This window comes from Coptis chinensis, chromosome 5 (genome assembly GCF_015680905.1).
Source record: "Coptis chinensis isolate HL-2020 chromosome 5, ASM1568090v1, whole genome shotgun sequence".
NCBI lineage: Eukaryota > Viridiplantae > Streptophyta > Magnoliopsida > Ranunculales > Ranunculaceae > Coptis > Coptis chinensis.
In genome coordinates, this window is record NC_141460.1 from 43206153 (window position 1) to 43278241 (window position 72089).

A 72089-nucleotide genomic window follows, 5' to 3' on the forward strand; every position below is an offset into this window, starting at 1 on the left:
AGTTGATCACGATGCTCCAGGGACAGACAGACAAAAATGTCTCACGCCCGACGACTCTCGGTGTCGATGACTCTCCAATTCGTCCGGTGATGTAAAATCGAGCCAGGAGCGGAAATAATATACCAGAGATGCGGTATTATTAAAACTCCTTATGCTAGTGAAATGCGGCCTAGAGATGTGGGCATGCACTAGGGATCAATACTCAACGTCGTCTCCGGAACGAGACGAATTAGAGATGTAGTGATTTGATAATAAAAACTGTTAAGAAATGATTCTTGCATGAGCATGATTAACTCTCTCCCTGTTTCTCTACATTTTGTTTACCTACATATAATCGCCGTAGTAATTTATTTTATTTGCATTACCGTTATTTTAATTAAAAACCAACTAAAAGGAAACCTAAAAATCCTTCTCACTTAAAGTTGTAACTCCAGTTGTGAACCTATCCGAGCCCTAAGGTTTGGACGATCCCTTACTCGACCTATCCTACCAATCCCACGTAAGTAAGGTAACTTGACTAAAACGCATTTACTATACGGACGTTGGACTTTGGACTTTGGACTTGGACTGTGGACCTCGGACTTTGGACTGTGGACCTCGGACTTAAGAAAATAAGTAACTGAAAGCCAATAAACGTGTGTAAAGAGCGTTCTATCAAATGGCGCCGCTGCCGGGGAAGGACTCTGGACTTAACGTAATAACTGGAATACATCCATAAAAACTCCCCCCTACCTCCTCATCTTTTTAATTTCCATTTCTGTTACAATACTAACTCTTTACCGTAATTTTTTCTACTAACAAATATCTGTGAGCCAAGTTGTTTATTTTCATTAGCATAGTCTAAGTACTACGTAGGAATTTGAAGTACTGAACAGACAAAAGAGTCTCGGACGAGACTGAATTAGTAGCACGCGAGACTAACCTGGAGTATCAACACTCCGGTTTTCAGGTACAAACCACTTTCATTTTTAGTACTCTTTTGGGCTCTTTGGTCCTGTTTTGCTAGTAAGCATAAGCTCGGGAGTAGTCTATCGCTATACGAGGAATCGCGGGATGCCAGGTTTCAAACTCTTAAACTCCTCAAACTTTGTCGAGAATATTATTTGCTATAACCTGTTTTACCTCGTATATTTGTATGTTGGCATGAGAACTCTGTGCATGTAAAGGTGGTTCGTCATCACATATTCACGTAACACAATTAATATGATTTGAATATATTTTGATATATGCGTAGCGCCAAACCACCTACTTAGAATATTTTTGTATGTGTATGTTACATCAATTCACGTACGCAGTATTCAATTGCATGAGTTCATTCTCGACATTCCCCTAGCTCACGTATAACTTACACATAGTTGCACGTATAGGTAATATAGATTTGCATGGGTAGACTTTCTGCGTAAACTAGTATATGCTAGTTAGTTTCTAATTTGGCATCTATCGTTTTTAATTAAATATTTCGTAATCACGTTTCCATAATACACTAATTACGTAAATTAAAATAAAAAAAAATTAAAAAAAAAAAAAAAATAAAAAAAAAATTAAAAATTAAAAAAAAAATCATAGTAATTAAAAATTTCATCGAAATCATCTTAATAACACCTCGCATAATACACCATCATAAATCATCATCCTATTCCATCAGTACCTAGGAAACTTGGAAAAAAATTGAGGTTGCCTAATTAAGGAACGTGCTAGCACGAACAACCTCCCTCAATTCTCTCGGTGACCTCTTTGGAAATATTCACATCGCTATCCTAGCTTCCCTCGCCGAAGTTAGCAACATTTCGGAAGGCGTGCTTCAACTCCCTCCTTCCTAACTTCTAAAACCTCCGGTCATTATTATTCGTTCCTTATGAGCACTAAATTAAAATTCATAATTGTATGAGACTACGGTCTAGTAAACATAAGGAATTAGAACTTACATATCATCGTCGAAAATACAAGAAACAACTGTTTATGTTATCTCCTAGGCATAGTTCCTCCTTCAGAAAATCAACCTCGTCAAACATCTCCGTTTCCATTATCTCCTTTAATTATGGTGAAGAAAATCTCACGGTCGAGAAACCCCTTTTCGGTTCTATCTTGCCTTTACGGAAGGACACGCTTCTGCATTAAACTTCGATCGCGATTGTAGGTGATTTTCAGTATTCCGCCAAATATTTTTCGGTTTGTTACCTTTTACCATGGTTTAGACCATGAAAAACCGTACAATTATCTTCGCCGGATGCAACAAGTAGTCACCACTTTTAAGCCATCCGACCGTTACTAACAAACAAGTCTTGCTTAGGTTGTTTCCTTCACCTTAGGCGATAAAGCTTCAGTTTGGCTCGCCGGACAAAGCCGCAAATCCATTGACACATGGGCCAAACTTGTTAAAGCATTCATGATAAAGTTCTATACTCGAAAGAAAACTACAGAAATGCTTCAAAAGATTCAATTCTTTTCGCCAAAGACACCCCGTGAATCCTTTTCGGGCGTGGAGCAGATTCTTGATCTACTTCTCGAATGTCCCCATTATCAACTCGACACCGCCAGTATTAGTCCGTTCATTCCTTAATGGTCTCTCGACCATCAAAAGGAAACATTAGATATCATGAACGGCGGTTGTTTCATGGACAAAAGCGCCATGAAGCATACACTTTTCTTGAGAAACAGGCCTCACGAAGCACCCATTGGGGAAACACTGATTCTTCTAGATCTTCTAACAACACTCCTACCAAAGTTACGTCTATGTTCGAGGTCAAACCCGATCCGGAATTAAAAACTCTATTCGAGTCCCTAAACAAAAAGGTTGATGCTCTTTCGGTACAAGTAAATGAACAAAAACCCAAACAGGTCATGGCTGCCAACACTTCCCCATGGCCTCTTTGTTTAAGTCCTGAGCACGCCGATTCTTATTGTCCTTTGGTATACGAGTGTCCTCCCCAACCTTCTGAAGAGGCTTGTGCTTTCAACATCCCTAATGCACCTTGGCGACAACATCCGAATTTAGCTTGGGCACCCCCTGTCCAACAACAAGCTCCTTCAGGTGGCAACAACGTTCCTGTACGACCACCCGCGAACTACAATTCCTATCGTCAAGGAAATCCTCCAAAATTTCAGCAAGGGCAAAGTAATTTTCCTAATAACGCAAATATGGGATACCAAAACAACCGCAACCTTGTTCCCGCTAACCAAGGATATGGCTACCAAAATCAACCCGTGAATAATAACCGTGAACTAGTTCCTACTGCTCCTCCTTGGTACAATCCACAGGTAGATAAAATGGTGGAAACTTTCCTGACATACATGAATCAACAGGAATCAAATCCTAGCTTCTATCCAACATCTCTTCAGCTGTTAGCTCAGGATAAAAGTCAAAAGGGCATGTTCCCTGGCCAAGCAGTTCCAAACCCTAAGCCTACAAACACTGCCTTTGAACTCAACAATGCACGAGGACCTAGTAATCCAAGCCAGGGTGAGGTAAATGCCATTACCACTCTTCATTCGGCGAACCATCGACAATAATATCGATATGCGGACGAGGAATCGACGGAAGCCACGACTAACGTCCTTCCAACTCCTACCTCGCAACCTATAACGGACGAAGTTGTACCATCAAAATCTACACCTACGTCCCTAGGAAAAGATACCATTGATCCTTGTATGCGATTCCGTCCAAAAGCTCCGTTCCCTACCCGTTTGGTAAAGAACAAACATGACGACCATTTTGATGAGATCCGTGAAACCTTCAAAAATTTGACCATAAACTTACCTTTCCTAGATGCGCTAAAGCATTTGCCCAAGCATGCCAAGTTTTTGAAGGACATGTGCACCACCAAACGACGTACGAATGTACCTCAACAAGCATTCCTCATCGAAAGCGGTTTCCTTGATTACCACTACCAATGGTGTGGTAAAAAGTACAAGGACCCGTGTCGACCAAACTATACCATGCACGCGTTGGGCGACAAGTATACCGCCATCGCGGCTTTTAGACCTAGGTGCCGGTGTTAACCTACTTCCCTACTACTTATTTAAGCGGTTAGGTCTTCATGAATTGAAACCTACCAATATGACTCTGCAACTCGCGGATCGCTCCATTAAGTACCCAAAAGGCATAGTAGAGAACGTTATAGTAAAGGTCCAAGATTTTTACTATCCGGTTGATTTTGTCATTCTAGATACTGGAAGTAGCCTCGTGACTCCATCCCTATCATCTTGGGGCCCTTTCCTTTTGCAACTGCCAACACTCTCATAAAATTGTCGGACGGTTCAATGGCATTGTCTTTTCGGAACCTTTCAACTCAATGTGTTCAAATTAATGAAACAGTTTCCGATCCTATAATGGAGGGCGAGATTATCTTGGTTGATAGTCTGGAACATGATTATTTCACAAACTCTTTTCCCCCAGACGAGATACACCAATTTCTTTCTTTTGATAATCCGGAGTTTGACGATGACTCATACATAAGGGATGTCCATGAATTATTAGAGTCAGTACCACTATTTGACCCTAATGCTTCGGTACAAACTAATTCAGAAGAACCGGATTCGCTCTTTTCCATTGAAGAGATGATCCCTCACGAATCCTTGATCCCCAATCCTCCAACTCCGGATTTAAAACCTCTACCCCCTGATTTGAAGTACGTACATCTCGATTCCGATGGTAGTCACCCTATAATAATTTCTGCTCACTTGACTACAGACGAAGAGGCACGTTTGATTCATGTCATTCGTGAACACCGCTCCGCTATCGGATGGTCTTTAGATGATATCAAGGGAATAGACCCTAGCATATGCACGCATCGTATACATCTTAATGACGGCACAAAGACATCACGAGAACCACAACGCCGCCTTAATCCCGCCATGAAGGAACTAGTGAGAGAGGAAGTTCTACGTTTACTTGATGCGGGTATCATATACCCTATCTCAGATAGTGACTGGGTTAGTCCTGTCCACGTTGTTCCCAAAAAGTCCGGCATTCAAGTTGTGTAAAATGAAAATGGTGAGTGCATCTCCACTCGCATTCCTTTAAAATGGAGAATTTGCATTGACTATCGCAAACTTAATGCTAGAACCCATAAAGATCACTTCCCTCTCCCATTCATTAACCAGATGCTAGAACGTTTAGCCGGTCATGCTTACTACTGTTTTCTTGATGGCTATTCCAGATACTTCCAAATTGTCATCGATCCCGCCGATCAAGAAAAGACAACTTTCACATGTCCCTTTGGAACCTTTGCATACAGACGAATGCCTTTTGGTCTTTGTAATTCTCCAGGCACTTTCCAACGTTGCATGCTTCACATTTTTAGTGATATGGTGGAACGTTATATGGAAGTCTCCATGGAAGACTTTTCCATTTACGGAAATTCCTTTGAAGACTGTTTATCCAACCTTTCTAAAGTATTAACGCGTTGCGAAGAGAAAAATCTGGTACTCAATTGGGAGAAGTGTCATTTCATGGTTACCAAAGGAGTTGTTCTAGGTTATATTGTTTCAAAAGACGGGATAGAGGTTGATAAAGCTAAAATTGTTAAAATTTCTTCGCTACCCTTCCCACGTACAGTTCGGGATATCTGTGCCTTTTTAGGCCATGCTGGGTTTTACAGGAGATTCATTCAGGATTTTTCTAAAGTTACTCGACCCTTAACCAATCTCCCCGCTTAAGGATGCGATGATTCGACTTCAATTTCAATTGCAAACAAGCTTTTGATACTCTAAAACTGCTCGACTACGCTCCTATTATTCAACCCCCTCGATTGGTCTCAACCATTCGAACCGATGTGTGGCGCTAGCGACTTTGCTATTGGTGCCGCTTTGTGCTAGGCCAGCGACATGACGACAAACCCGTTGTAATTTACTACGCTAGTAAAACTCTTAACGACGCTCAACGTAATTATACCACAACCGAAAAGAGTTCCTAGCTGTTGTCTATGCTTTGGATAAGTTTAAGCCCCTACCTAGTTGGAACATAGACCATCGTATATACCGACCATGCCGCATTCGGTACTTACTCGCGAAAAGGACGCCTTAAAATAACGATTGTTCCATTTGGATCCTTCTCTTACAAGAATTCACCCGGAAATCAAAGACAAGAAAGGAACCGAAAATGTCGTAGCCGACCATTTATCAAGGCTGGTTGGTGACATCGATAGTGATTCCGGGCTATCGGTGATTCCTTCCCGCATCGAATACTTGTACTCTATTTTCTCATCTCCATGGTACGCGGATATCGTTAACTACCTAGTTACTGAGGAAGTCCCCTCCTTTTGGTCACGTCCTGATCATAAAAAGTTCTTATCCACTGTAAAATATTATTTCTGGGATGAACCCTACCTCTTTAAGTATTGTTCCGACCAACTCATTCGTCGCTGCATTCCCGACTGGGAACACACCGACGTATTATCCTTTTGCCATGAACAATCTTGCGGAGGTCATTTCAGTGGAAAGGAAACTACGGCCAAGGTGTTACAATGTGGTTTTTGCTGGCCTACCCTTTTTCGCAATGCACACGAACATTGCGTAGCTTGCATTCGTTGTCAACACCTAGGTCGAATTACCAAACGAAATATGATGCCCCTAAATCCTATCTTGATTGTGGAAATTTTTGATGTTTGGGGCATTGATTTTATGGGACCCTTCCCTATTTCTCAAGGTTTTCTATACATTTTAGTCACTGTAGACTATGTGTCCAAATGGATTGAGGCACTCGCATGTCGCTCAAATGACCATAAGACTGTCGTGAGATTTGTAAAAGAAAACATTTTCTCTCGTTTTGGTGTTCCCAAAGCTATCATCAGTGATGGGGGTACACATTTTTGTAACAAAATTTTTGGGTTTTTAATGAAGAAATATGGAGTTACTCACAAGGTTGCTACTCCATACCACCCACAAATGAGTGGCCAAGTGGAAGTCTCCAACATAGAGATAAAGTCTATTATGGATAAAACTGTCAACCCATCAAGAAAGGACTGGTCTCTCCGCTTATCGGATGCCTTGTGGGCATACCGAACAACATTTAAGACACCTATAGGGATGTCTCCTTACCGCATTGTTTTTGGAAAACCTTGTCATCTGCCAAATTGAACTTGAGCACCGTGCCTTTTGGGCCATCAAAAGCCTCAATTACAATATCATCGAGGCAGGCGAGAAGCGAAAACTGCAATTAAATGAGCTGGAGGAGACTCGGAGTGATGCTTATGATCTCTCGAAATCCTACAAAGCTAATATGAAAAGAGTGCACGACAAGCACATTTTGCGTAAAGATTTCAAAATTGGCCAAAAGTTTTTCTTGTCTAACTCCAGTTACACATATTTCCCGGTAAATTGAAAACACGATGGTCCGGTCCTTTCATTGTGTCACCTGTGAAACATTATGGGGCAATCTCTTTGCTTAATCCAAAAGATAACAGCGCATTTCAAGTCAATGGACAACGCCTAAAACATTACCACGAATTACGCTCACCAGATGTTGAACAGACTCTTCTTCAGAATCCAGTTTACACTGAGTAGATGTTTCATTTGGCGTACTCAATCTTGTTTCTATAGAGGGTACGCCATTTTGGTAGCCGGGCCATCTTCTATCTTATGATCTCCAAAGTTCTTTGAAGTGTGTGGTTGCAAGCGCCGGAACCTTAGTCCACGAAAACTCTTTTACAGAACTGAGTATAAATGTCTTCTATAACACGAGCAAATGTGCTTTTCGGTAAACGATGGGTACCTAAAATTTCACCTCCTTCCTTCTCTTCCCTTTTCTACTCTCTACCTCGCGAACTCCAGCTAATCATTTGGTGTAAGTCTCACTCATCACGAATAGGAAATGGTCGTAGTTCTTTTGCTCATAAACGACGTGCGCGAAGGATGGGCTGGTGTATGCATTGCCAAACACCCTTCTGTCTAGGCCCGGACTTCCTATCCGATACTAGCCGGTTTAAGGTATACTTTTGTCTAACACCAACTCACGGGGATAATCTTCGCCGCCCGCCGTTTCTCCCACCGGGTTGGGATTAGCCTTGAGGATCGGCGTTAAAAGACTCACCTTGTAAATATGTTTATTTTGTTACCTTTTCCCTTTGCATTAAGTTTTGCACAAGGGATTAAATTAATCAAACCTCAGATGTTGCATACTTGGAACACAAACGGGCAATGGATTCCACCGGACCAACCCTAGAATTGGTTACTTTGAGTCCCTTTGGGGCGGTTTGAGGATAGTCGGTATGTAAAAAGGCAATTTTATTAGACCGTAAGCTCCGCGGTCCGGGATGGTACCGTCTGCCCCTAACCCCATAATACATAGAGGTGAAGCCACAGTCTGGCTGGATTGGGTTCGCTCCAGAGCCGACATGACAATTGTCTATGATTTAAGATGGTGACTCCCCTGGACATCCAGTGTTTTTCACGTACATCTCCCTTGTATGTAAATAAAACCTTTACACTTTCCTTATCTTAAAAAAATAAAATAAAATAAAAAAATAAAAAAAATAAAAAAATTGTGACTTTCAAGAATGACTCATACAATTGGATATAATTTTTCGTGCCGATCGTTTCGATATCTCATTCATCCAATTCGAGTCCAAACGAGTCGTAGATAGTGCGGTACGATTTAGATTTTTAGGTTTAAATCGGGCTTTAGGCTTGATTTGGGCTTCGAAATTTTTGGCCCAACCCAAATATCGATTTCTCATTCCATTTAAACCCAAAATACCCGATCACCGCAGCGTCACAAATCCACGATTCGTCTTCCTAAAACCGGATCTTGCCCCTCTCGAATCGAGTCTCGCCGCGAGGACAGGCCACACTAAAACCGGGTCTCGCGAGACCCGCATCTCGATCAAGATTTCCTTCCGTCAGATCATCCCGATTCTCCCCCTCATCAATAATCAATAGCCATCCTCCCTCTTAGATCAGCAATGGCTGGAAACAGACGGATTTGTGTGGAATAAAATTTTGGAAATTTGTTTGAAAACGGGATGTTTGCTCCATTCTTTGATCACGAAATTCACTCTAGAGGATGGGAGAGTTTGTTATATGCCAATGGAGGGCTTTATTCTAAGGATTTGGTGATGAAATTCTACGACAATGGAAGCTTTAATGGCGACCATTTTTGGGTCACCGTCGAGGGTGTGCGCCACGAAGTCACACCGGTGTTGCTCTCCGGGATCACGGGCATTCCACTGGTCGACCACGTACTGACTCAGCAGCAGTCCGTGTACCCACGGACTTACGACCTAATGCTCAACACGCTTATCGAGGGAGAGTACAACATCGATGGGAAATGCGCGTATCAGCGCTCGGTGCGACGGAACCAGCTAGCAGTGACTCAATGGCTGGGACTGAACGTCATTGGCACCTCGAAGCCTTCCGACATCAACAAGACCTTCCTCCACCTTCTTTGGATCCTCCAGGAGCGAAAGGGTAACTTCTGCATCGTTACCTTTGTTTTTGATATTATCACACATGCCACTCTTAGGTCAGCCCCCCTTGCCGTTCTAGTAACGCAAGTCATGATTAATCTGGACTTTTTGTCTGCCACCCCTCTACTCCCTATACCACAATATGAGAATATGCTGGTGTTTAAGAAATGCATACAAGACCCTTGGGAACCCACAGCACCTAGGGCTGCCGAGCACGCTAGCGTAGGATCCTCTCACCCACCATACTTTGATGAGACTGCCATGAGTAAGATCACCCAACCCATAGAGGCCCTACGTGCAGTGAACAGTGGTCTAAGAGACATGTACACTCTCCAGGTATCGATGAGACGTACCTTGGGCGAGTTAAGGACAGATATGACCACTTTCGCCACGTCGATGACGAATGAAAGCATGGGTGAATTCCAAAGCAGGAAATGAGAGCCTCCATGATCGCATTTCAGGACAAGATATGCTTACTTCGCGGAAACCGGTTTGATGAATGTTCATGGCGAGCCAGCATCAGTTTCAGGCTCAGGTGATGGATACTCTTGGTGATATCCAGGAGCAGTTAGCCTCCACGGGAGCTCGTACTGCACGACGTCGCAGGACTCCTGGTTCTTCTTCGCGCCCAGAGGATTACGCTCTGACACGGAGGATCATCAGTAGCTAGATTTATTTTTTCCGGTCTTGTATAATATTATATCAGACATTTTATTTACGTGTTTTCACTTTCTAGCTTAATAGTAGATGGTTCCTAAATAGTTTTATATTAGCTATATCTAATATTATAGTATATAGGTAGGAACATATATTGCTAATAATAAATTATATACATATATATATAAATATATTTCATATGTCATACTTAAACAACAAATTTTAACGTAACTAACACGTTCGAAAACCGATAATGAAAAAAAAAAAAAAAAAAAAAAAAACGGTCATGAACCACATCTAAAAAAACGGTCATGAACCACAACTAAAAAAACGGTCGAAAAAAGCGGTCATGACCACATCTAGAAAAACGGTCGAAAATCAATTTTTCTTTCTATAAATAAGTTCAACTCTTCCTCCATATTCACTCATTTCTTATTCTTCCCTCTACACTTCTTATTCTAAAAAACGCTTTTAGATCACTCCAAGTTCAAGATTCATGGATGCACTAGAAAAGTTTGAGCAGCTGCAGCAGCTTTGAATATGCTACTCAAGTTTTCATGCTTTCGGTTGTTTTATTATAGTCATGTTGTTAATGTGGCATATAATTCTATATAATATTTAAGTTTGTAGTTAAGTCATCATTATCATTATGTTGTGTTTCCATACCATTGTACGTTCTTACATCCTATTGTGATAGTATATCTACATTTTCCTTGTCCTTCTACTTACGTTAAAAAAAAAAAAAAAAAAACAAACAAAAAACAAACAAAGGGGCACTCCTTGTCACATGCCCCATTCTTCTCATCCACACTTCATCCACTTTTGCGCATATCTTAGAAGATACACGTGGTCTAACTACCCTGTGACACCTCGAAACGTATCTTTTACATTTTTGGATGGGTGGCTATTTATACCAAGGATAGACACCTCAAAAAAATTTAACTTCCCTTTTTCCAAAATAATTTTTCACCTCTCCATCTTTAATGGCCCTCACTTTCGAAGTTTAGTTCGAGCAAAATTTTATGGAAAATTTTCAAAATGGTCTTTTTTTCATCCTTTTTTGACACTTAAATATTACGTTGAGGATGGTACCCTCTTTTACACCATAAGCAAACATTTTATTCCGGAGAATTGGTCTTGTTATTTTATAAAAGCGGTTATTTCCAAAAACGGACAATTCTTTGTCCGTGCTAACGGATGGGAGCATGAATTGACTATGGAAATCATCTCTGAGGTACTTCAAATTCCTATTACAAACCAAGGAGTACACCTTTCAGGATTCACCTTTCGATAATATCCGACATCGATGTTTGCAACTATCCTTCACGGCGAATACAACCGGAAAAACCGTATTGTTTATCAGCGATCTTTACAAAAGAACCAATTATCTGTGATCCAATGGGTAGCTCATAATGTCCTAGGCACATCCAAGACTTCTGAAATAACCAAACCACTCCTCCATTTACTCTGGGTGTTGCAGACTAACTGCAATGATTTTTGAATTATAAAATTTCTGCGGAATGCGATCGCGACGCGTGCGGAAAAAGGCAGCCCCTTTACCAACCATTGTGACACTTATCATGATACATTGGGGTTTTCTAGTACTTCTCCTCATACACCTCTTGAACGGCTAACATTCTTACCATTCACTTTCGGTATGTAGGAACGGATTCTCGGAACCCGGCGTTGCAAAAGAACCATGTCGGTGTAGAAACCAACGAAGATTGTTCCACCGACAACATCTTTACTGAAAATGCCTTATGCAACGTATTTAATCCCATGGAAGGGCTTCGCAATTCAACAAGGACTGATGACATTATTCAAACGTCAGAACATTATTATCACCAGCCTTCTTGAATTTCAGGACCTGCGGACAATAAACGAAGAAGAACAAGCACAATTCTTGCACAGCCACAACCAATTCTTGGCAAATCACACTCTCATAATGGAGAACCACCAGCGAGATTTACCGGAATGAGAAAGCAAAATTTTGCAACACGCTGTTGCACGGATTGACGGCATAGAGAATCTTATAAACGGATTCCTCCCACATAAGGATCCTCACCGTTACTTGGGCAAATAAAACCATTTAAATATTGCAATTTTATATTATCATTTTCTTTTTAGTTTTTAATTTTCGTATGGTAATTTGTTTTTACTTAATTATTCTCATCATGCTCTAATATTTGTTTATCCTTGTCTAAACAGGTCACATTTTTTTCACAATGGAAGCTCCAAAGATGATTCCAGAACAATCTTTCCATTCCTTGCTAAATTCTCCGGCATATGGACATCTTTTCAGAGACTACATCACTCAAGTTGGATGGAACTCTCTCATTCTACACCCGAAGCAGACATACTCCCTAGGTTTGGCAACTTATTTTTATAATAATATGGAAGATCTACCAGCTGTCCAGGGTTTCCCTTTGAATGGGTTTACACTACGTATTGGTAACACCCGACACGCCTTTTATGAGCCAACAGTGGCTATGGCTCTAGACCTTCCTCCTCTTCAGCCAGATCTCCCCATCCAATACATGATAGAGAATGACCTTAATGACTACTTTAGGGAAGATTTTGCTGCCCGCTATGGCGATGGCCTTGCCCACGTCAAAGAACGGGCCGAAGCTGGCCGATGGCTAGAATTCACTATTCCATTAGCCAGTATGACCATGAATGTTGGAACTGCCATGTTATTTATTCTTCTGAACATCATGGGAGATTGGCATTTTTCCACAGCATCAAAGGCAGCGTGTAAGACATTCCATGCATTGGCCTAGCAACGTACCACCTTCGACATTACAGAACTAGTAATTGAGAATCTTAAGAAGGCTCGGTCTTTTCGGCAAGACTATATCACCCCCCCGATTCTGAAGATGCGGGATAGTGAGGGCGTACTTCCACGAGTTTGCAACCACCTTTCAAGGCTGGGTAAAGGTCGACTCTATGTGTCCAACAAACAAGATAATTAGTTCCTTGCGATTTGGGACATGGACCGCCCGCAAGGTATCTTAAGAAAGTTCGTTCTTTCCCTAATGATGATAAAATGATAGCTCATCTAGACAATGCAAAGAAAAGGAAGTGGAGTGAAGTCTGGAAAGCTATGATAGATTGGCGGGATCTTGAAGGAATGGCATTTCTACGAGGGCCGAGGCAAGGAAGGACTATCCCCCAGGTTCAAGGTGGGGGCAATGTGAGTTGATGCATGTACATATTTGTTTTATGTTTTGATGTGAAATAAATAAATGACCTAACAGTGTGCTTCTACTTTTATGATGTATAATATATAGTGTGTTACAATAAATTTCTGTGGAAGATGTCAGCTTTATTTTTGCTCAAAGCCTCTCAGGTATACTCTTTCTTTCTCTTAACACTTTGAGGACACAGTGTCCGACTGTTTGGGGGTGGTGAGAACCTTTTGCAAAAATTAGGCATGCATAGTTGTATATAGTTTACTTAATGTCTAAATAAACGTATTTAGTGACAAATTCTCGTTTCCCTTTCTATGATGAAAAATATTTAGAAATCTCCCCGTAGCATCAGAATCAGGACTTGTCCTTAGAAACTTAATTTAATACGTATGTAATAGTTTTTACATCTTTTCATGAGCATTCATGCACTGACTATCATTAAATGTACACAGCAGTAAGTTTCTGGGACCCACGGTTAGACAACTTAGTTTCCATATCCTGTAAGAATCTAACCAAAAGCCTCAAATGTATGATATATGAGTAATGACACAGAGGAGTAGTTCTTCCGAATAGAGAAGTTCACACGTCTACTTACTTGATCACTACCCAAATCCTAGGCGAAAATTTAGGCCTTATTTGGATCGATATAGCCAAAAATTCGCACCTGTAAAATTTTTTTACCGCTAGTCGCCCCACTGAACCTTTCACTAATCCTTTCTACTTCACCAAAAAATCATTACCCATCTAGTAACCACAAATAAATAAGCCTACCTAGATGATGAGTATGAGAAATAGGATGAAGTCTTGAGAAAAATGAAGAGAAAAACCTTGTCACAAATCAAAATCAGTTACCTGTTTCAGAAGAAAAGAAAAAGAAAATAGAAATATGTTTCCAAAAATCAAAAGAAATATCAAGGTTAGAATCCCCCCCAAAGATCAAAATCAAAAGGGAATACAAAAATCCAAGTATGGAAACCATGTTAGAAGCATAAAAGAAAAAAGGATTTCTCTAGTATAAATATCTCGAAGACCTTATTCTCTCATACTTATCATTTTTTGAACTTTCCATTCCATTTTCTTCTACACTACCACCTAAGCCCCATAACACCTAATAAAGACCTCTAGCTCAATTAGGAATAGGATAGTGTGATAATAAGTAGTAGTTGTGACTTCTCGACCTCGGCTCCTCTGACTGTCATTGAGTATGTGAGGAAACGCGTGTGCCCATTGCACAATTGGAGATAGCAAAGCTTGAGTGGAAAAATAAGAGAGAAATTGTGTTTTCACATACCGTGAGAACCTACTTAAGGGCGCTATCCAAAGGATCCGAAACAGCCCACCTTTCATTACATTTCATTATTAGATCACCGCATGCATGCTCATACGTAGATGTTTCAATTATTGTATGTATATTAACTTGAATTTTGAAAGAATAAAATCCTTGTTTCCCCCTGCTGGTGAGATGTCTAGATACCTGAGATTAATTAAGGAAACAAGCCTTTGTTATTCTTGAGTCGTTGTAGTATAAATGAAGTTTGTGAGTATCTTCTCCTCGAAAACTCTCACAAGGTTATAACTTCGTCCACTAGGGAATTCCTAGTGGTTCAAGGCCTGTTGCATCACGGTCAATGCAACCGCGACTCTGCTGAAATGAGATTTAGTTTAGGACAACACATTTTTGATCACTTATCGTTTTAATGTCTCTTCTTTGCTTGAGGACAAGCAAAGTGCTGTTTGGGGGGGTGGTGTGATAAGCACCCAAAACTGTAATATTAAACCCCAGAGACATAGCATTTTGGTCGATTATGTGTTTAATAATCATGTAATAATTATATTTTCGTACTTTTGCGGGTTTCCGCAATTAAAATGAATATAGTGATAAAACATGCATCGAAGTCACGGAATCACGGGAATATTTGGAGTTTCCCACTTGACCCCGCGGAAGTTTCCAAGTTTCCAAAAGAACGAGAACCGGTCGCGGAACGGGCCCACATATGAAGAAGCGACAAGTTTCGAAGCTCAAATCGGATAAATCTAGATGCGGGGCGTTGGCTAGTGAAGCTGCCAAGTATGCGGAATATGGGAATATTTGGAATTCCCAATCCCCTCCCGTGAAGCCCAACAAAGCCCGACTAGAGCGAAGTTCCCAAAAGAAACGAACCCGATCTGAGCGGGCCCACATATAAAGAAAGAAACAGAAACTTTCGAAGCTCAAATCAGATAAATCTAGGTGCCGACATTGGCTAGTGAAGCTGCCAAGTAAAAGAATCCGGGAATATTTGGAATTCCCACTCAATCCCCGTGAAGCCCAACAAAGCCTGACTTGAGCCGAAGTTTCCAAAAGAACGAACCCGGTCGCGAGGGCCCCCACATATAAAGAGGTAGGAAACTTCTGAAGCTCAAATCGGATAAATCTAGGTGCCGACGTTGGCTAGTGAAGCTGCCATAGCGACCCGGGCGACGAACTCTGCGCAAGGACAAAAAGTCGTAAAAACGCCAAAATCAGCGCCGCCACTGGACACACTAGGTTGACACACTCTGCGGGCCCAGAAGGCATTATGAGTCAGCATAGGCAGGTGGCAAAGGATGGTTTAAATTTGATACCACCTAGCAAGAGAGAAGACACGTACCAATTCAAACCAGGTGGTTTGAATTGAAATGAGCTAACAAACAAAACATAAAATCAGCTAAAGGACAAAAATTTAATACATGTGAAACAAAATTTTGATTCTCAAAGTTTTGAATGTTTCAAATAGGTAACAAACAAACCTGATTTAATTGTTAGGAATTCACGTGAAGGGACATCCGCCTATATATATGAGGGGTTCGCCTTCATTATAAGGTCTTCAGCATATTAATGCTTTAGCTACACTTAGTTTTTTCTTCTTCTTGACTTACATTCCGCCATTTTTTTTTCATTATAATACGATAAAAGTTATTTTACCCTTAATAACAGTCATTTCTTTTCTAGTTTAATTTACGTCTGCATTTATTTACTTAATGTATACAACAAGTTTTATTATTCCTTCTATGATGATGAGCTAATCCCCCCTGGGGAGGGTTATCTTTGCTTCGTGTAAAATCGGATTGACTTCGTTAATATTCTAGAATCACTACTTAGGAATTAGGCATAGAATTAACATCCGGTCCCAAAATGACCGAGGCTACAAAGTTGGATTTCAGCGATGCTCCAGACGGTCTGTAGCGACTCTGTAAAGTCGAACTGACTCTCCAATTCGTCCAAATTGATGTGAAATCGAGCGGGAGCGAAAATAATATACCGAGATCGCGGTATTATTAAAACTCCTTATGCTAGTGAAATCGACCTAGAGATGTGGGCATGCACTAGGGATCAATACTCAACGTCGTCTCCGAAACGAGACGAATTAGAGATGTAGTGATTTGGTAATAAAAACTGTTAAGAAATGATTCTTGCATGAGCATGATTAACTCTCTCCCTGTTTCTCTACATTTTGTTTACCTACATATAATCGCCGTAGTAATTTATTTTATTTGCATTACCGTTATTTTAATTAAAAACCAACTAAAAGGAAACCTAAAAATCCTTCTCACTTAAAGTTGTAACTCCAGTTGTGAACCTATCCGAGCCCTAAGGTTTGGACGATCCCTTACTCGACCTATCCTACCAATCCCACGTAAGTAAGGTAACTTGACTAAAACGTACGACTATCACGGACGTTGGACTTTGGACTTTGGACTTGGACAGTGGACCTCAGACTTTGGACTGTGGACCTCGGACTTAAGAAAATAAGTAACTGAAAGCCAATAAACGTGTGTAAAGAGCATTTTATCAGTGTGTCTTTGGTGCTTTCCTTTTAGAAGTGTGGAGACATGGTTAAGCAGTGTTTCCACAATGTCCATTGTTTATACTCTTTTGCTCAGCAGTTTTGATGCATGGTTAGCTTCAATTTATGCTATGCATACAATCTATTTGGTTTTCCTTTTGATGCATTCATGTTAGATCCATTTTTTCTGGCCATGCTATGTCTTAGCATTAAAGCCTTATTTCAAAGGTTACCACTTGTAAAAATAAGATAATGTCAATTTGGTTGGAGGAACAACACCTTGATCATGGAGGTGAGCTTGTTTGTTTAACTCATGTGGTTTATAGAAGACTAATGTATGTTACATTATTGATTTTCAGTAGTATCTAGGCATGTGAATAAGATGTTTTTTTTCATGAACATGATAATTTAGAAACTAGCTTTAGTTGTCTACATGTATACTGACCATGTGTATAGTTTAGATATTAGGAGAAGGAAAAGGAAAAGGAAAAGAGCTACACCATTACATTGATTGACTGATGGTTTGATTTTCCTTTATGTGTCGTGGGAAATTGTTAGGAATCATCAATAGACTTTGAACGAAGCAGGTTAATGTGCTTCTAAAAGAAAGTGCAGGAAGTTCACTTTGTTTTGGTTTTGTTTAATGTGTTGCTGCACCTATTGTGAAAAATGTAGTTTTAATTTTAGTTTTATGCCTATTGTTGTGGTGGAGGTGGTGGGGTTCATGGGTCGAAGTTGTATTGGAATATGTAAGGGAGTGGTTGTACGTTATCACAAGGAGATCATAATGAGGGCTGTTGTGGTTTTTGCACTGTGGAGCTCTTATGAAAGACCCTACAGAGACCACCTTTTGCTCCTGAACAAAGTGCAAGAAGACATTTTGTTAACACTCAAGATATAATCAGTCATTGTACTGCATAAGCATTGCTAGGTCTTTTATCTATTAACATTGGTTGGCTTGTAAGTTGTAAGAATGCTAATTTTTTTAATTATACTTGTGCTCTGTAAACAAATTGGTTCTTTTTTGTTTTCCTTCATCTTATTTAATTGTTTCATGAGTTAAGTGTGATAGCTTGCAAGTTCTCACAACTTTGTTTTCCTTTGGTCGACTAGAGTCTAATTTTCTCATGGGATACAAAATCACAGGATAGGGATATCAAGAAACACAACAAGGATTGTGGTTTCTTGGGCTTGTGTCACGAGGAAGTGTCTTAAACAGTTTGCTAGCTCCAAAAGTAGGTACTTCGACTAAGGTATGTTGTCACGTATCACATTGCTGACATAAATTTTTTTTGTAGTTTAATGTGGTTTTTGTTTATATAATTGACTATATATATATATATATATATATATATATATATATATATATATATATATATATATATATATCACTTGATATATATTTAGAAGAGCCTAATGTGTATGTATCTTTGATGTATAGTAGTTGATATATTCAAAGTGGTTGACATTATTTTTTTCTCAACTTAAGATACTTTTTTCTCCATAATATCATATATTTTAGAGATTTTTTCTTAGCTCTTGATTGATCATTGATCGTGCAGATAACAAAATTAACACTCAAAGATAGCAGCACACAAGATAAATTTGATTTTGTTCGACTTGAAATTTTGAATTTCATCCAGCATAATTCGATCGAGGCGACTGTGGTGTACGTCTTAGCCAGGTTTGGACCTCTTCAAGGTTTGGGGATCGATCTCACCATTTGTATATTGGCACTGTCAAACTTTTTGATGTATAGATGGAACAAGTCAATTACTCTTTAGATATTTTGGAAAGAACCAATAGATTTGGATGGTTATTTCTCTATTGAATAAAAAAAGTTATCAAATTATTTTAGCAATTCATTGTCGTGTTGGATGCCTAAATTTGGTTATTTTGTTTGTTGCACTATGTATTGTTTATATTGGGTAATGTGTTTTTTTAATTTAGTGTGGACATGGTTAAAATGGGCAGGTGCGGGTTATCCATAATTTTACAGGTTGAAAATGATGAAAATCAAATATTCAGGGTTTTTATTTATTTTTTAAAAAATATATATATTCATATAAACCATAGTTTTCACTAAACCGTGGTAATTGTTCAATATTTCCCACGGTCCATAACAATTATTGTAAATCGTTCGGACTATTTACCACAGTTTTGGATACCATAATACCACTGTTTTGTCCAAAACCGTGGTTAATAAGATATACTTAATACCACAGTTTTATTAAAAGTATTTGTCACAGTGGCTATTACCACGGTTTTGGAACAGTGGTTAAAGAGCTTTTACCACTGTATATAACAGTGGTTAATGAGCTTTTATGTAGTAGTGACACCATGAGTTTTATTTTCATTTTTTCTTTGTAATTTTGTTTTTTTCAAAAATCAAACATATAAAAATTAAAAAATTAAAACATAAACATGTATTAGTAAGTCTAGGGAATCTGACTTTAAAATACCCAAGTTTTTGTAACATACCACCTTAATAGAGTATAGGACACAAAAATAAAATAAAATCAGCCTTCCCAATTTTTTTGAATGAGTCTAAGAAGTAGGATGAAATGGAATAAAGAAAGAGAAAGACTTGTGGAAAACCAAGAATTTGTTAGTTGCTCCAAATAAGAGAAGAAAAAAAAGTTTTCATCCAAAGAAAAAAAAAAAATATATAAATAAAATAAAAAGTTAGAACGCAAAAAATAGAATCAACTGAGTCAAAAAAAAAAAAAAAAAAAAAAAAAAATGGCTAAAGATGGAAACAAAGTGTAGAAGCAAAGTAAGAACAAGGTTTTCTCTACTTACATAATATGAAGACCCTATTTTCTCAGACTTGTCCTTTTGAATATCAATTTCCTTCCTTCTTAAACCATCACATAATCCCTGCAACACCTAATAAAGACTTCTAGCTCAATTAGGAATAGGTTGGTGTGATAGTAAGTGACAGTTGTGTTTGATCGACCTCGGTTCCCTTGTACGTCATTGAGATTGTGAGGAAAAGTGTGCCCACTACACACTAGAGTGAGCGAAACTTGAGTGGAAATATTAGAGTGTTTTTGTCTTGACATATTTGTGAGGACCAACTTAAGGACACTATTCCAAAGTTTTAGAAACGGATCTATTATTGCATTTCATAGCATAGTTCATTATATATATGTTTATCCATAGATGATTGATTATTATGCACGTATTAGCTTAGGTTTCGAATTGATTATTATTTTTTTCATTGCTTGTGAGATGTATAGATATCTGAAAATAAATAAGGAAGCATTAATTTTATTTTTAGTTGTTATAGTATAAATAAAGTTTCTGAGTATCTTCCCTATAAAACTCCCACGAGGCTATAACTCGTCCACTAAGGAAGTCCTAGTGGTTTAAGGCCTTATTACATTGGTCACTGCAATCGTACTCGGCGAAACAAGATTAGTTAGACACTACTACAGAAAAGCTCATATACCACTGTTATTTACAGTGGTAAAAAGCCTTTAGCCACTGTTTTCATACCGTGGTAACAACCACCGTGACAAATACTTCTAACAGAACCGTGGTATTAAGTATTCTCTATTTACCACGGTTTTTGGAAACACCGAGGTATTATGATATCAGAAACCGTGGTTAATAGTCTTTACGTACGCTGTGTGTGATGTCAACCGTGGGAAATAGTAATAATAATTACCACTGTTTGATTCAAACCGTGGTTTATATAATCCCTTTAAACCACTGTTCTTACACAACCGTGGTTTATACTTTTTTAAAAAAAAAATAAAAAAAATCCCCTGATTATTTAATTTCAACCAAAGATATATTTTCAACAACACTAATTTAAAAAACACATTGCTCAGACAATATATTCATCGTGCAACAAACAAAAGAAACAAATTTAGACCATACAACAGTAAATTGCTAAAAGAATTTGATAATTTTCTCGTCAATAAAAAAATAATAATGACCAACTTGTTCTTCGTTCCAAAATATCAAAGAAGTAATATATTTGTTCCACCTATATATCAAATGGGTTTTACAATGAAAAATACAAATGTTGAGATCAATCCCCAAACCTTAACTAGAAGGGGTCCAAACCTAGCTAAGACACCATGACCGGCTCGAACATTCCATTAGATGAACTTTAGAATTTCAAGTCGAACAACATCAAGTTCATCTTGTGCATAGGCATCTTTGAGTGTTAAGTGTCATCTGCACGATCAATACCATAAAATAATAACTTAATAATGAAGAATACCATAAAATAATAAAATGCTAAAGAAATATAAGCACAAGCAGACATCTTAATAATATATAATGTGTAAACTACAATTTATTAACGGCCTTAAATCAATTGTTGCCCCCCAAATGATGCTTGACATTTGTTTTCTTATTTTTTTGTTTCCACAATCTAAAGTGTAAATCTTAAGACAATGTAACATTTGAGTAAAAATACTTACATACCTGTTGCTTAATCTCATGTTATATTGATCCCTCCCGAAATATATATATATATATATATATATATATATATATATATATATATATATATATATATATATATATATAATCATTTTAGAGGCAAAAGGAAAAGGAAAAGAGTAGAGCACATGATGGAATATTAGAACCTCTAAAATGATCATTTATGTATACTACCGGGAGCTAAGCTACACCGCCATCAATTTCACTTTGTTGTTCTAGCTTCCTTAATTATCATGAGATCCATATTCTATTTTATTTTATTTTAGTAAGCATGCCCACCTGATCCTCCTTGGAATTCAAGGCATCCCTTCCTCTCCCCCTTTCCTTAGCTATAAACATCGAGTCCTTTAATACAATACCAACCTGGAGGTGGTAGTACTTAACATTTGCAACATAACATACAATAGTAGTAGGAATAATATTAGCCAAGTAATCCAACCATACAACATAACATTTGCACAATTTAATCTTTCAACTGACCTTTACTTGCTTAACATGAGGTATTGGGATAATATGCTCCCTGACATCCATATCACCAAGATAGGCATAACCCACCGGGGCCGAACAACAGTGGTCCCACCTATTAATCGAGGAAAAGTATCACAAGCTAAGAAGTATTTAAAAGCTTTCCAAGATAAACCAAATTTGGATATTTCCAACTCCTTACCTTATTACTATCATAAACATTAAGTCTTCCCACTTCACCCACTAGCGGTAACCGTTCCCTCTTTTCAACGTTCTCTTCTAACCTATGATCAACTGTCAATAGTGACACAACACCCCTTAGCATCCAAAATTATCTGGCGAGAATCCCCAACACATGCAACCGTCCGCAGTCAAACCATCAATCACAACAAGAGTAGCAGTTGTCCCGAAGTTTCTCCTGCAATCAATATATAAAAACCTTCTTAAACTAAGAAACATAGAAAGAAATGCATTGACATAAACAAGACCACGGTGAGGATACTTGCCTTTTCTGTTTGAAACTCTATACCAGTCTTTACAAAATCGACAACCAACACTTGGAATAGTTTGAATCCACTTTTCCCTACCAATCCCTTGAGGAATCGCACTCATAACGCGTGACTCAACAAATTCTCTATAGTATATATCACCACGCTGATATCCCATTCTCATCCATCAAAAATCTACAAAGAAACAAAAAAATCAACCCCTAACTCATTAAAACCACGCGTTAAAACACATTTTCCAACTCAATTAAAATATTGAAAAAACAAATATAATATAAAATTACGCGCGAAAAGAAAATGAAGACAAGGGTTCCCGAAATCCTTTGACAATCGGGTTCAATAAGAAAATAATCTTCCCCTTTCTTAACTAAACCGGTTTGTCCATACTTAATAGACGGCTTTTATTAGCTAATTCAAGGTTGTCACATGTTTCTCCATGACCTGCATATAAATTGGATAGGACACAACCTGCTAACCAACATCTTAAGTTCTTAGCTAATGACCTGAATGTTTATAACAAACTTTACTATGCATATTCCCAAGCCACCCCGTCATACCATATATCAAGGCCTGCATTGCATAGCCAATAAAATGAACTTTGGGATTAACTTATATGGGAATTGGTTTGGCCCATAGACATTGTTTCCTTGTAATGAGAAGAAAGTTGACAAGATCAACACTACTAATGTCTCTCTACCTTGACAAATTTAAAACCGGGGAGAAGATCGGGATGGAAGTAAATTTTTCTGATTCGAACAATATATATTCAAGTTTGTCGAGAAATTTATGAATTCACTGACCCTACATTCACTTAGTTCTCAAAAAGATATTATGAATTCATTGAGTTCTCAAAATTGCCTGGACATCACAAAGCAATTATTGGCAAGAACGCAACAATCGATAAACCCTAAATAAACCTTTCAACAATTAAAAATAACCCAAATTTTACACATCAATTAGGAACGCCAACAATCAATAAAAGCGATTATTATTTACACCTTTTAACAAATTCCCCAAAAAAATATACAATTAAAAAACTACAAACAAAACGGTGAAAAACAATGTCGAGAGGAAGCTTGTGAATGAATTACACTTACATACCGATTTTAATTTTTACACTAAAAATACCAAATAAATATTAAGACATTGAAAAGAAAAATTGCAAAACAAAATTATTCAAGTTCAATATTTGAAACAAAGGAGAGACTAGTCAACAAAGTTTGAAAAATCAACAACAAGAGAAGAACCTACTATACTTACAAGCAAAACAACAACCTTGCAATTGGTCGAGATTTTCTTCAACTTCGTGAACCACAGGCGAGAAATTGGGATAGAGAGAAGTGGGTTTTGCACGTCAGGGGTTTTCCCCTTTTTTTTTTTTACTTATTTTTTTTTTTTTTGAACCACCCACGGAAGTGTAATTTTCTCAAAATATAAACCGCCATTTTCGGGGAACATTGGGGTATATGAATACAAAAAAAAATTAGGTTCTATTTAATAGTACCGTGGTATATGGCATGTTATATACCACTATTTTACAAAATTAGTGGTATTTGGTTCCTCCTAAACTTGAAAAATGTTTTGTACCGAGGTAAATGACTTTAAGCCACTTTGTTATTATGGGAACGATGGTATATGCTAGATGGCCAACCGTGGCTAATGTGCCTTTTGTAGTAGTGAGAACTCTATTTTTGGTCACTTATTTTAATTTCTCATCTTTGCTTGAAGACAAACAAAATGCTATTTGGGGGGGTGGTTTGATAAGAGCCCAAAAGCTGTAGTTTGTATTAGTATTGTTTACGTGCTTTTGTGTATTTCGGTTTTGGAGTCAACTATGTGAGGAAATATGTCACTTTTGCAAGAGAAATGAGCAAAAGTTGCTTTCTAAGAAGTTTTACGGTTAACGCTCAAGTTTCAAGGAGAAAAAACTTTTTTAAAGCCTAGTCAAAGTTGGAAAGTCAAAGTCAACGCGGGCAGAAATAGAGCATAAAAGTCAACAAAACTCCCATAGGCCGTATCCTTGGACTCGGACCTTGGAATTGGACCTATTATATGTCAAAACGACGGGTTCGGAAAGAGCTTTCTATTGGTCTTAGCTATGATCCAATCAGAGGAGTAAAGGTGAATGAAAAAGCTGTTACAATAATTTCTAGCAGAGAAACCTTTTTTGGACTTAAGTAATTATGTTTTGGGCTTGATTTAGTGGCCCAAAACATAGCTCCAAAGCCCATGCACGAAATTGTAAAATTAGTGCTCTCCTATATAAAGAATACTAAGGCAAAACTCTAATGATCTATCTACCATTAATTAGAATAATTTAGATCTCTTACCTCTTCTCTTTAGTTTAACCAAGTTTATGTTTTATTAGCCTAGCCACCATTAATACAATATAAGTTCTTTTTAATCAAGTAGTACTTTAATTATGTCTTCTTCTTCTTATTATTTTTTTTTTCCATGATAGTCTAATGAACCATAGCTAAACTTCCATTAGAGGGGTTTTATTGAAGTTTTGATGAAGACTTGATGTGTTAGTATAGAATAGTTGTATTAAAGAGCTTCAAATCTAGGGTTTTCTATTTAGCAATAAGTTAAATAAACCTAGACTAGAGGTAGTTCATTCACCATGAGAATGGGTTTCAACTTCCTCTCATGCCAATTATTAGTTGGTTAGAGATGTCATGAATAATTAGGAATAAAAAGACCTAATATTTATGTTGAACATTGTGTGAAGACATAAAGATTAGGGTTGCAACAAACTCTATACTAGCATGTGAGGGATTAATCAACGTGGATTTCAAATCTCCCTAATTCCTTCTTCATAGTCGCGTCTTATTATTTAATTGTCATAGTTTAATTTAGAATATATTAAATCATAGTTTTGACCATATTAGTGATATTTAGGATTATTACTCTTGTATTGTTTAATTGTTAATCACGAATTGAATTATTATGTCCTAAGTAACTAGGAGTAGAATGAATTCTTACTCTAGTTTTATTGCATAATAATTGAGAGTAGAAATTTGATATAAAAGAATATATATTATAGTTTACTTCTTCCTAGCATAATTACTGTAAGTAGGAGTAAAAGCGTAATTTATAGTTTATCACTACTCCCCAATTAGTTTAGTTGTAATTATGGTTCTCTCTCTCTCCTTTCTTTAGTTTAGTTTAGGTTAAGTCGTTTAGTTTGTAGTCTCCGTTAAATCCTTCAATAAAAGCTTTAGTATAATATTCAATTCTCTCTTTACATTATGACTTTAGTTTATTGTTTAGTTAGTTTAAATCCAATAACATAATATTAAAACCTCTATTAGAGGGGGTTAATGAAGCCACGTGAGGATGATTAATTAGTAGTTTAGTTATTGTTTTGCAATAGAGTTTCAAGTTTGATTTTTATGATTGTTTAGAGATAAAAATCATAAGAGTTGAACTAGAGTTTAGAGCCACCATCAAAGAGATTTGAGGTGGAGCTAAACTTTCATGCAAGTGAATCCATGATCAGAGGTAACTTGGTCTTCACTAGGGATCAACAAGCAATTCGATAAGCAACTTAATGGTCGATCGAATTGCGAAGTGGATTAACCATCTCTATATCTTTTTCTCATCCTTCAATCTACTATTTTTGCATATTAAATTTACTATTTTTATCATATTATATTACTACTCTCATTAGTTAATAGTTAGTTTAGTCTAAATTTGTGTCAAGTACATGCAAGCAAGAGTGGAAAACATGATTACTCCCTTTATTCTATGATATTTACAGTATTATTATATTATTAATATGCATGATTTAGTACTGTTTAAACTATTGTTTTTACACTATTAAAACTTAATAATCAAATGGCGCCACTGTCGGGTTCGATATAACTTAAACAAGTTTTCCCATCCCTAATATACTGTTTTTTAGTTATCAAAAAGTAACTTATAAAATGGCGCCATTGCCGGGTTCAATCTAACTTAAACAAACTAAAACAAGTTTTCCCATCTCTAATCTACTGTTTTTTAGTTATCAAAAATTAACTTATAAAATGGCGCCACTGCCGGGTTCAATCTAACTTAAACTAACTAAAACAAGTTTTTCCATCTCTAAACTACTATTTTTTAGTTATCAAAAATAAACTTATAAAATGGGGCCGCTTGCCATCTTTCTTTCTTACGTATAGCGTGTTTAGAATAAGCAAAATTGTTTTCGCTATTTACATACTAAAACATTGTTTTCACTGTTCACATTTTTCGGAAATTTTTTTGCTCTTGCATGAGTGCATATGAGTTGTGATTCCAACTCCTCGCACTCCGTGACCTTATCCCCGAAAAGTTCAACTGTTCTATTTTTTTACTTTAGAAGCCAGCAGCTCTCATTTTGCCCTTACATAAACCCTCGTTGCATTACACCCTTGGCGACCAGCACCCAATTTGACCTATTTTAAAAGCGTGCCCGCACTCCTTTAAAATTTAAGAAAAATAAAAAATAAAAGTACTAAAAGTGTGACCCGCCCAATTTAGTTTATTTTTAAGAGCACGATCCTAGTTTAATTAAATTAATTTTTTTTATATTAACTGCAATATTACATCATGAGTACGATCTAATACTTCATTATGCCCAACCACTCCAGTAATTGCATAAAAAAAATATCATACTTTATGGTGTCTAGAAAACTCAAAGAATTAGGGTTATCTAATTATGGAACGTGCATGCACGGACAACCTTTCTCAGTTTTTATGTGGCCTGGCCATTAGTTTGAAAAGTTTTTAGTAGACGTGCTTCAAGGCTGTTGAAGGCGCAATTTATACGTGTAGCAAGGACGCTCCTGGTAACACTTCTTTACATCCTCGAATCTACTATAAGAGGATTCGATTTCTAGTAATAATTAGGCTATTTTTGCATACTCATTAGGAATTTTTATTAGACTTAAAACTTGCATGAGATTAAGATCTAGTATGCAAAAACCTTCCTTATTAGTTTATCATTGACGCAAAAATAATTGCCTACCTAGAAATTCACACATCACCACACACATACTACCTACACCTACCCCAACTACATTTGTAGCAATGGGTGAAGAAATAGCAGAGAGACCCCTCTTTGATTTTTATAAGGCTTTAAATGATGGACCTGAGTCCTGCACAATTCTTGTAGATATTATGGGAGATTTTAGAATCCCCCCATTAATCTACTACCTATTTTCCACGGGTTAGACCATGAGAAGCATTATCAACACTTACGAAGGATACAACAAGTTGTTACTACATTCCATCATCCAAATGTAAGACCTTAACAAATAAAGCTAAAGGTGTTTCCTTTCACGCTAGCTGACAAAGCGGCGGCTAGCTTAAAAAAGCCAAAAGCCGAACTCATTCGACACATGGGAAGAACTAGTTGAATTATTTATGTAACAATTTTACCCACCACCACAGGGCGGTGATGAGATGCTACAAAATATTCACTTCTTTTCGCCAAAAGCCTCAAGAATCCTTTTCTCGAGGCTTGGAATTGTTTCAATGATCTTCTAGTAGAATGTCCCCATCATAATCTTCATAAAGACACACTAGTTAGTGCCTTCTTCAAAGGCCTATCCTACCACCATAAGGATATTTTAGATATCATGAACGGAGATAATTTCTTAAGTAAAGGAGCCACAGATGCATATAACTTCTTAGATAATCAATCCAAGAAAAGTAACAACTAGGGAGATAACGATTACTCCCACTCCACCCTTTCTTCGTCTACAGTGAAGGCATCCAGTATGTTTGAGGTAAAACAAGATCCTGAGCTTAGAACTTTAATTGAATCCCTTACTTGTAAGGTACATGCCCTCTTTGTATTTAAACAAGAAGCAAAACCCACTCTAATCATGAATATAAACTCTCCTTGTTGTAATTTATATTTTAGTCCTGAGCATTCTGACTTCTATAGTCATCTTTTCTGTGAACATCCACCACCACAGCCAGACAATGTCTGCACTTTTAATAACAACCCTAACACACAATGGAGGCAAAACACTATTTATAATCAACTACAACAAGCTACACCTCCAGGTTTTAATAATCAAAATGTTAGGCCCACTACGAACTTCAACCAATTTAACCAACATTTATGACAAGGAGATTTAGGTCACCAACACCAAAGTTTAGTGCCTGTGACCAAGAACTATCAATATCCTGACATTAATGCTCAACAAGCCTTAGTTCCAGTAACCCCTCCTACTACCGCACAACTTGCTAACCCATCAAAAGATGACATATTATTAGCACTGATACAAAACCAACAACAACAAAAGAATATGATACAGGCATTGTGCCAAAAGGTACTTGAGCTGTCTCCTAACCAAAATAATAACCAACAAGACGTGTTTCCAGGTCAAGCTATGTCTAATCCTAAGTCAAGAAACAATGCATTTGAAGTAAACAATATTTAGTGTAATGGTAATATAAACCAAGGGAAACTATAGGCAGTCACTACCCTTCGTTCGGGTAAGGTAGTTGATAGCCAAGTGACTTTGCCTAAAGATTGACCACAAACTAAGAATGAAACCATACCAAATATAGTCATAGAAACTAAAGACCCTACAACCTGTAGAAGTTCCAGTCTAACCCCAACCAAAAGGGAAAACCTTCTAAGAACCAATAATAGAAATTGCTGATCCTACACATATAAAGGTTTCAATATGGAAACCTAGTTTTAAAGCGGCAAAAGATAAAAACAAGGTTAATAATATTGTTGACCCTTATAATAAGTATAGAGAAAAACCACCGTTTCCCTAGAGACTAGTTATGTCTAAAAAGGACAATGCAAATGATGCAATATTTGTGCCAAAAGGTTATTGACATGTCTCCCAACCAAAATAATAACCAAACAGGTGTGTTTCCAGGTTAAGCTGTGCCTCATCATAAGTCAACAAACACTGCCTTCGAAGTCAATAGTATTCAGTGTAATGGTAATATAAACCAAGGGGACCTACATGTAGTCACTACCCTTCGTTCATGTAGAATAATTGATAAAAAAAAATGATGATGCTTAAGGATAGCCGACAAACGGAAGCTGAGAACAAAACCATACCAAATACTGCCATAGAAACTGAAGACCCTACAACTGTAGACATTCCAGTCCAACCACAACCAAAAGAGACAACCTTACAAAACCCCATAATAGAAATTGATGATCCTACACTTGTAGAGGTTCAAATATGGAAAGCAGCAAAAGATAAAGACAAGGTTAATACTACTGTTGACACTTAGCTAAATATAGAGATTAACCATCGTATCCCCAGAGACTAGTTGTGTCTAAAAATGATGATAATTTTGATGAGATTAGGGAAGTGTTTAAAAATCTGACTATAAACCTACCTTTTCTAGATGCTATAAAAAGTTTACCTAGACACGCTAAGTTTCTAAAAGAGTTGTGCACCACGAAGAAGAAAACCAGCATACCCAAAGAAGCCTTTTTAAATTAACAATATCTCTCTTTATCTGAACAATATCCGGGTCGCCCCATCTTTGTCTGATGCACCTTAGGCGATAACTTCTTAACAACTATGATATTAGACCTAGGGGTGAGTGTTAACTTACTCCATTTTTATTTATATAAACAATTAGGTCTCTATCCACTTAGACCAACTAAACTGATTTTACAGTTAGCCGATCGGTCTATTAAGTATTCCAAAGGCGTAGTTGAAAACATTCTAGTTAAAGTTTAGGATTTTTATTACTCGGTTGATTTCATTATTCTTGACACAGAAGTTGCTCATGACTCTATTAACATCATCTTAGGGCGTCCTTTCTTAGCCACTGCCAATGCCAATGTCCAAATCAATTGTCGGGATAGCTCAATGACCCTTTCCTTTGGAAATCTATCTGTAGAGGTTAACATATTTAGACTTAAGTAGGGACAACTAGGTTTGCATGTAGAAGGAGAAGTAAAGTCTATTGAGTGGTTTGAATCTAACATTAGTGCGGTGATGCCTTAGTCCCCACGATAGTAGATCCCTCTTATAGAAGACAAAAGATCACAATTTTTACTCCATGAACATAACTTAATTAGAGAAAAGAATTTTCCACCCTACCTTCCTTCTGACCCTATGAGATGAAGTAAATCTCACCTTTGGAAGAGATAGATGAATTCCTCAAAGATGCAGATAAATACCACAATTATATGGTTGGCGAATAACCTAGATGAAGAATTTGACGAGTTTCTAAGAGCTTGGGAATATCCACCTTCTCAAGAACTACCTAGAGCCGCCCGACCATCGTCCCACTTGTGCTAATCTATAATAAAATCCAATCATTTACCACCACCTCGATTCCCCTCCCTCCACCTTTTCAAAGGCACCTTCAGTCTGCACTAAGCCTTCTTGTTTCTCCTATGCTTCTTGCCTTTCGAAACCCATCTAGTGAAGAAGTAATACCCAAGAACAAGCCACTTGACACTTTCTCATTTTTTCCATCCCTTCCTTCTAAAACTTATCCATATCCCAAGTACTTTTCACAACCATTCTTTTTCTCACGATCATACACTTGGCAACCCTTTCATTAGAGGAAGAAGAAGAAGTTGCATGCTCGATTAGGTTCTAAATCCATCAGTCTACACTCTCATTCTGCTAAGCTACATCATAGAAAATCTTGGTGCTGAATTTTGTTTAGGGGTGCTTTCTGTGATAATTATTTATGGAAAGACCCACAACTATTTAGGTTGTTGATATATGGTAAACTGCATGTTAATATAAATTCGATAAAGTCTCGAGTATCTGACTATAAAAGACTCATAGTATTATTCGGTGTACTCTATTCCAATATTATATTATGGGAATACACTATGAGTTTCATTTTCTTTTTTTCTTTGTAATATTGTTTTTCCAAAAATCAAACATATAAAAATTAAAAAATAAAAACATAAACATGTATTAGTAAGTCTAGGGAATCTGACATTAAAAGACCCAATTTTTGTAACATACCACCTTAATAGAGTATAGGCCACAAAATAAAAATAAAACAGCCTTCCCAATTTTTTGGAATGAGTTTGAGAAGTAGGATGAAATGGAATAAAGAAAGAGAAAGACCTGTGCAAAACCAAGAATTTATTAGTTATTTCAAATAAGAAAAGAAAATAAAGTTTTCATCCAAAGAAAAGAAAAAAATATATATAAATAAAATAACAAGTTAGAACTCCAAAAACAAAATCAAAGGAGTCAAAAGCCAAATGAAAAAAAAATGGCTAAGGATAGAAACAAAGTGTATAAGCAAAGTAAGAACATGGTTTTCTCTAGTTACATAATATGAATACCTTATTTTCTCAGATTTGTCCTTCTGAATATCCATTTCCTTCCTTCTTAAACCATCACCTAATCCCCGAAACACCTAATAAAGACATCTAGCTCAATTAGGAATAGTTTGGTGTGATAGTAAGTGGCAGATGTATTTGATCAACCTCGGCACCCTTGTACGTCACTGAGATTGTGAGGAAAAGTGTGCCCACTACACACTGGAGTGAGTGAAACTTGAGTGGAAAAATCAAAGTGTTTTGGTCTTGACATATTTGTGAGGACCTACTTAAGGAGCCTATTCCAAAGTTTCAAAAACGGATATGTTATTCCATTTCATAGCATAGTTCATTATATATATGTTTATCCGTAGATGATTGATTATTATGCAACGATTAGCTTAGGTTTCAAATTGATTATTTTTTTTTTTTTGCAAGTGAGATGTATAGATATCTGAAAAATAAATAAGGAAGCATTAATTTTATTTCTTAGTCGTTATAGTATAAATGAAGTTTATGAGTATTTTCTCTGTAAAACTCCCACGAGGCTATAACTCGTCCACTAGGAAAGTCCTAGTGGTTTAAGGCCTTATTGGATTGGTCAATGCAATCACACTCGGCAAAACGAGATTAGTTAGAACTCTATTTTTTGGTTACTTAATTTAATTTCTCATCTTTGCATGAGGACAAGCAAAATGCTATTTGGGGGTTGTTTAATAATGCCCCAAAACTGTAGTTTTAACCCCTTAATAATATTACATTTAGACCAATTATATTTATAATAAATAAGAGTTAGTATTGTTTACGTACTTTTGTCTATTTCAGGTCTTGGAGTTAACTATGTGAAGAAATATGTAACATTTGCAAGAGAAAGGGGCAAAGGTTGGTTGCTAAGAAGTTCTATATTAAAGCCCAAGTTTTAACGAAAAAAACCTTTTAAAGCCCACCAAAGCTGAAAAGTCAAAGTCAACACGGGCAGAAATAGAGTGTAAAAGTCAACAGAACTTCCATAAGCCGTATCTTTGGACTCAGACCTCGGAATTGGGCCTATTATATGTCAAAACGACCGGTTCGGAAAGAACTTTGTAATGGTATAGGATATGATCTAGTCAAAGGAGTAAAAGTGTATGAAAATTCTGTAGCATTAATTTCTAGCAGAGAAACCCTTTTTGGATTTAAGTAATTAGGTTTTGGGCTTGATTTAATGGCCCAAAACATAGCTCTAAAGCCCATACACGAAATTGTAAACTTAGCCCTCTCCTATATAAAGAAGACTAAGGCAAAACTCTAATGATCTATCTCCCATTAATTCGAATAATTTAGATCTCTTACCTCTTCACTTTAGTTTAACCTAGTTTATGTTTAATTAGCCTAGCCACCATTAATACAATTCAAGTTATTTTTAATCAAGTAGTACTTCAGTTATGTCTTCTTCTTATTATTATTTATTCTATGATAGTCTAATGAACCATAGCTAAACCTCCATTAAAGGGGTTTGATTGAAGCTTTGATGAAGACTTGATGTGGTAGTATAGAATAGTTGTATTAAAGAGCTTCAAGCCTAGGGTTTTCTATTTAGCAATAAGTAAAATAAACCTAGACTAGAGGTAGTTCATTCACCATGAGAATGGGTTTCAACTTTCTCTCATGCTAATTATTAGTTGGCTAGAGATGCCATGAATAATTAGGGATAAAAAGACGAACCTTGTGTGAAAACATAAAGATTAGGGTTACAACAAACTCTATACTAGCATGTTAGGGATTAATCAACATGGATTTCAAATCTCCCTAATTCCTTCTTCATATTCACGTCTTATTATTTAATTTTCATAGTTTAATTTAGAATATATTAAAGCATAATTTATAGTTTATCACTACTCCCCCATTAGTTTAGTTGTAATTAGGGTTCTCTCTCTCCCCCCCTTTCTTTAGTTTAGTTTAGGTTAAGTAGTTTAGTTTGTAGTCTCAGTTAATGTTACAACCTATTCACTTAAGAGGCAATTCTCTACCCTTACCCACTATTCTCTCCCTCAACTTTTTCCTCTCTCCTCTTAGGTCCCTCACACCCTTTAGGTTAATGAATCCGCCTCCTCTTTCTCTCTCACCCACTATTCCCCTTTATATCTTTCTTTCCATCCATCATGGCCCTCCACCTGTCCCTCCATCTCAAGGTCCTATTAGCTCTATGTGTAGGGTTTCCGTGCCCACCCCACCGTCACCTGATCACGGTGGATCGCGGGACCTCGAAGCTTCTGCTGCCCGCCCAACTCACTACTCCTATTCAGGTTGATACATCTGCCCACTTCTGAGATGCCCCTCTCGAGTCCAGCGATAGTATGTCGATCGGGGAGTCGAGAGCCCCTACATTAATCTTTTCCCGTAGCCTTCCATCTTCCTTTCACCGCTGGATTCACGAAGTTCCCATGTGGACTGCAGGTGGCCTTCTCGATTCTTGTGCATCTAATGTCCTTCATTGGCTAGATCCTTTTGTTGTCCCTCGATTTCAGCCCCTCAAATTACCTTTTTACCCCTCCTCTTATAAAAGCCCGCTCGATTTTCTTCTCTTACTTTGCCTTTCTCTTTGCCTTTGGTTTCTTTCAACCTCCCTTCTACCTTTCTTCTTATTTTTCAACACTTTGGTTTGCTCTTGTGGTCGTCGTTTCTCGGGTTTCCTCTGTGGGAATTCTTACCCGGCTTTGCTTTTCTCCTACCTCAGGTTGGTTTTCTCTTCTCTCTAAGCTCCCTTTACTTGCTATATTGCGCATTTCTCCTTGGTTCTTGGCGTTAAAGTCTGTTCATTTTCCCTTCCTTCTCCGCCTTGTTGTAAGCGTGTGTCTTCCCACTCCGACCCGCGATGTCGGCGGCAAGATCCGCCACCTCTTCCTCTTCCCGATCCAGTAGCCGTGCTTCCCCCCTCTCCCGACCGGACCGGGGCCGCTTCAACCTCTGGACAAGCTTTTACCCTCCGCCCGCCTCCGCCCGGCGTCCGTAGATAACCTTGAAAGCTGTTAAAGCGCTTATGGAATACCAGCGGCGTCATCCTAGAGCATGTTCTGACCTAACTCACTTCCCCACCTAGTTCCCTCTGGGCGGGGGTGCCTTGTGGCCGTAGGACAAATCGTTGCCGCTCTGCGATTGCCCCTCACCGCCTCGATGTCGAGGTGTGCAATCACTTTAACATCCCCCTTGCCAAGGCATCGGCAACCACGGAGGGTCATGTATGCGTGAACCACTACAACCGTTCGAAATACCCAAGATAATGGTTGGCGACATGACCGCTCACTTCTTCATCAAAAGAGCACCAAAGGAGGTCGATTAATGCGGCTATCACTCATACGTGTCCGTCCTGGGAAGCGTCACTTTATTCTTCCGTTATCACTTCCTCGACAAAGCTGTGGCACCACTACCCTCTTTTATATCTCGGGGCAACTTCCTCTCCGGCTGATCTTCCCTCTGGCCCAACCTTAAACACTTGGCTTTTTCTTCCTAGTGGTGAGTCTCTCTCTTTATCTTAAGCCCCTAGATGCATATCTTTTGTTTTCTCAAACTGACTTGTCGGCTCTCTTTTTTCAGGTTGGCCCGACTCAAAGTCGCGACCTTATGACAACATTTCCTCCACCACATTTCAAAAGCTCCGCCGACACAGGACTGCTTTCGGGCCGTGATACTTAAGGATTGACCACATACCGCCACCCGCTATTGGCCGATCCGAACTGCGATCCATAGGGAAATACTTTAGCCCCCTTTTCCGTCCCCTCCTCCCAAAGAAAGAAAACCACGTAACAATCCCCACCAAGGGAAAGCGCCGTGCCACGAAACCCCTCCGCCCCAAGTCTGCTCATAAGAACCGCTTCTCCGCCCGCCCCCTCTCCTTATCGATCCCTGACCACAGGAGGACCAATACTCATCCTCTCCTTCTCCTTCCACCACCTCTCAAGACTTCGGATATGGGTGCCCACAAATGCAAGCTCTTTGGCGGTGACTTCGGATGACGATGTCGTCCCATTCTGCCCCCTAGCTGCGGCTCCTCCTCTCCTTCCACCGCCTCCAAGCGTTCACGGCCCTCGGCTCCTGAAGAGTCCCCCCATTACCAATGCCCTCCGCTACCGCGCTTCCTCGGTGATACAGCGTTTGGTGAAGGGGGCAGCGGTGCCCGTTCCCCATACGCCCCCCCTTTCAAACTTCGTAACCGCCACCTAACCATCAACGACTCTGCCTTGGAAAATCCAGCGTTGGCTTCCTCCCTATTCTTTGGGTCTCATCTCCCTAAAGACATGGCATATGCTGATGGTGGCAACTTCGAGTCTCATCGGACCTCATTCTACACTGGCTGGGAGAACGTAACCCTCTCTTTTCATTCTAGTGTCTCCCTTCCCTTTCTTTGAGTATTCTAACTTCTATTCTTTTCCACATATGAGTTTGGACATCTCCTTCATGATCCAGCGGCCTATTTGGTGCCGGCGCGGATCGATGAACTGGACAAAGGTCGCCCAAGCCCGGTGGAAAAGGATAAAGTCCGCGGAAATGGACCTGCGAGGGCCGGGATGAGCTGAAAGTTGCAGAAACCGCTCCACGTTGCTTACATGGACAAAGGTTAATGACCGGCAGGTAATCAGCGAGACCCTCCAAGCGATGCATGCGCTCTCTGGATGCCCTCTCCGAAGCATCAAGAGGAGGTGTCGCTCTTTTGAATCAACATGAAGCTGATATGGACGAGCTCGGGATAGTTTTTCGGGCCAGGCGAAAGAATTAAGAAGAAGGTCAAGGAGGAATTTGACCGGCTCACCAAAGAGGGTCGTCTCCTTCCTGAAGCCCCTGCCGCGGCTCCACTACCCGAGGTCTCCGTGCCCATCCCGGACTCCCCTCCTGCCATGCAAGATGCGGCTGCGCTGGTCTCTCGAGGCGATAAATGAAGGCGGCGGATGTAATCATAGCGAGGCCGCCCGAGTCCATGGTCCGTGAAAGCACTGCGGATGAAAATTAAAGCTTGTTTTTGCCCTGGCTAGGGCTTCCCTTGACTCTATTTTGTAACACTACTTTTTCTACAATTTTTCCTGTCTTTCCACCCCCTCTTGTTGGGATGTTTATATTATGTTATGTTTGATTGTCTGGGGTGTTTCTTCTGCCACTCTTACTCATATGTGAACAATAACAAGACCCTATTAGTGTATTCGACCCCATTGGTAGGGAATGTTTGATTTGCTTGCCCCACGCCCAGACCAGGCCTCCGCCACTTTCTCTAACTCTGGGGGCTCTGCCTATGGCGTGTGGAAGCCTCTTTGCTTCCGTTCGCCTTTATCCCATATAGGTCCGGGGCAACTCCTCTCACCCCGGAACTGCGGGGAACTTCGTCTCAGCGAGGAACCTAATTGTGCCTCACTAAAGTTTGGACCTCTCATCCTTGGAGGCTCACCCCCCCCTTCCCTTCACTCGAGGGGCAAAAGAAAACTCAAGTAACAATATTTAACTCCAAAAGTGCTTTCAGTTTTTTATATATACGGATAGCTCAAACCATTCCCCGCTTTTTCCCCATTACATCTGCTTTCGTAAAATTTTTTCAGCAACCTTACATTCCACGGCCTATCCACATCTGTGCCCTCCACGGTTTGTAACTGTAAGTGCACATTCCCCACCTCGATCACCACATATGGCCGCTTCCCAGGTCGGACCCAATTTTCCTTCGGCGCTTCTTGGTGCTGGGTGTCGCTTCGCTAAGCACCTTGTCTCCCACCTGCAAATTTCCTCACTCTCAATTTCTTGTTGTATTGCCTTTTACGCAAAGCGCTGATACTCTTCAGTTTGGCCCGAGCGCGGCGTCTCTCCTCTCTTTTCCTTAGATTCATGTCTCTGGCCAGGATGCCCCGGTTTGATCCATCATTTACAGCGGCGGTCCTAGTGGTTGCTGCCACCATTTCCGTCGGTATCCGGCCTCTTCTCCATACACCATCGCCGAAGGGTCTCGCTTGGTCGAGGTCCGCCGGGGTTGTCGATCGCCCAAAGCACCGATTTAATTAAATCGGCCCCAGGCCCCTTCGCCTTCAATTTTCTCTTAAGATTGTTTGGTATGGTTTGTTAAGAGGACTCCCGCTTGCCCGTTCCCCCTCGGGGTTGTAGGGGGCCGAACCCTGTTTGATATGATATGTTTGCGGAAAATTCTTAACCCTTGATCCGTGGGAACTGGGTTCCATTATCATGATGATAGTGTAGGGCGCAATGGCATATGATGTTTCCCCACAAGGAACTTGATCCACTTGCACCTCTTTTTACCTGCGGTAACCGCTTCGATCCCTTCGTAAAATAATCCGTCGCGGCCAACAAGAATCTCCTTTTACCCAGCGAGCCACTAGGCGGCCGGTCCCACTATGTCAAGGGCCCCACATTGCGAACGGCCACGGGCTAGACCGCTGTGCAGCTGGCTCTCTTGGGGCCAATATTAGCTGAAAACCTCTGCATTTCTCCGCATTTTTTGTAGCGATTCCGCGTCTCTTTTCATGTGGGCGGCCAAGTAGCCTTGTGTTAGCAACCTGTGTACGTTTGTCACCTGCCTGCCGGGTGGCTCCCCACAGTTCCTTCGTGGAACTCACTGGGCACCTCGCCGGGCCCGCTCCATTGTCTTAACAAAGGTCCGTTGAAGTTCCTCCGATATAATTCCTCCACCCAGTGCGTATCTCGTGATGTCTGTTTCGACTTTAGTCTTTCTCTGGGGCAAATCCCTCACCCCTATCAAAAACCGTTTGATTGGCATTACCCGTCCCTTGTCACCTCCGTGGTGATCATCCTCCCAGCCTCCTCGACACTTTCGGCGCATCCAACTTCTTCGCGGAGGGTCCTTTCCTCGAATCCGGCATAGAGGCTTCATCGCGGGCGATCGGTAGTGATTCTCCCCTCGATTTAAATCGGCGGATTCTTATGAACCTCGACGCCGAACGCCAAGACTCCCAAATATCGCCATCCTGGGGCACCTCGCTATAGACCCTCCATTAAGCGGCATACTACCAAATTAAAGGTCGAGATTATACAGCGGGTTCCTTCACCCGGGCCCTCGGCCATTCTCATCGCCGTGATTAGCCTCATGCATAAAGCCGTTGTTGGATCGCAAGCCGATTTCATTTCTTGACTCGCTTTGCTTTGTTGTCGTGACCAATACTACCCGATCCATTTCCCGCATCCGTTGCGGACCCGTCGCCAAAACTTCTCCCGGGTTTCCAAAAGCACGTAACCGGCAGTGATTCGCCCACATATAAAAGAGGTAGGAAACTTCAAGCTCAAATCGATAAATCTAGGTGCCGACGTCACAGCGAAGTCGCCATAGCATAATTCGGCTTAATCTAACTCGCTAGCAAGGACAAAGTCGTAGTAAAAACGCCAAAATCAAATCGGGCCGCCATTACAATTAGGTTGACACAGTCAAGGGCCCGTAAGGCATTATGAGTAAAGATAGGCGTGGCGCAAAGGATGGTTTAAATTTGATACCACCTAGCAAAGAGAGAGAAGATGCATCAATTCAAACCCGGTGGTTTGAATTGAAATGAAAGCTAACAAACAAAACATAAAATCACCTAAAGGACAAAAAATTTAATACATGTGAAACAAAATTTTGATTCTCAAAGTTTTGAACGTTTCAAATAGGTAACAAACAAACCTCGATTTAATTGTTAGGAATTCACATTGAAGGACATCCGCTATATATATGAGGGTTCGCCTTCATTATAAGGTCTTGACATATTAATGCTTTAGCTACATTTAGTTTTTCTTCTTCAAGACTTTACATTCATTCCGCCATTTTATTTTGAGCAGCCTAATTTAGTTATTTTACCCTTTAATAATGATCATTTCTTTTCTAGTTTAATTTGGCCCTCGCATTTATTTACTTAATGTATACAACAAGTTTTATTATTCCTATGATGATGAGCTAATCCCCCTCGGGGAGGGTTTGCTTCGTCCAAAAATCCGGATTGACTCGTTAATATTCTAGAATCACTACTTAGAATTAGGCATAGAATTAACATCCGGGTCCCAAAACCGGAGATCGTATAAAGTTGGATGCTCCGATGCTCCGGTGACAAAATGTCGTACACTCTGCGGTGATAACTCTCCTCGGCCCGTCGGTGATGTGAAATCGAGGCGAGAGCGAAAAAATAATATACCAGAGATGCGGTATTATTAAAACTCCTTATGCTAGTGAAATCGACCTAGAGATGTGGGCATGCACTGGGGATCAATATTTCGGCGTCGTCTCAAACGAGGCAATTAGAGATGTAGTGATTTGGTAACAAAAACTGTTAAGAAATGATTCTTGCATGAGCATGATTAACTCTCCCCGAATTTCTCTACATTTTGTTTACCTACATATAACGCCAGTAGTAATTTATTTTATTTGCATTACCGTTATTTTAATTAAAACCAACTAAAGGAAACCTAAAAATCCTTCTCACTTAAAGTTGTAACTCCGGTTGGAACCTATCCGAGCCCCAAGGTTTGGGACGATCCCTTACTCGACCTATCCACCCAATCCCACGTAAGTAAGGTAACTTGACTAAAGCGCACGACTATACTGGACGTTGGACTTTGGACTTTGGACTTGGACTGTGGACCTCGGACTTTTGATTTGTGGACCGCCGGACTTAAGAAAATAAACCTAAAAGCCAATAAACGCGTGTGTAAAGAGCATTTTATCGCTGTGTCTTTGGTGCTTTCCTTTTAGAAGTGTGGAGACATGGTTAAGCGGTGTTTCCACAATGTCCATTGTTTATACTCTTTTTGCTCGCCAGCTTTGATGCATGGTTAGCTTCAATTTATGCTATGCATACAATCTATTTGGTTTTCCTTTTGATGCATTCATGTTAGATCCATTTTTTCTGGCCATGCTATGTCTTAGCATTAAAGCCTTATTTCAAAGGTTACCACTTGTAAAAAATAAGATAATGTCAATTTGGTTGGAGGAACAACACCTTGATCATGGAGGTGAGCTTGTTTGTTTAACTCATGTGGTTTATAGAAGACTAATGTATGTTACATTATTGATTTTCAAGAGTATCTAGGCATGTGAATAAGATGTTTTTTTCATGAACATGATAATTTAGAAACTAGCTTTAGTTGTTCACATGTATCTTGACCATGTGTATAGTTTAGATATTAGAGAGAAGGAAAAGGAAAAGGAAAAAGAGCTACACCATTACATTGATTGACGGGATGGTTTGATTTTTCCTTTATGTGTCGTGGGAAATTGTTAGGAATCATCAATAGACTTTTGAACGAAGCAAAGTTAATAATGCTTCTAAAAGAAAGAAAGGAAGTTCACTTTGTTTTGGTTTTGTTTAATGTGTTGCTGCACCTATTGTGAAAAATGTAGTTTTAATTTTAGTTTTATGCCTATTGTTGTGGTGGAGGTGGTGGGGTTCATGGGTCAAGTTGTATTGGAATATGTAAGGGAGTGGTTGTATGCGTTATCACAAGGAGATCATAATGAGGGCTGTTGTGGTTTTTGCCTTTGTGGAGCTCTTATGAAAAGACCCTACAGAGACCACCTTTTGCTCTTAACAAAGTGCAAGAAGACATTTTGTTAACACTCAAGATATAATCAGTCATCAGACCGCATAAGCATTGCTAGGTCTTTATCTATTAACATTGGTTGGCTTGTAAGTTGTAAGAATGCTAATTTTTTAATTATACTTGTGCTCTGTAAACAAATTGGTTCTTTTTTGTTTTCCTTCATCTTATTTAATTGTTTCATGAGTTAAGTGTGATAGCTTGCAAGTTCTCACAACTTTGTTTTCCTTTGGTCGACTAGAGTCTAATTTTTCTCATGGGATACAAAATCACGGGATAGGGATATCAAGAAACACAACAAGGATTGTGGTTTCTTGGGCTTGTGTCAATCCGCGAGGAAGTGTCTTAAACATGATTTGCTAGCTCCAAAAGTAGGTACTTGACTAAGGTATGTTGTCACGCATTATCACATTTTGACATAAATTTTTTTTGTAGTTTAATGTGGTTTTGTTTATATAATTGACTATATATATATATATATATATATATATATATATATATATATATATATATCACTTGATATATATTTAGAAGAGCCTAATGTGTATGTATCTTTGATGTATAGTAGTTGATATATTCAAAGTGGTTGACATTATTTTTTTCTCAACTTAAGATACTTTTTTCTCCATAATATCATATATTTTAGAGATTTTTTCTTAGCTCTTGATTGATCATTGATCGTGCAGATAACAAAATTAACACTCAGAGATAGCAGCACACAAGATAAATTTGATTTTGTTCGACTTGAAATTTTGAATTTCATCCAAAGCATAATTCGATCGAGGCGACTGTGGTGTACGTCTTAGCCAGGTTTGGACCTCTTCAAGGTTTGGGGATCGATCTCACCATTTTGTATATTGGCCTTTGTCAAACTTTTTGATGTATAGATGGAACAAGTCAATTACTCTTTAGATATTTTGGAAAGAACCAATAGATTTGGATGGTTATTTCTCTATTGAATAAAAAAAGTTATCAAATTATTTTAGCAATTCATTGTCGTGTTGGATGCCTAAATTTGGTTATTTTGTTTGTTGCACTATGTATTGTTTATATTGGGTAATGTGTTTTTTTAATTTAGTGTGGACATGGTTAAAATGGGCAGGTGCGGGTTATCCATAATTTTACAGGTTGAAAATGATGAAAATCAAATATTCAGGGTTTTTATTTATTTTTTAAAAAATATATATATTCATATAAACCATAGTTTTCACTAAACCGTGGTAATTGTTCAATATTTCCCACGGTCCATAACAATTATTGTAAATCGTTCGGACTATTTACCACAGTTTTGGATACCATAATACCACTGTTTTGTCCAAAACCGTGGTTAATAAGATATACTTAATACCACAGTTTTATTAAAAGTATTTGTCACAGTGGCTATTACCACGGTTTTGGAACAGTGGTTAAAGATTTTTACCAATCGTATATAACAAGTGGTTAATGAGCTTTATGTAGTAGTGACACCATGAGTTTTATTTTCATTTTTCTTTGTAATTTTTTTTTTTCAAAAATCAAACATATAAAAATTAAAAAAAATTAAAACATAAACATGTATTAGTAAGTCTAGGGAATCGACTTTAAAATACCCAAGTTTTTGTAACATACCACCTTAATAGAGTATAGGACACAAAAAAAATAAAAATAAAATCAGCCTTCCCATTTTTTTTGAATGAGTCTAAGAAGTAGGATGAAATGGAATAAAGAAAGAGAAAGACTTGTGGAAAACCAAGAATTTGTTAGTTGCTCCAAATAAGAGAAGAAAAAAAAGTTTTCATCCAAAGAAAAGAAAAAAAAATATATAAATAAAATAAAAAGTTAGAACGCAAAAAATAGAATCAACTGAGTCAAAAGCCAAAAAAAAAGAAAAAAAATGGCTAAAGATGGAAACAAAGTGTAGAAGCAAAGTAAGAACAAGGTTTTCTCTACTTACATAATATGAAGACCCTATTTTCTCAGACTTGTCCTTTTGAATATCAATTTCCTTCCTTCTTAAACCATCACATAATCCCTGCAACACCTAATAAAGACTTCTAGCTCAATTAGGAATAGGTTGGTGTGATAGTAAGTTACAGTTGTGTTTGATCGACCTCGGTTCCCTTGTACGTCATTGAGATTGTGAGGAAAAGTGTGCCCACTACACACTAGAGTGAGCGAAACTTGAGTGGAAATATTAGAGTGTTTTTGTCTTGACATATTTGTTAGGACCAACTTAAGGACACTATTCCAAAGTTTTAGAAACGGATCTATTATTGCATTTCATAGCATAGTTCATTATATATATGTTTATCCATAGATGATTGATTATTATGCACTTATTAGCTTAGGTTTCGAATTGATTATTATTTTTTTCATTGCTTGTGAGATGTATAGATATCTGAAAATAAATAAGGAAGCATTAATTTTATTTTTAGTTGTTATAGTATAAATAAAGTTTCTGAGTATCTTCCCTATAAAACTCCCACGAGGCTATAACTCGCCCACTAAGGAAGTCCTAGTGGTTTAAGGCCTTATTACATTGGTCAATTTTGCAATCGCATTTTCGTGAGAAACAAGATTAGTTAGACACTACTACAGAAAAGCTCATATACCACTGTTATTTACTAGTGGTAAAAAAGCCTTTAGCCATGTTTTTCATACCGTGGTAACAACCACCGTGACAAATACTTCTAACGAGAACGTGGTATTAAGTATTCTCTATTTACCACGGTTTTTGGAAACACCGAGGTATTATGATATCGAAACCGCGTGGTTAATAGTCTTTACGTGCTGCGGTGTGTGATGTCAACCGTGGGAAATAGTAATAATAATTACCTTTGTTTGATTCAAACCGTGGTTTATATAATCCCTTTAAACCATCGTTTCTTACCAAGTGGTTTATACTTTTAAAAAAAATAAAAAAATCCCCTGATTATTTAATTTCAACCAGCATATATTTTCACTGTATCCACACTAATTTAAAAAACACATTGCTCAGACAATATATTCATCGTGCAACAAACAAAAGAAACAAATTTAGACCATACAACAGTAAATTGCTAAAAGAATTTGATAATTTTCTCGTCAATAAAAAAATAATAATGACCAACTTGTTCTTCGTTCCAAAATATCAAAGAAGTAATATATTTGTTCCACCTATATATCAAATGGGTTTTACAATGAAAAATACAAATGTTGAGATCAATCCCCAAACCTTAACTAGAAGGGGTCCAAACCTAGCTAAGACACCATGACCGCTCGAACATTCCATTAGATGAACTTTAGAATTTCAAGTCGAACAACATCAAGTTCATCTTGTGCATAGGCATCTTTGAGTGTTAAGTGTCATCTGCATCGATCAATACCATAAAATAATAACTTAATAATGAAGAATACCATAAAATAATAAAATGCTAAAGAAATATAAGCACAAGGACATCTTAATAATATATAATGTGTAAACTACAATTTATTAACGACCTTTAAATCAATTGTTGCCCCCAAATGATGCTTGACATTTGTTTTCTTATTTTTTGTTTCCACAATCTAAAGTGTAAATCTTAAGACAATGTAACATTTGAGTTATATACCACGTGTAAATAAAATACTTACATACACATTTGCTTAATCTCATGTTATATTGATCCCTCGAAATATATATATATATATATATATATATATATATATATATATATATATATATATATATATATATATATAATCATTTTAGAGGCAAAAGGAAAAGGAAAAGAGTAGAGCACATGATGGAATATTAGAACCTCTAAAATGATCATTTATGTATACTACCAGGAGCTAAGCTACACCGCCATCCAATTTCACTTTGTTGTTCTAGCTTCCTTAATTATCATGAGATCCATATTCTATTTTATTTTATTTTAGTAAGCATGCCCACCTGATCCTCCTTGGAATTCAAGGCATCCCTTCCTCTCCCCCTTTCCTTAGCTATAAACATCGAGTCCTTTAATACAATACCAACCTGGAGGTGGTAGTACTTAACATTTGCAACATAACATACAATAGTAGTAGGAATAATATTAGCCAAGTAATCCAACCATACAACATAACATTTGCACAATTTAATCTTTCAACTGACCTTTACTTGCTTAACATGAGGTATTGGGATAATATGCTCCACGACATCCATATCACCAAGATAGGCATAACCCACTGAGCCCCAACATGAGTGGTCCCACCTATTAATCGCCGAGGAAAAGTAATACGCAAGCTAAGAAGTATTTAAAAAGCTTTCACAAATAAACCAAATTTGGATATTTCCAACTCCTTACCTTATTACTATCATAAACATTAAGTCTTCCCACTTCACCCACTAGCGGTAACATCGTTCCCTCTTTTTCAACGTTTCTCTTCTAACCTATGATCAACTGTCAATAGTGACACAACACCCACTTGGCATCCAAAGATACGAGAATCCCAACACATGCAACCGTCCACGGTCAAACCATCAATCACAACAAGAGTAGCAGTTGTCCCGAAGTTTCTCCTGCAATCAATATATAAAAACCTTCTTAAACTAAGAAACATAGAAAGAAATGCATTGACATAAACAAGACACGGTGAGGATACTTGCCTTTCTCTGAAACTCTATACCAGTCTTTACAAAATCGACAACCAACACTCTCGGAATAGTTTGAATCCACTTTTCCCTACCAATCCCTTGAGGAATCGCACTCATAACGTGACTCAACAAATTCTCTATAGTATATATCACCGCTGATATCCCATTCTGTCCATCAAAAATCTACAAAGAAACAAAAAAATCAACCCCTAACTCATTAAAACACGCGTTAAAACACATTTTCCAACTCAATTAAAATATTGAAAAAAACAAATATAATATAAAATTACCGCGAAAAGAGAAAATGAAGACAAGGGTTCCCTGAAATCCTTTGACAATCAGGTTCAATAAGAAAATAATCTTCCCCTTTCTTAACTAAACCAGTTTGTCCATACTTAATAGACGGCTTTTATTAGCTAATTCAAGGTTGTCACATGTTTCTCCCATGACCTGCATATAAATTGGATAGGACACAACCTGCTAACCAACATCTTAAGTTCTTAGCTAATGACACGAATGTTTATAACAAACTTTACTATGCATATTCCCAAGCCACCCCGTCATACCATATATCAAGGCCGTGATTGCATAGCCAATAAAATGAACTTTGGGATTAACTTATATGGGAATTGGTTTGGCCCATAGACATTGTTTCCTTGTAATGAGAAGAAAGTTGACAAGATCAACACTACTAATGTCTCTACCTTGACAAATTTAAAACCGGAGAAGATGGGATGGAAGTAAATTTTTCTCGATTCGAACAATATATATTCAAGTTTGTCGAGAAATTTATGAATTCACTGACCCTACATTCACTTAGTTCTCAAAAAGATATTATGAATTCATTGAGTTCTCAAAATTGCGGACATCACAAAGCAATTATTGGCAAGAACGAACAATCATAAACCTAAATAAACCTTTTCAACAATTAAAAATAACCCAAATTTTACACATCAATTAGGAACGAACAATCAATAAGCGATTATTATTTACACCTTTTAACAAATTCCCCAAAAAAAATATACAATTAAAAAACTACAAACAAAAAATTGAAAAACAATGTCTAGAGGAAGCTTGTGAATGAATTACACTTACAAATACCGATTTTAATTTTACACTAAAAATACCAAATAAATATTAAGACATTGAAAAGAAAAATTGCAAAACAAAATTATTCAAGTTCAATATTTGAAACAAAGGAGAGACTAGTCAACAAAGTTTGAAAAATCAACAACAAGAAGAACCTACTATACTTACAAGCAAAAACAACAACCTTGCAATTGGTCGAGAGATTTAAAACTTTCAACTTGAACCCCGGAAGCAGAAATTGGGATAGAGAGAAGTGGGTTTTGCACGCACAGGTTTTCCCCTTTTTTTTTTTACTTACTTTTTTTTTTCAGAACCGCCTTTATCCGCGAAGTGTAATTTTCTCCAAAATATAAACCGCCATTTTCGAGGGAACGATTGGGGTATATGAATACAAAAAAAAAAATTAGGTTCTATTTAATAGTGCAGTGGTATATGGCATGTTATATACCACTATTTTACAAAATTAGTGGTATTTGGTTCCTCCTAAACTTGAAAAATGTTTTGTACCGAGGTAAATGACTTTAAGCCACTGTTATTATGGGAACAGTGGTATATGCTAGATGGCCAACCGTGGCTAATGTGCCTTTTTGTAGTAGTGAGAACTCTATTTTTGGTCACTTATTTTAATTTCTCATCTTTGCTTGAAGACAAACAAAATGCTATTTGGGGGTGGTTTGATAAGAGCCCAAAACTGTAGTTTGTATTAGTATTGTTTACGTACTTTTGTGTATTTCAGGTTTTGGAGTCAACTATGTGAGGAAATATGTCACTTTTGCAAGAGAAATGAGCAAAAGTTGCTTTCTAAGAAGTTTTACGGTTAACGCTCAAGTTTCAAGGAGAAAAAACTTTTTTAAAGCCTAGTCAAAGTTGGAAAGTCAAAGTCAACGCGGGCAGAAATAGAGCATAAAAGTCAACAAAACTCCCATAGGCCGTATCCTTAGACTCAGACCTTGGAATTGGACCTATTATATGTCAAAACGACGGGTTCGGAAAGAGCTTTCTATTGGTCTTAGCTATGATCCAATCAGAGGAGTAAAGGTGAATGAAAAAGCTGTTACAATAATTTCTAGCAGAGAAACCTTTTTTGGACTTAAGTAATTATGTTTTGGGCTTGATTTAGTGGCCCAAAACATAGCTCCAAAGCCCATGCACGAAATTGTAAAATTAGTGCTCTCCTATATAAAGAATACTAAGGCAAAACTCTAATGATCTATCTACCATTAATTAGAATAATTTAGATCTCTTACCTCTTCTCTTTAGTTTAACCAAGTTTATGTTTTATTAGCCTAGCCACCATTAATACAATATAAGTTCTTTTTAATCAAGTAGTACTTTAATTATGTCTTCTTCTTCTTATTATTTTTTCCATGATAGTCTAATGAACCATAGCTAAACTTCCATTAGAGGGGTTTTATTGAAGTTTTGATGAAGACTTGATGTGTTAGTATAGAATAGTTGTATTAAAGAGCTTCAAATCTAGGGTTTTCTATTTAGCAATAAGTTAAATAAACCTAGACTAGAGGTAGTTCATTCACCATGAGAATGGGTTTCAACTTCCTCTCATGCCAATTATTAGTTGGTTAGAGATGTCATGAATAATTAGGAATAAAAAGACCTAATATTTATGTTGAACATTGTGTGAAGACATAAAGATTAGGGTTGCAACAAACTCTATACTAGCATGTGAGGGATTAATCAGCGTGGATTTCAAATCTCCTAATTCCTTCTTCATAGTTGCGTCTTATTATTTAATTGTCATAGTTTAATTTAGAATATATTAAATCATAGTTTTGACCATATTAGTGATATTTAGGATTATTACTCTTGTATTGTTTAATTGTTAATCATTTAATTGAATTATTATGTCCTAAGTAACTAGGAGTAGAATGAATTCTTACTCTAGTTTTATTGCATAATAATTGAGAGTAGAAATTTGATATAAAAGAATATATATTATAGTTTACTTCTTCCTAGCATAATTACTGTAAGTAGGAGTAAAAGCGTAATTTATAGTTTATCACTACTCCCCAATTAGTTTAGTTGTAATTATGGTTCTCTCTCTCTCCTTTCTTTAGTTTAGTTTAGGTTAAGTCGTTTAGTTTGTAGTCTCCGTTAAATCCTTCAATAAAAAGCTTTAGTATAATATTCAATTCTCTCTTTACATTATGACTTTAGTTTATTGTTTAGTTAGTTTAAATCCAATAACATAATATTAAAACCTCTATTAGAGGGGGTTAATGAAGCCACGTGAGGATGATTAATTAGTAGTTTAGTTATTGTTTTGCAATAGAGTTTCAAGTTTGATTTTTATGATTGTTTAGAGATAAAAATCATAAGAGTTGAACTAGAGTTTAGAGCCACCATCAAAGAGATTTGAGGTGGAGCTAAACTTTCATGCAAGTGAATCCATGATCAGAGGTAACTTGGTCTTCACTAGGGATCAACAAGCAATTCGATAAGCAACTTAATGGTCGATCGAATTGCGAAGTGGATTAACCATCTCTATATCTTTTTCTCATCCTTCAATCTACTATTTTTGCATATTAAATTTACTATTTTTATCATATTATATTACTACTCTCATTAGTTAATAGTTAGTTTAGTCTAAATTTGTGTCAAGTACATGCAAGCAAGAGTGGAAAACATGATTACTCCCTTTATTCTATGATATTTACAGATATTATTATATTATTAATATGCATGATTTAGTATCTTGTTTAAACTATTGTTTTTACACTATTAAAACTTAATAATCAAATGGCCAATCGCCGGGTTCGATATAACTTAAACAAGTTTTCCCATCCCTAATATATCTTTGTTTTTAGTTATCAAAAAGTAACTTATAAAATGAAGCCATTGCGGGTTCAATCTAACTTAAACAAACTAAAACAAGTTTTCCCATCTCTAATCTACTTGTTTTTTTAGTTATCAAAAATTAACTTATAAAATGGCCTTCAGGGTTCAATCTAACTTAAACTAACTAAAACAAGTTTTTCCATCTCTAAACTACTATTTTTTAGTTATCAAAAATAAACTTATAAAATGGGGCCGCTTGCCATCTTTCTTTCTTACGTATAGCGTGTTTAGAATAAGCAAAATTGTTTTCGCTATTTACATACTAAAACATTGTTTTCACTGTTCACATTTTTCCGAAATTTTTTTGCTACTGCATGAGTGCATATGAGTTGTGATTCCAACTCCCTGCACTCCCGTGACCTTATCCTGAAAAGTTCACTGTTCTATTTTTACTTTAGAGCGCGCCCGCGCCCTCATTTTGCCCTTACATAAACCCTCGTGCATTACACCCTTGGCGCGACCCGCACCCAATTTGACCTATTTTAAAGCGTGCCCCGCACTCCTTTAAATTTAAGAAAAAATAAAAAATAAAGTACTAAAGTGTGACCCGCGCCCAATTTAGTTTATTTTTAAGGGCGCACGCATCCTAGTTTAATTAAATTAATTTTTTTTTTATATTAACTGCAATATTACATCATGAGTACAGTACAATACTCGTATGCCCAACCACTCCAGTAATTGCATAAAAAAAATATCATACTTTATGGTGTCTAGAAAACTCAAAGAATTAGGGTTATCTAATTATGGAACGTGCATGCACGGACAACCTTTCTCAGTTTTTATGTGGCCTGGCCATTAGTTTGAAACGTTTTTAGTAGATGTGCTTCAAGGCTGTTGAAGGCGCAATTTATACGTGTAGCAAGGACGCTCCTGGTAACACTTCTTTACATCCTCGAATCTACTATAAGAGGATTCGATTTCTAGTAATAATTATGCTATTTTTGCATACTCATTAGGAATTTTTATTAGACTTAAAACTTGCATGAGATTAAGATCTAGTATGCAAAAACCTTCCTTATTAGTTTATCATTGACGCAAAAATAATTGCCTACCTAGAAATTCACACATCACCACACACATACTACCTACACCTACCCCAACTACATTTGTAGCAATGGGTGAAGAAATAGCAGAGAGACCCCTCTTTGATTTTTATAAGGCTTTAAATGATGGACCTGAGTCCTGCACAATTCTTGTAGATATTATGGGAGATTTTAGAATCCCCATTAATCTACTACCTATTTTCCACGGGTTAGACCATGAGAAGCATTATCAACACTTACGAAGGATACAACAAGTTGTTACTACATTCCATCATCCAAATGTAAGACCTTAACAAATAAAGCTAAAGGTGTTTCCTTTCACGCTAGCTGACAAAGCGGCAGCTTAGCGAACAGCCCAAAAGCCGAACTCTGTCGACACATGGGAAGAACTAGTTGAATTATTTATGTAACAATTTTACCCACCACAGACGACTGATGAGATGCTACAAAATATTCACTTCTTTCGCCAAAAGCCTCAAGAATCCTTTTCTGAGGCTTGGAATTGTTTCAATGATCTTCTAGTAGAATGTCCCCATCATAATCTTCATAAAGACACACTAGTTCGTGCCTTCTTCAAAGGCCTATCCTACCACCATAAGGATATTTTAGATATCATGAACGGAGATAATTTCTTAAGTAAAGGAGCCACAGATGCATATAACTTCTTAGATAATCAATCCAAGAAAAGTAACAACTAGGGAGATAACGATTACTCCCACTCCACCCTTTCTTCGTCTACAGTGAAGGCATCCAGTATGTTTGAGGTAAAACAAGATCCTGAGCTTAGAACTTTAATTGAATCCCTTACTTGTAAGGTACATGCCCTCTTTGTATTTAAACAAGAAGCAAAACCCACTCTAATCATGAATATAAACTCTCCTTGTTGTAATTTATATTTTAGTCCTGAGCATTCTGACTTCTATAGTCATCTTTTCTGTGAACATCCACCACCACAGCCAGACAATGTCTGCACTTTTAATAACAACCCTAACACACAATGGAGGCAAAACACTATTTATAATCAACTACAAACAAGCTACACCTCCGGGTTTTAATAATCAAAATGTTAGGCCCACTACTTAACTTCAACCAATTTAACCAACATTTATGACAAAGGAGATTTAGGTCACCAACACCAAAGTTTAGTGCCCGTGACCAAGAACTATCAATATCGACATTAATGCTCAACAAGCCTTAGTTCGGTAACCCCTCCTACTACCGACAACTTGCTAACCCATCAAAAGATGACATATTATTTAGCGATACAAAACCAACAACAACAAAAAGAATATGATACGGGCATTGTGCCAAAAGGTACTTGAGCTGTCTCCTAACCAAAATAATAACCAACAAGACGTGTTTCCAGGTCAGGCTATGTCTAATCCTAAGTCAAGAAACAATGCATTTGAAGTAAACAATATTTAGTGTAATGGTAATATAAACCAAGGGAAACTATAGGCAGTCACTACCCTTCGTTCGGGTAAGGTAGTTGATAGCCAAGTGACTTTGCCTAAAGATTGACCACAAACTAAGAATGAAACCATACCAAATATAGTCATAGAAACTAAAGACCCTACAACTGTAGAAGTTCCAGTCTAACCCCAACCAAAAGGGAAAACCTTCTAAGAACCAATAATAGAAATTGCTGATCCTACACATATAAAGGTTTCAATATGGAAACCTAGTTTTAAAGCGGCAAAAGATAAAAACAAGGTTAATAATATTGTTGACCCTTATAATAAGTATAGAGAAAAACCACCGTTTCCCTAGAGACTAGTTATGTCTAAAAAGGACAATGCAAATGATGCAATATTTGTGCCAAAAGGTTATTGACATGTCTCCCAACCAAAATAATAACCAAACAGGTGTGTTTCCAGGTTAAGCTGTGCCTAATCATAAGTCAACAAACACTGCCTTCGAAGTCAATAGTATTCAGTGTAATGGTAATATAAACCAAGGGGACCTACATGTAGTCACTACCCGCCCGTTCATGTAGAATAATTGATAAAAAAAATGATGATGCTTAAGGATAGCCGACAAACGGAAGCCGAGAACAAAACCATACCAAATACTGCCATAGAAACTGAAGACCTACAACTGTAGACATTCGGTCCAACCACAACCAAAAAGAGACAACCTTACAAAACCCCATAATAGAAATTGATGATCCTACACTTGTAGAGGTTCAAATATGGAAAGCAGCAAAAGATAAAGACAAGGTTAATACTACTGTTGACACTTAGCTAAATATAGAGATTAACCATCGTATCCCCAGAGACTAGTTGTGTCTAAAAATGATGATAATTTTGATGAGATTAGGGAAGTGTTTAAAAATCTGACTATAAACCTACCTTTTCTATACCTTTTCTAGATGCTATAAAAAGTTTACCTAGACACGCTAAGTTTCTAAAAGAGTTGTGCACCACGAAGAAGAAAACCAGCATACCCAAAGAAGCCTTTTTAAATTAACAATATCTCTCTTTATCTGAACAATATCCCTTGTCGTCCTACTGTACAATGCACCTTAGGCGATAACTTCTTAACAACTATGATATTAGACCTAGGGGTGAGTGTTAACTTACTCCATTTTTATTTATATAAACAATTAGGTCTCTATCCACTTAGACCAACTAAACTGATTTTACAGTTAGCCGATCGGTCTATTAAGTATTCCAAAGGCGTAGTTGAAAACATTCTAGTTAAAGTTTAGGATTTTTATTACTCGGTTGATTTCATTATTCTTGACACAGAAGTTGCTCATGACTCTATTAACATCATCTTAGGGCGTCCTTTCTTTAGCCTTTGCCAATGCCAATGTCCAAATCAATTGTCGGGATAGCTCAATGACCCTTTCCTTTGGAAATCTATCTGTAGAGGTTAACATATTTAGACTTAAGTAGGGACAACTAGGTTTGCATGTAGAAGGAGAAGTAAAGTCTATTGAGTGGTTTGAATCTAACATTAGTACGGCTGATGCCTTAGTCCCCACAGTAGTAGATCCCCTCTTATAGAAGAAGACAAAGATCACAATTTTTACTCCATGAACATAACTTAATTAGAGAAAGAATTTTCCACCCTACCTTCTGACCCTATGAGAGATGAAGTAAATCTCACACTGGAAGAGATAGATGAATTCCTCAAAGATGCAGATAAATACCACAATTATATGGTTGCGAATAACCTAGATGAAGAATTTGACGAGTTTCTAAGAGCTTGGGAATATCCACCTTCTCAAGAACTACCTAGAGCACGACCCGACCATCGTCCACTTGTGCTAATCTATAATAAAATCCAATCATTTACCACCACCTCGATTCCCCTCCCTCCACCTTTTCAAAGGCACCTTCAGTCTGCACTAAGCCTTCTTGTTTCTCCTATGCTTCTTGCCTTTCGAAACCCATCTAGTGAAGAAGTAATACCCAAGAACAAGCCACTTGACACTTTCTCATTTTTTCCATCCCTTCCTTCTAAAACTTATCCATATCCCAAGTACTTTTCACAACCATTCTTTTTCTCACGATCATACACTTGGCAACCCTTTCATTAGAGGAAGAAGAAGAAGTTGCATGCTCGATTAGGTTCTAAATCCATCAGTCTACACTCTCATTCTGCTAAGCTACATCATAGAAAATCTTGGTGCTGAATTTTGTTTAGGGGTGCTTTCTGTGATAATTATTTATGGAAAGACCCACAACTATTTAGGTTGTTGATATATGGTAAACTGCATGTTAATATAAATTCGATAAAGTCTCGAGTATCTGACTATAAAAGACTCATAGTATTATTCGGTGTACTCTATTCCAATATTATATTATGGGAATACACTATGAGTTTCATTTTCTTTTTTTCTTTGTAATATTGTTTTTCCAAAAATCAAACATATAAAAATTAAAAAATAAAAACATAAACATGTATTAGTAAGTCTAGGGAATCTGACATTAAAAGACCCAATTTTTGTAACATACCACCTTAATAGAGTATAGGCCACAAAATAAAAATAAAACAGCCTTCCCAATTTTTTGGAATGAGTTTGAGAAGTAGGATGAAATGGAATAAAGAAAGAGAAAGACCTGTGCAAAACCAAGAATTTATTAGTTATTTCAAATAAGAAAAGAAAATAAAGTTTTCATCCAAAGAAAAGAAAAAAAAATATATAAATAAAATAACAAGTTAGAACTCCAAAAACAAAATCAAAGGAGTCAAAAGCCAAATGAAAAAAAAAATGGCTAAGGATAGAAACAAAGTGTATAAGCAAAGTAAGAACATGGTTTTCTCTAGTTACATAATATGAATACCTTATTTTCTCAGATTTGTCCTTCTGAATATCCATTTCCTTCCTTCTTAAACCATCACCTAATCCCCGAAACACCTAATAAAGACATCTAGCTCAATTAGGAATAGTTTGGTGTGATAGTAAGTGGCAGATGTATTTGATCGACCTCGGCACCCTTGTACGTCACTGAGATTGTGAGGAAAAGTGTGCCCACTACACACTGGAGTGAGTGAAACTTGAGTGGAAAAATCAAAGTGTTTTGGTCTTGACATATTTGTGAGGACCTACTTAAGGAGCCTATTCCAAAGTTTCAAAAACGGATATGTTATTCCATTTCATAGCATAGTTCATTATATATATGTTTATCCGTAGATGATTGATTATTATGCACGTATTAGCTTAGGTTTCAAATTGATTATTTTTTTTCTTTGCAAGTGAGATGTATAGATATCTGAAAATAAATAAGGAAGCATTAATTTTATTTCTTAGTCGTTATAGTATAAATGAAGTTTATGAGTATTTTCTCTGTAAAACTCCCACGAGGCTATAACTCGTCCACTAGGAAAGTCCTAGTGGTTTAAGGCCTTATTGGATTGGTCAATGCAATCACACTCGGCAAAACGAGATTAGTTAGAACTCTATTTTTGGTTACTTAATTTAATTTCTCATCTTTGCATGAGGACAAGCAAAATGCTATTTGGGGGTTGTTTAATAATGCCCCAAAACTGTAGTTTTAACCCCTTAATAATATTACATTTAGACCAATTATATTTATAATAAATAAGAGTTAGTATTGTTTACGTACTTTTGTCTATTTCAGGTCTTGGAGTTAACTATGTGAAGAAATATGTAACATTTGCAAGAGAAAGGGGCAAAGGTTGGTTGCTAAGAAGTTCTATATTAAAGCCCAAGTTTTAACGAGAAAAAACCTTTTTAAAGCCCAGTCAAAGCTGAAAAGTCAAAGTCAACACGGGCAGAAATAGAGTGTAAAAGTCAACAGAACTTCCATAAGCCGTATCTTTGGACTCAGACCTCGGAATTGGGCCTATTATATGTCAAAACGACCGGTTCGGAAAGAACTTTGTAATGGTATAGGATATGATCTAGTCAAAGGAGTAAAAGTGTATGAAAATGCTGTAGCATTAATTTCTAGCAGAGAAACCCTTTTTGGATTTAAGTAATTAGGTTTTGGGCTTGATTTAATGGCCCAAAACATAGCTCTAAAGCCCATACACGAAATTGTAAACTTAGCCCTCTCCTATATAAAGAAGACTAAGGCAAAACTCTAATGATCTATCTCCCATTAATTGAATAATTTAGATCTCTTACCTCTTCACTTTAGTTTAACCTAGTTTATGTTTAATTAGCCTAGCCACCATTAATACAATTCAAGTTATTTTTAATCAAGTAGTACTTCAGTTATGTCTTCTTCTTATTATTATTTATTCTATGATAGTCTAATGAACCATAGCTAAACCTCCATTAAAGGGGTTTGATTGAAGCTTTGATGAAGACTTGATGTGGTAGTATAGAATAGTTGTATTAAAGAGCTTCAAGCCTAGGGTTTTCTATTTAGCAATAAGTAAAATAAACCTAGACTAGAGGTAGTTCATTCACCATGAGAATGGGTTTCAACTTTCTCTCATGCTAATTATTAGTTGGCTAGAGATGCCATGAATAATTAGGGATAAAAAGACGAACCTTGTGTGAAAACATAAAGATTAGGGTTACAACAAACTCTATACTAGCATGTTAGGGATTAATCAACATGGATTTCAAATCTCCCTAATTCCTTCTTCATATTCACGTCTTATTATTTAATTTTCATAGTTTAATTTAGAATATATTAAAGCATAATTTATAGTTTATCACTACTCCCCCATTAGTTTAGTTGTAATTAGGGTTCTCTCTCTCCCCCCCTTTCTTTAGTTTAGTTTAGGTTAAGTAGTTTAGTTTGTAGTCTCCGTTAATGTTACAACCTATTCACTTAAGAGGCAATTCTCTACCCCTTACCCACTATTCTCTCCCTCAACTTTTTTCCTCTCTCCTCTTAGGTCCCTCACACCCTTTAGGTTAATGAATCCGCCTCCTCTTTCTCTCTCACCCACTATTCCCCTTTATATCTTTCTTTCCATCCATCATGGCCCTCCACCTGTCCCTCCATCTCGCGGTCCTATTAGCTCTATGTGTAGGGTTTCCGTACCGCGACCCCACGCTGTCAGCCTGATCTGGTGGATCGCGGACCTCGAAGCTACGCTGCTTCGGCCCAACTCACTACTCCTATTCAGTTGATACATACTGCCACTACAGATGCCCCCTCTCGAGTCCGCGATAGTATGTCGATCGGGGAGTCGAGAGCCCCCTACATTAATCTTTTCCCCGTAGCCTTCCATCTTCCTTTCACCGCTGGATTCACGAGTTCCCATGTGACTGCAGCTGACGCCCCCTCGATTCTTGTGCATCTACGCGTCCTTCATTGGCTAGATCCTTTTGTTGTCCCCTCGATTTCAGCTCCCCTCAAATTACCTTTTTACCCCCTCCTCTTATAAAAAGCCCGCTCGATTTTTCTTCTCTCACTTTGCCTTTCTCTTGCCTTTCAGTTTCTTTCAACCTCCCCTTCTACCTTTCTTCTTATTTTTCAACACTGGTTGCTCTTGTGGTCGTCGTTTCTCCGGTTTCCTCTGTGGGAATTCTTACTTCGGCTGCTTTTCTCCTACCTCAGGTTGGTTTTCTCTTCTCTCTAGCTCCCTTTACTTGCTATATTGCGCATTTCTCCTTGGTTCTTGGCGTTAGAGTCTGTTCATTTTCCCTTCCTTCTCCGCCTTGTTGTAACTGTGTGTCTTCCACTCCGACCACGATGTCGACAGCAAGATCCGCCACCTCTTCCTCTTCCCAGTCCCGTAGCCGTGCTTCCCCCCCTCTCCCCGACCACACCGAGGCCCCTTCAACCTCTGGACAAGCTTTTACCCTCCCGCCGCCTCCGCCGCGCGGCCGTAGACCTAACCTTGAAGCTGTTAAAGCGGCTTATGGAATACCCACTGACGTCATCCTAGAGCATGTTCCTGACCTAACTCACTTCCCCCACCTAGTTCCCTACAGGCCGGGGTGCCTTGTGGCCACGGTAGGACAAATCGTTGCCGCCCTGCGATTGCCCCTCACTCGCCTCGATGTCGAGGTGTGCAATCACTTTAACATCCCCCCTTGCCAAGGCATCGGCAACTTCTGGAGGGTCATGTATGCCGTGAACCACTACAACCGTTCCGAAGTACCCAAGATAATGGTTCGCGACATGACCGCTCACTTCTTCATCAAAAAGAGCACCAAGGAGGTCGATTGTCGGCTATCACTCATACGTGTCCGCCCTAGGGAAGCGTCACTTTATTCTTCGTATCACTTCCTCTGACAAACTGTGGCACCACTACCCTCTTTATATCTCAGGCAACTTCCTCTCCGCTGATCTTCCCTCTGAACTGAACCTTAAACACTTGGCTTTTCTTCCTAGTGGTGAGTCTCTCTCTTTATCTTCGCCCCCTAGATGCATATCTTTTGTTTTCTCAACTGACTTGTCGGCTCTCTTTTTCAGGTTGGCGCCCCGACTCAAAGTCGCGACCTTATGACAACATTTCCTCCACCACATTTCAAAAGCTCGCGACTGGGACTGCTTTCGGGCGTGATACCAGGATTGACCGCCGCCACCGCCACCCCGCTATTGGCCGATCGAACTGCGATCCATAGGGAAATACTGCGCCCCCTTTTTCCGTCCCCCTCCTCCCAAAGAAAGAAAACCACGTAACAATCCCCCCACCAAGGGAAAACGCCGTGCCACGAAACCCCCACTCCGCCCCAAGTCTGCTCATAAGAACCCTTCTCCCGCCGCCGCCCCTACTCCTTATCGATCCCTGACCACCTGGGAGGACCAATACTCATCCTCTCCTTCTCCTTCCACCACCTCTCAAGACTCGGATATGGGTGCCCACAAATGCAAGCTCTTTTGGCTGACTTCGGATGACGATGTCGCCCCCATTATCTTGCCCCCTAGCTGCGGCTCCCTCCTCTCCTTCTTCCGCCTCCAAACGTTCCGGCCCCCCCGGCTCTGAAGAGGTCCCCCGCTACCAATGCCCCTCCGCCTACCGCAGACTTCTCTCGGTGATGCAGCCGGATCGGGAAGGGGGCGCGGTGCCGTTCCCCATACGCCCCACTTTCAAACCAGAACCGCCACCTAACCATCAACGACTCGCTTTGGAAAATCCAGCGTTGGCTTCCTCCCCTATTCTTTGGGTCTCATCTCCCTAAAGACATGGCATATGCTGATGGTGGCAACTTCGAGTCTCATCGGACCTCATTCTACACTGGCTGGGAGAACGTAACCCTCTCTTTTCATTCTAGTGTCTCCCTTCCCTTTCTTTGAGTATTCTAACTTCTATTCTTTTCCACATATGAGTTTGGACATCTCCTTCATGATCCGCGGCCTATTTGGTGCCCGGGCGCGGATCGATGAACTGGACAAGGAGGTCGCCCAGCTGGAAAAGGATAAGTCCGCCGCGGAAATGGACACACTGAGGGCCCAGGATGAGCTGAAAGTTGCGTAAAACGCTCCGCGTTTACATGGACAAGGTTAATGACCGCTTGAGTAATCAGCGCGAGACCCTCCAAGCGATGCATGCCGCTGCTCTGGATGCCCTCTCCCAGAAGCATCAAGAGGAGGTGTCGGCTCTTTTGAATCAACATGAAGCTGATATGGACGAGCTCCGGGATAGTTTTCGGGCCCAGGCCGAAAAGAGGGTGGCCAAGAAGGTCAAGGAGGAATTTGACCGGCTCACCAAAGAGGTCGTCTCCTTCACGAAGCCCCTGCCGGCGGCTCCACTACCCGAGGTCTCCGTGCCCATCCCGGACTCCCCTCCTGCCATGCAAGATGCCGCTGCGCTGGTCTCTGAGGCGATAAATGAGGCGGCGGATGTAATCATAGCCGAGGCCGCCGAGTCCATGGTCCGTGAAAGCACTGCAGATGAAAATTAGCTTGTTTTTTGCCCTGGCTAGGCTTCCCTTGACTCTATTTTGTAACACTACTTTTTCTACAATTTTTTCTGTCTTTCCACCCCCTCTTGTTGGGATGTTTATATTATGTTATGTTTGATTGTCTGGGGTGTTTCTTCTGCCACTCTTACTCATATGTGAACAATAACAAGACCCTATTAGTGTATTCGACCCCATTGGTAGGGAATGTTTGATTTGCTTGCCCCACGCCCAGACCAGGCCTCCGCCACTTTCTCTAACTCTGGCAGGCACTCTGCCTATGGCGTGTGGAAGCCTCTTTGCTTCCGTTCGCCTTTATCCCATATAGGTCCGGGGCAACTCCTCTCACCCCGGAACTGCGGGGAACTCATCTCCGCGAGGCACCTAATTGTGCCTCACTAAAGTTTGGACCTCTCATCCTTGGAGGGCTCACCCCCTCCCTTCCCTTCACTCTGAGGGGCAAAGAAAACTCAAGTAACAATATTTAACTCAAAAGTGCTACAGTTTTATATATGTACAGATAGCTCAAACCATTCCCCCTTTTCCCCATTACATCTACTCGTGAAATTTTTTCAGCAACCTTACATTCCACGGCCTATCCACATCTGTGCCCTCCACAGTTTGTAACCTGTAAGTGCCTGTTCCCCCCACCTCGATCACCACATATGGCCCTTCCCAGGTCGGACCCAATTTTCCTTGACCTTCTTGGTCTTGCCGGGTGTCACTTTCGCTAAGCACCTTGTCTCCCACCACAAATTTCCTCACTCTCAATTTCTTGTTGTATTGCCTTTGCAAGCGGCGCTGATACTCTTCCAGTTTGACGCGAGCAGTGTCTCTCCTCTCTTTCGCTAGATTCATGTCTCTGGCCAGGATGCCCCAGTTTGATCCATCATTTACAGCCGCGGTCCTAGTGGTTGCTGCCACCATTTCCGTCGGTATCACGGCCTCTACTCCATACACCATCGCAAAAGGGGTCTCCTTGGTCGAGGTCCGCGGGGTTGTCCGATACGCCCAAAGCACCCGATTTAATTCGTCGGCCCAGGCCCCCTTCTTGCCTTCCAATTTTCTCTTAAGATTGTTGAGTATGGTTTTGTTAGAGGACTCCGCTTGCCCGTTCCCCTCGGGGTTGTAGGGGGCCGAGAACCCCTGTTTGATATGATATGTTTGCAGAAAATTCTTAACCCTTGATCCCGTGAACTGGGTTCCATTATCCGCAATGATAGTGTAGGGCACCCCGAAACGGCATATGATGTTTTCCCACAAGAACTTGATCACTTGCACCTCTTTTACCTGCTGCAATGGCACCGCTTCGATCCACTTCGTAAAATAATCCGTCGCGGCCAACAAGAATCTCCTTTTACCACGAGCCATGGGCAGCGGTCCCACTATGTCAAGGGCCCACATTGCGAACGGCCACGGGCTAGACATTATTTGTCGCGGTGGCTCTCTCGGGGCCAATATTAACCGAGAAAACCTCGGCATTTCTCACATTTTTTTGGCGAATTCCGGCGGCGTCTCTTTTCATGTGAGGCCGAAGTAGCCTTGTGTTAGCAACATTGGTACCGTTGTCACGCCTGCCGAGTGGCTCCCACAGTTTCCGCCGTTGCAACTCATCGAGCACCTCTTGAGCCCGCTCCGCCCCAAGCATCTTAACAAAGGTCCATTGAAGTTCCTCCGATATAATTCCCCCCCCGCGATGCATTATATCTGATGATGTCATTCGACTTTCGTCTTTCTGCGGGGCAAATCCCTCACCCCTGTCAAAACCGTTTGATTGGCATTACCCATCCCTTGTCACACTCCGTGGTGTTCATCACTCCCCATGCCTCCCTCGACACTTTCGGCTGTCCAACTTCTTCACTTGGAGGGTCCTTTTTCCCGAATCCGGCATGGCCGCTCGTCGCACGCCCGAGGCGTGCGTGTGGTGATTCTCCCCTCGATTTAAATGTGCAAAGCGGATTCTTATGAACCTCGACGCCCAGCTTCGCAAGACTCCCAAATATCTCGCCATCCTGGGGCACCTCGCTATGAACCCTCCATTCGCCTGGCATACTACCAAATTAGAGTCGGAGTATACAACGAGTTCCTTCACCCCCAGGCCCTCGGCCATTCTCATGCCGGCGATTACCGCCTCATACTCCGCTTCGTTGTTGGATGCCGTGAAACCCAATTTCATTGCCAGCTCTAGCCTGTTGTTGTCCGGCGTGACCAATACTACCCCAATCCCGCTTCCCACATCCGTTGCGGACCCATCCGCAAACACTCTCCAACCGTTTCGTTCTTCCCATGGGTTAAAGCTATCCGGCTCCTCTTCCCTCTCTGATTCCAAAACCATCTCCTCCCCCCATGTCGGATCCTCTGCGGGAAACTCTGCCAAGAACTCCGCCACCGCGCGAAGCCTTCTCATGTTTCACACGATATTGGATGTCATACGAACTTAGCATCCGCGGCCCATTTCAGCATTCTCCCGACTTCTCTGCTCTCAAAGCCCGCCCGGTGGCAAGTTAAGTGACCACGATCACTGCGTGGGCTTCAAAGTAGGGCTTCGACTTCAGAGCTGAAAATATCAAAGCGGGGCGTACTTCTCCACCCGACTGTATCTGGTTTCTGCGTCCAACAACGTCTTACTCTGGAAGTATACTGGCCTTTCTATCTTATCTACTACTCGAACGAGGACCGAGCTGATTGCATAATCTGAGACCCCCAGGTATAAATACAATTTTTCTCCCTCTTGGGGCCGCGACAACAGCGACATATCTTCTAAATACCTTTTAAGATCCTGAAATGCCTGCTCACACTCCGCCGTCCATCTGAAATCTGTGGTGTTTCTCAACAATCTGTACAGTGGCCTACATTTGTCGGATGATTTTGATATGAACCTGTTGAGAGCCGCGACCCTTCCAGCCAACCGCTGCACCTCCTTCACTGTCTTGGGTGATGGCATCTCCACCAACGCTCTTATCTGCTCTGGGTTGGCCTCTATACCTCATTTGTGTCACAATATACCCCGAAATTTCCTGTGGTGACTCAAAGCGTACACTTCGGGGTTGAGTTTCAAATTGTGCGTTCGTAGTATCTGAAATGTCTCCTCCAACCCTTCCAAGTGCTCCTGTTCGGACATACTCTTCTCCACCATATCATCAATGTATACCTCAATGCCCTTTCAGATCTTGCCCTCAAACATCTTCTCCCCCAAGCGCTGGAAGGTGGCCCCCGCATTTTTTAATCCAAATGGCATTCTGGTATAGCAGTATGTGCCCCCCTCCACTACGAAGGCCGTTTTTTCCTGATCAGGCCCATACATTGCCACCTAGTTGTACCCCATGGATGCATCCATAAATGAGAAGAAACTAAACCTAGCCGTCCTGTCTACCAACTCACCCACTCGCGGCATTGGATAACTATCCTTCGGACATTCTGAATTTACGTCCGTGAAGTCCACACACATCCGTACCTTTCCATTTTTCTTTGGCACCGCGACCACATTGGACAACCAGTCTGTGAACTCCACCTCCCTTATTATCCCCGCACCCCTTTAGCCTTGCCACCCTTCTTCCAGTTCTTTCGCATATTTGGGCCTCATGCTTCTCATCTTCTGTCTCACTGGCTTTGCATCCTCCCTCATGTGCAAGTGATGACACGCAAACTCCAGATCAAACCCAGTGACATCCTCTATTCCCCACACAAAGACGTCTCCGTTCCTCCTCAAGCATTGAACCAACTGTTCCTTCCATTCTCCTATAAGACTCGACCCTATCGATGTGAACTTTTCCTCCTCGCCCTCTCCCAAGTTTACTATCTCTATCTCATCTAAAGTCTTGGGATCCTCCTCGACCTCCCCCCCCTCCAGCGGCCCCCGCTTGTGTAATTGCTATCTTTGGCCTCTTTCTAGAGCCCGTTGACTCCTCTTACGGTCAGCGGGCCATCTTCTTGATTGTATTCGATATTTGTTCTTGGATGCCCCGATCTCCAGCGCGGGACCTCATATATTCCGTTGGGGTGGGGAATCGGATAACTTGATAGTAAGTCGACGGCACAGCCCTCATCTCATGTATCCATCTCCTTCCCAAGATTGCGTTGTATTGAGAATTGGAGTCGACCACCATGAACCTTGAGAATACTATCACGGGCCCCGTTGTTACCGGCAGCAAAAGTTCTCCCATAGGCTCTGTCACACTCCCATTGAATCCATATAAATTTGTCCGCGGAGGCCTAAGTTGCCCCGGGTTGATCCCCATCTCCTCAAGAGCTCCTCTGAATAGCAGATCCACGGCGCTACCGCCGTCTATCAGGACCCTTTTGACCACATAATTGCCCATCGCCACTGTAATGACCAACACATCCTCGTGTGGCGTATCCACGCCTCGGAGGTCTGCCTTGGAGAACGTGATTTTCTCCTCCCCGCTCATTGAATCTGCTCTGTATCTCTTTCCGCTATGGGTCTCGTTGACCTGCTGGATACTCGCCGCCCTTCTAACCTTATCTCGGTGGGCATTGTGACTCAGCGCTTCCCCGCTGAAGATAACATTTATGGTCCCCAATATCCGTCCCGCGGCGGGCCGGGCTCCCGGTTTGGGTTTTCCCCCACGAATTCCCTCAGCATCCCCTTCTCTACTAACCTCGGACTAACCATTTCGGGGGCATAACAATCATTGGTATCGTGATTGCGCGCGGTGATATTCCAAGTGGGGCTTGTTTGGCATTTCGCGGAATGGTTCGCGGCCCTTCATACCCCTGCACATTCTTAATCAGCGGTAGTATCTCACTCAATGGTTTCACCAACGGGATGTGCTGGACCTCGCGGTATGGCTTCCGCTCCCTTTGCTCTCTCCGTGCTATCTCCCTTCCTCTTTCTGGCCTCGAGGACTGTCCGCGGTATCTCTCCCCGCCTCGGCTATTTCCCTCGGCCTTTCTGCGTTTCACCCTTTTCTACGCCCGATATCTTGTCTTGGCTCCTTTCTTGACTCCTTCTGCATGGTATCTTCATATCTTATATACTTCTCTACCCTCGGATATAACTCGTGCAGTGTCGCTATCTCGTTCTTTGCCCACGGTTGGTGAAGCGCCGTTCAGTCGCAGCCCCCTTTCGAATGCTATTACCGCCGTCCTCTCATCCAGATTCTCTACCTTTAGGGTCTCTGCCTTGAAACGACACAGGTATTCTCTGACCGATTCTGCGGACCTCTGTCTGACGTTGAATAGGGCCGCGATATCCACAACCCTCCTTTTCTTATGTATAAAGTGGTCAACGAACGCCTGCTCTAACTCTTGGAAATTGGTTATGCTCTTCGAAGGCAACCGGTAGTACCAGTCGGAAGCTCCACTCTTAAGACTTGCCAGGAATATCATGCACCGCAGACCATCATACTTCACCTCTTGCCAAAGAGGCATCTGCTGTCTGAAATGGTGGATGTGATCCGCCGGGTCCCCGTTCCATCATATCTCTCGAATCTCGGTTGGTTGAAGCGTTTTGGTACATCCGAAGCCCATATCGCATCTGCAAGTGGGTTGCGGTTCAGCCCCGCCACCACTTGGCTGGCCGCGCCTGTTTGGACCCTTATGCGATGAAGATTAAGCCACTTTCGGTCCTTTGTTGATCATTTGTTGCACTTCTTCAGCCGTTAACCCGGTCACCGGATTATCCACCAAGGTTGGTCCTTGTTCCCCTTCGTCCTCCACCTTTTCATTCTCTGTTTCTTCCCCTGTTTCTTCCTCGGTCCCCTCCTCGACCCTCTCCTTCTCTCTTCTCAGCTCCTCGTTTTCCTCCCTCAACCTTTCAATCTCTTCCCGCATAAGCCGCGTCTCCTCTTCTGCTCTTCCCTCCTCTCGTCCTTCTCCTTCTTCTACCAACGCTTCCGGCATCTGTTCTGGGACCTTTATCTTATGTGGCCTACCCGCCACCTTCTTTGGTGCCATTTCTTCTATTCCCCACAGACGGCGCCAAATGTTACAACCTATTCACTTAAGAGGCAATTCTCTACCCCTTACCCACTATTTTCTCCCTCAACTTTTTTCCTCTCTCTTCTCTTAGGTCCCTCACACCCTTTAGGTTAATGAATCCGCCTCCTCTTTCTCTCTCACCCACTAGGGGTGGGAATTTGGCCCTAACGACCCTAACCCGGCCCTGACCGACCCGACCCTAAGCCCTATAAATCCCTCACAACTAAAGCCCTCACAGAGTTTAGGGCCGGGCCGGCCCGGCCCTAATGCCTTCTAGGGCAGGGCTAGGGCTAAGATTCTAAAACATAGGCCCGACCCTAACCAAGCCCTAACCGCCCCCTGTTTCATACTTTCACTATAAATACACATACCATAATTGTCCAACTCTTTGTTAAATATTTTCAATTAAAATAACATTGTCCTTTGTAATTTATCACTTACACCCAAGGGTACTTCCAATAACTTGTTTTATATAGCAAAACTTGTCAACTTAGCAGCCATGAAGAACAATGAGCACTAGCCTAATAAAAATAAGACTTTATTCCTTTGATCATCAAGTCAAAGTCCATAACTTATTATTCTCAATTTCTTTTCTCACTTATTTCTTATAAATTATATTTTTATTCACATCCAAGCCAAGTCTAAAACTAAAGGTTTCCTTCCACACCATTAAAGCAAAATCTGAGCGGACATTTGTAACATAGAAACAAAAACAACCTTTGTCAGAAAAATGACATTTGTAATCTCAAACATTTCTCCATCACTTGTTCAAAAGCCAATATTTTCATTTCCATATACAAAGCTTGAATCACTTTTAAATTAGAAGAAAGGTAATATTATATTTGTTTGAATCTATTATAGAAATAATTTATGATATTACAAATAGTTTAACAACTTCCATGGCCCTTAACCAAAACTATTATGTTTCTTCTTTATATCTATTACTTCTTCCTTTAAAATGATAATATAATTATTTGTCTATGTATTTCAATGTTAAATGTAATTTTAGTGAGGTTTGAGTATAAGGAAGAACAAATTCCGAACTCTCGATGTACTTCAGTTCATTAGATTGTGGATGTGCATTTTAAATTTTTGGACTTATACAAGATTATTACTAGATTGGTTGGACTTTGAGTTTATAGATTATTGTACATTTTTGTAATATAAATGAGTTTTAAAACTGATGTAGTAAAAAAAAAGAAAATATATAGGCCCGGCCCTAAAGCCTTTAAAGAGGGCTAGGGTCAGGGTCAGGGCTTGAGGTTTAGACTTGTGACCGGGCCTGACCCGGCCCTTTGCTGACTTTAGGGCCGGGCCGACCCGGCCCTAATATTTGAAGGGCTTTAAATGTTTAGGGCCGGGCTAGCCCGACCCGGCCCATTGCCCACCCCTATCACCCACTATTCCCCTTTATATCTTTCTTTCCATCCATCATGGCCCTCCACCTGTCCCTCCATCTCACGGTCCTATTAGCTCCATGTGTAGGGTTTCCGTACCACGACCCCATCTTTGTCGGCTGATCGGTGGATTTTGGACCTCGAAGCTTCTGTTGCCGCCCAACTCACTACTCCTATTCAGTTGATACATACTGCCACTACAGTTAAATCCTTCGATAAAAAGCTTAGTTTAATATTCATTTCTCTCTTTATATTATGTCTTTAGTTTATTGTTTAGTTAGTTTAAATCCAATGACAGAATGATAAAACCTCCTTTAGAGGGAGTTAATGAAGCCACGTGAGGATGATTAATTAGTAGTTTAGTTATTATTTTGCAATTTAGTTTCAAGTTTGATTTTTATGATTGTTTAGAGATAAAAATCATAAGAGTTGAACTAGAGTTTAGAGCCACCATCAAAGAGATTTATGGTGGAGCTAAACTTTCATGCTAGTGAATCCATGATTAGAGATGGCTTGGTATTCACTTGGGATCAACAAGGAATTCGATAACCAACCTAATGGTCGATCAGATTGCGTGGTGGATTAACCATCTCAATATCTTTTTTTCATCCTTTAATCTACTCTTTTAGCATATTAAATTTAGTGTTTTTATCATATTATATTACTACTCTCATTAGTTAATAGTTAATTTAGTCTAAATTCGTGTCAAGTACGTGGAAGCATGAGTGGAGAACACGATTACTCCCTTTATTCTATGATATTGAGAGTATTATTATATTATTGATATGCATGACTTAGTACTGTTTAAACTACTGCACTATTAAAACTTAATTATCAAATGGCGCCACTTTCGGGTTCGATCTAACTTAAACTAACTAAAACAAGTTTTCCCATCTCTAATCTACTGTTTTTTAGTTATCAAAAATTAACTTATAAAATGGTGCCACTTGAAATCTTGCTTTCTTATGTATAGTGTGTTTAGAATAAGCAAAATTGTTTTCACTATTGACACAGTTAAACACTGTTTTCAATGTTCTTGTTTTTCCAAAAAATTTTTGCTACTACCTGCGTGCATACGAGTTGTGATTCCAACTCCCTGCACTCCCGTGACCTGACCGTGAAAAGTTCACCCTCCTGTTTTTACTTTAGAGCGCGCCTGCGCCCTCATTTTGCCCTTACATAGTCCCTCGCGCATAACAACCTAGGCGCGACCCGTGCCCAATTTGACCAATTCTAAAGCGCACCCCACACTCCTTTAAATTTACGAAAAAAAAATACCAAAGTGTGACCCGCGCCCAATTTAGCCTATTTTTAAGTGTGCACGCACCCTAGTTTAATTAGATTAAATTAATTTTTTTATACTAACTGTAATATTACGTCATGAGTGTAGTACAATACTGGGATGCCCAACTACTCCAGTAATTGCATAAAAAAAAATTTATACTTTATGGTGTCTAGAAAACTCAAAGAATTGGGGTTATCTAATTATGGAACGTGCACGCACGGACAACCTTTCTCAATTCTTCAGTGGCCTGGCCATTGGCTAGAGTAGTTTTTAGTAGATCTGCTTCAAGGCTATTGAAGGTGCTATTTATACGTGTAGCAAGGATGCTCCACATAACACCTGTTTACATCCTTGAATCTACTATAAGCGGATTCTATTTCTAGTAATAATCAGACTATTTTTGCATGCTCATTAGGAATTTCCTATTAGACTTAAAACTTGCATGAGATTAAGATCCAGTACGCATAAACCTGCCCTATTAGTTTATCATCAACGCAAAAATAATCGCCTATGTAAAAATTCATACATCACCACACACACACCACCTACACCCACCCCAACTACATTTGTAGCAATGGGTGAATAAATTGCAGAGAGACCCCTCTTTGATTTTTATAAGGCTTTGAATGATGGACTTGAGTCCTGCATAATTCTTGCAGATACTATGGGAGATTTTAGAATCCCCCCCCCCCAATATATTTAATCTGCTACCTATTTTCCATGGGTTAGACCATGAGAAGCTTTATTAACACTTTCGAAGGATACAACAAGTTATTACTACATTCCATCATCCTAACTTAAGACCTGAACAAATAAAGCTAAGGGTGTTTCCTTTCACCCTAGCTGACAAAGCGGCTGCTTAGCGAACAACCCAAAAGCAAAACTCTGTCGACATATGAGAAAAACTAGTTGAATTATTTATATAACAATTTTACCCACCACAGAAGACTGATGAGATGCTACAAAATATTCACTTCTTTTGCCAAAAGCCTCAAGAATCCTTTTCTGAGGCTTGTAATTGTTTCATTGATCTTCTGGTAGAATGTCCCCATCCTAATCTTTGGTAAGACACACTAGTTCGCTCCTTTTTCAAAGGCTTATCCCACTACCATAAGGAGACTTTAGATATCACGAACGGAGATAATTTCTTAAGTAAAGGAGCCACAGATGCATATAACTTCTTATATAATTAATCCAAGAAAACTAACAACTGGGGAGATAACGATTACTCCCACTCCTCCCCTTCTTCGTCTATAGTTAAGGCAATAGTATGTCTGAGGTAAAACAAGATCCTGAGCTTAGAACTTTAATTGAATCCCTCACTTGTAAGGTAGATGCCCTCTCTGTTCATAAACAAGATGTGAAACCCACTCCAACCATGAATATAAACTCTCCTCGTTGTAATTTCTATTTTACTCCTGAGCATTCTGACTTCTATAGTCCTCTTGTCTATGAACATCCACCACCACAGCCAGACAATGTATGTGCTTTTAATAACAACCATAACACACAATGGAGGCAAAACACTATTTATAATCAACTGCAACAAGCTACACCTCCAGATTTTAATAGTCAAAATGTTGGGCCCACTACAGACTTCCACCAATTTAACCAACATTTAGGACAAGGAGATTTAGGTCACCATCACCAAAGTTTAGTGCCCATGACCCAGAATTATCAACATCCAGACATTAATGCTCAACAAGCCTTAGTTCTAGTAACCCCTCTTAATTCCGCACAACCAGCTAACCCATCAAAAGATGACTTATTATTAACCATGATAAAAAACCAACAACAACAAAATAATATGATATAGGCATTGTGCCAAAAGGTACTTGAGCTGTCTCCTAACTAAAATATTAACCAACAAGACGTGTTTCCAGGTCAAGCTATGTCTAATTCTAAGTCAGCAAACACTGCTTTCGAAGTAAACAATATTTAGTGTAATGGTAATCTAAACCAAGGGGAACTACAAGCAGTCACTACCCTTCGTTCGGGTAAGGTAGTTGATAACCAAGTGACTTTGCCTAAAGATTGATTGCAACTAAGAATGAAACAATACAAAATACAGTCATAGAAACTAAAGACCCTACAACTGTAAAAGTTCCAGTCCAACTCCAACCAAAAGGGAAAACCTTCTAAGACCCAATAATAGAAATTGATGATCCTACACATATAGAGATTTCAATATGGAAACCTAGTTTGAAAGCGGCAAAAGCTAAAAACAAGGTTAATAATACTGTTGACCATTATGCTAAGTATAGAGAAAAACCGCCGTTTCCCCCGAGAATAGTTATGTCTAAAAAAGGCAATGCAAATGATGCAGTCTTTGTGCCAAAATGTTATTGACATGTCTCCTAACTAAAATAATAACCAAACAGGTGTGTTTCCAAGTTAACCTGTGCCTAATCCTAAGTCAACAAACACTGCTTTCGAAGTAAATAATATTCAGTGTAATGGTAATATAAACCAAGGGGACCTACAGGCAATCACTACCCTTCGTCCATGTAGGGTAGTTGATAACAAAGTGACGATGCCTGAGGATCGCCCACAAACGGAAGCTGAGAACAAAACCATACCAAATACTGCCAAAGAAACTGAAGACCCTACAACTGTAGACATTCCAGTCCAACCACAACCAAAAGGGACAACCTTACAAAACCCCATAATAGAAATTGATGATCCTACACTTGTAGAGGTTCCAATATGGAAAACAGCAAAAGATAAAGACAAGGTTCATAATATTTTTGACCCTTATGCTAAATATAAAGAAAAATCACCGTATCCCCAAAGACTAGTTGTGTCTAAATATGTTGATAATTTTGATGAGATTAGAGAAGTGTTTAAAAATCTGACTATAAACCTACCTTTTCTAGATGCTATAAAATTTTACCTATACACACTAAGTTTATAAAATAGTTGTGCACCACGATGAGGAAAACCAACATACCCAAAGAAGCCTTCTTAACTGAACAATATCCCTTTTTATCTGAACATAACGAACTTATTAAGTACAAGGACCCTGGTCGTCCTACTATACAATGCACCTTAGGCAATAACTTCATAACAAATACAATATTAGACCTAGGGGTGAGTGTTAACTTACTCCCTTTTTATTTATATAAACAATTAGGTCTTTATCAACTTAGACCAACCAAAATGATTTTACAGTTAGCCGATTGTTCCATTAAGTATCCCAAAGGCGTAGTTGAAAACATTCTAGTTAAAGTTTAGGATTTTTACTACCCGGTTGATTTCATTATTTTTGACGCAGAAGTTGCTCATAACTCTATTTCCATCATCTTAGGGCATCCTTTCTTAGCCA

General features: G+C 39.2%; 1 protein-coding gene and 1 pseudogene across 2 annotated transcripts; both read right to left on the reverse strand.

The window, feature by feature from the left end:
- Window positions 1-21001: 21001 nt before the first annotated feature.
- On the reverse strand, window positions 21002-46432 carry LOC147497586 (putative protein phosphatase 2C 5; annotated as a pseudogene). The gene is made up of 8 exons (XR_015196856.1): window positions 46400-46432; window positions 46159-46274; window positions 45880-46051; window positions 45665-45794; window positions 22187-22268; window positions 22000-22099; window positions 21799-21897; window positions 21002-21249 (listed from the first exon to the last, which is right to left on the reverse strand). The product of XR_015196856.1 is annotated as a putative protein phosphatase 2C 5 (transcript).
- A 14108-nt stretch (window positions 46433-60540) lies between these two features.
- LOC147497587 (uncharacterized) lies at window positions 60541-61105 on the reverse strand. Its single transcript, XM_086562932.1, has 2 exons — window positions 60728-61105; window positions 60541-60594 (listed from the first exon to the last, which is right to left on the reverse strand). The coding sequence occupies exons 1-2, from the start codon at window positions 61103-61105 to the stop codon at window positions 60541-60543; spliced, it is 432 nt and encodes a 143-aa protein (XP_086419058.1).
- Between the last annotated feature and the right edge of the window lie 10984 nt (window positions 61106-72089).

Excerpts from the sequence above, each read along its gene's own strand:
- LOC147497587 (XM_086562932.1), bottom strand. The coding sequence starts at position 61,105 with ATGGTGTATGGAGTAGAGGCCGTGATACCGACGGAAATGGTGGCAGCA. Across the intron at positions 60,595-60,727 it reads ATGTGGATAGGCCGTGGAAT|AGTGAAGGGAAGGGAGGGGG; the intron begins GTAAGGTTGCTG and ends TTTGCCCCTCAG.